General features: G+C 45.0%; 1 protein-coding gene across 1 annotated transcript; it reads right to left on the bottom strand.

Moving 5' to 3' along the window:
• Window positions 1-25,266: 25,266 nt before the first annotated feature.
• LOC116963458 (ATPase MORC2-like) lies at window positions 25,267-66,709 on the bottom strand. Its single transcript, XM_042805010.1, has 24 exons — window positions 66,675-66,709; window positions 65,628-65,696; window positions 58,628-58,718; window positions 56,905-57,013; window positions 55,454-55,613; window positions 55,261-55,372; window positions 53,379-53,504; window positions 48,176-48,255; window positions 43,460-43,542; window positions 42,469-42,554; window positions 39,033-39,173; window positions 38,358-38,512; window positions 38,104-38,232; window positions 36,643-36,748; window positions 31,237-31,369; window positions 30,796-30,870; window positions 30,297-30,686; window positions 29,755-29,895; window positions 29,607-29,661; window positions 28,665-28,806; window positions 28,131-28,322; window positions 27,942-28,035; window positions 26,480-26,665; window positions 25,267-25,554 (listed from the first exon to the last, which is right to left on the bottom strand). Exons 2-24 carry the CDS (start codon window positions 65,665-65,667, stop codon window positions 25,486-25,488), a joined length of 2,895 nt encoding a protein of 964 aa, XP_042660944.1. The 5' UTR covers window positions 65,668-65,696; window positions 66,675-66,709; the 3' UTR covers window positions 25,267-25,485.
• Window positions 66,710-72,089: the final 5,380 nt, after the last annotated feature.

Genomic DNA, 72,089 nt, shown 5'->3' with positions numbered 1-72,089 from the left:
AGCCCTGCCAGCTCCCCCGGGCTGCTTGGGGTTGTGCTCTTCTTCAAACTCCAGTTTCAGAACTCGAGCAAGTGGATTTTTATTGAACAGTTTTTGGTCGTTGTGATGACGGCAGCAGGCTTGCAGAGACGAACCTCAGCAATTCAGCAGTCCCAAACCTTCCCCTTTGTGCCTTTAATAAAGGAATAATGTGAAAACCAATGAAAACTAAAGGGTGTTCGAGCTGTGCAGTTTTTCTCTGCATGGGTGAACAAATTTTGGTTTTCTTGGATTAGTCACTGTGTAAGGATGCAAGGAAGGAGAAACCAAGCAGCAATGATGTCTTTTCTTTATATTTAAGACATGCATAGTGATTAAAAGTGCAGCCTAAAGAAAGGAGAAAAGATATCAAGGTTTCCAGGAGGCCCTTTCAAAGCCGCAGTTACAAATCAAGTGTGAGACCTGGCTGGGATTTTACTGCTTTAAACATGGTAATCCTGGTCATCCCCTTCCCCAGCCCAGGTGGCAAGGTGCAAAGAGCAGCAAAAAGACTTATTTCTGTTTTTTCCTGTAGTTCCGCTTCGATTCTAAAGGCACGGCTGCTCTTCATGCAGCGGCGGCAGTGGTATTTCAGGCAAGGAGGGTGTTTGCTCTCAGCCCTTGGCTTTTGCGAGGAGAAAACTCCTGGTTTTGGTAGAAAGCGCGCTTACGCCAAGGGAAGCCCGAGCCTCGTTGGGCTGAAGATGAAGCTTCACCCTTGTGAAGGTTCTTGAGGGCCTTTGGAGGTTGTTGGTGGCCATGTCCTGGGGCCAAGTGCCATCTGGTGAGTCTTGCAGGGATCGCGTTGCTGTGACAAAAAGTGCAGGGTTTGGATCTTTTTCCCCCAGTTTGGAAATCTGGTTTTGGTCGGTGTTTTTTGTTTTTGTTTTGAGGGGGGGGGGGTTTTGTGTGTGGTTTTTTTTTTTTTGGTTGGTTTTTATTTATATGTTTGTTTAGAAAGGAAGCACAAGAGCAAAGCAGGAGGATTGTTTTTCTGGTCTGAAACCCTCAGCCCTCTCCCCCTGTAGTAAATACTTCCTGCCTTACGTTGTGTACAATGTCGGTGATGTCACGGGCTGTTTTACCTGGGTAGGGAAAGAAAAGGCTCCTCCAAGTCTGAGTTTTTCGGGCCGAGCCTGGAGGAGGCCCACAGAGGCCTCCTGGACTTGTGTGGGGGCAGGAGTGGGTGATGGCTGGGGGGACATAAGAGAGCCCTGTACCCCCAGCCCCAACTTTCACCTTCTCATTGCTGAACAGAGACGACATGAGAAAGAGGCAGTGACTGACTGGGGACGAGTGAGCAGTGTCATCAGGATTCACTGTGCGAAGGAGGATTTGGCAGGTGAGTCTCTGCTGAGATGCTGAGAGAGGGGCCACCAGCCCAGCACTTTTTCCCACTCCACAAAGTCCCTACGACGGCCCTTGCTCGGTGTCACCTCACGTTGATATGGGAAAGTGAATACTTAATAAAATATTGTCACCCTGACGAACGAGTCAGCAAGATAATGAGAAACTTCATTATAAGGGACCGTGAAAGATGATAGGAAACTTCTGTTGTAAGAGGCCTTGAAAGATAACAGGATATCCATCTGTTAATTACAGCATCTGCAAGGAGCCATCTGATGGAGCCAGTTTTGTGGTTACTGGCTGAAGTAACTCGCCATTCTGGGAGAAAGGTGAAGAGTACATGGTGAAGAAGACTAGGAACCTTCCTCCGAAAGACCCCGGCTCACGACCACCGGATGGCAGTACACATGCAGCAAGAGGAGGAGACAGGATAATGAGTTCCCAGAAATAATTATAATAATCACACCTATTCTTAGAAGTAATTGTAATAACCCAGCCTATACTAATGAATATGCATGTTTTTGTATCATAAATGATGCCTGCTTCATAATATGGGGTGCAAGCTCGGAGGAGCGATACCCCTTGCACCCAGTGCTGCAATAAACATACCTGCTTTATAACTCTTTGTGAGTTGTAAAGTTTGTTTCTGCTCATCAACGTGCAGCAAAACGTGCCATGTTTCTTAAAAAAGCAGCACAACTATTTTCATACTGTTTACTACTATGGCTTTTTAAACAGAGGGAAAAAGCCTCCGCGGAGGCCATGGTGTGAGTTTTTGCCACGGGGCTGGATAATTCAGAGCTTGTTTCCTCGCAGCGGCTGCTCCTGGCTTGGAGAGGTCAGGAGATCAATTTGACAGCTGCAGATGTGGGGCTGTGATTTATCATGGGGCTGATTTGACCTTCTCTTGTCACCTTGTGCCATACAAAGATTTTAAAAATAATTACCTTCTGTTACTGCTTAGTGATCCAGTCTAAGTGTTGTCCAGCCATAGCTGGAATTTGGGAAGAGGTTCAATACTTTCAGGGCACTTTTAAATGGCCCAGAGCCATCACTTGTCGTTGCAAAGCTGGAGTGAAACAGGCTTGGAAAAAGGACAGGTCTGTGACGTTTGGAGATCCAGTGGAAACTAAGAGAAGTTGGTGTTTCCTTCTGGGGTGGCTGCACTGATTTAGCCATGGCATATGCATCAACCATCCCCGCAATATCGAGAGTGCTGCAAATGCTGTTTTTTTGCAGCCCACTGGACCTTGTCTGTGGGCGTGCGGATGCTGCTGCTGAGGCAGAGCCACTGGCACTACCGACCCCGCAGGCAGAAGCATCGGGAACAGGCCTGGGAGAAGGACTCTGCCCCGACGGAGCAGGGCTACCACTGGAAGTCCCGCTGCGGTGCTCACTAAATTCCTTGGGGCTCCGTGGGTGCTGGGGTCTTCTGCACACAGGTCCATGTGGCTAGCTGGAGAGACTTGCTGTTCTTCCAAGGAAAAGTGATATTATTTAGCAAGACTCCCTTTTTTCAAACTTTTCCCAGTTTTTTTTTTTTTTTTTTTCTTTACAGCAGTTAAATGCGTAATGGATTTAGGGGTGCCTTCCTTCAAGGGATCCTGGCTCTACAAATGGAAATGGGGGGCAGGAAAGCTGCCCATCCTTGTGCAGAGGCGGAATCGATGCTTCTCATTCTCCGTGGCTCTGTGCAAACCTGGACAGACCCAGGGGAGAGGGGCCAGCCCGATATTTATGGCTGAACTGGTGCTGAGCCGATGCCCACTTTGCATGTGAGCATGTCGGGCCGGATTCAAGTGCGGTAACGGGACCAGGCTTTGTCTTCTGCCCCCAGACACCCTGTCCCAGCGGGTGCAGTTCATCCTCAGGACCAAGGAGGACAAGCAGCATGTCCCCCATGGCTTGTTCACCGAGCTGGATGAGATCTGTGTGAAAGAGGGCGGAGATGCCAAGTGGAAGGAAAGGGCAAGGTAAATCTCTGCTGCCAGCTGCGGTAGGAGAGGAGTCCTGGTGCCGACCGCCCGCGGGCTCTGCTGTCTGCTCCCCGGCAGGCGAGGCTTTTGTAGCTGCAGGTGCTGCTGTGAGGAGCCTTCTCCTCTTGCCACCCCACAGCTCTACCCAAGGGGCTGCAGAGCTGGGGCTGTTTCCTTGCAATGGGGCTGATGGCACCTGCTGTCCACAGATGGCTGAAGTTTGCAGAGGAGATGGAAGATGTCACGCTGTCCTTGCACAGCCTCTTTGAGCTGAGGAGCTGCATCCTCAGTGGCACAATGCTGCTGGACATTTGTGGCAACAGCATCGAACAGATTGCAGGTACCATGGGCGCTGTGAACTTGCAGTTGATTGGACAAGGAAATTCTGGGAAAGTCTCCACTATAGATTGCCTCCAGTTTTCTTAAATGTGTAGAATCAGACTGAAAGGCCAGATCAGGCAAGAAAATTGCATTATTTAGAGTGGGAAATAATTACCTTAGTGGAGTGATGAACATGTACTTTGATGCTGTTTATTAGCAAAAGAAAATTCTTGCTTTTTCTACAAAGGATGAATTGTGATAAAATGTCTTGCTAAGCAAGGCTGAGCCTGCATTAGGGTGTCCTGCATGGCACAGCCTTGCCCGGAGGCTTCGGGGGTCAGGACTCAGAGGGGCTTTCTGCTGCGACGGCTTCATTTCCCTTTGCCATCCCCAGATATGATCCTGGCCCGGCAGGAACAGTTCATGGAGTTTGACGAGGGCATGCGGGTGAAAGTTCGAGAAGTCCTCTTGAAGAAGCATCGCCACAGAATGAGAAGGAAATAAACAACCTTGTCCCCATTGCCCACTTGTTTGGTGATGGGAGAGAGAGACAGACAGAGCTGCACCCCCTCGCCAAGGCAGGGGAGGGTTCCTGGCAAAGGATAAGCTTCCCAATTGGTCTTTTTCCATCTTTCTCAGTGTCTTTCTTTTTCCCACCATCCCAAACGCTCCCCACTCATCCTCCTGCCACCACTGCAAAACCTAAAAATGGGGTGAACCATGAGTCCGGCGCAGTGGATTTAAGCAAGGTGAGACACTCGTAGCTTTCTAGCCTTTAGGGCCAGATCTGCTCTTGCAAACTTGGCTGCAGAGTGTTGTGGGCTTTTGTCGTGGTTTGAGCCTGGTTGGCAGCTAAACGCTATGCAGTCGCTCACCCACCCTCCCCCTACTTGGGAATGGGGAGGGAATCGGAGGGGCAAAGGGAGTCTTGAGGGTTGAGATAAAAACAGTTTAATAACAGTAACAGAACAATACACTGACAGCAGTATCAGTGGGTAATGTCCCATACAGCTGCTCACCACCCGCCGACCGACACCCGCCTGCTCCCAGCCAGCGATCCTGAACACAAAGGCCCCACGGCCACACTCCAGGAAGCGAGAGCCCCTCCTGGCCCACTCCTGCCTTTATATAGTGAGCATGATGTCACATGACATGGACTATCAGCCAATCCGGGCCCAGCCCTCCAGCTGTGCTCCCCCCGCCCTCGCACACAGGTGAGGGCACTGGGACCTGGGGAGCCCCTGGGGTCTCTGTGCTGCAGCACTCCTCCCGCTACTGAAACCAACAGGAACTCTATTCCAGCCCCAACCAGGACAGTGTCCACCCCTTATTCCATATCATTTTACATTATGCTCACGTTCCGTATTTCTAATACATTATTGTTATTTACAATCCTCTTCCTTGGTCAAAGACATACGCATACAGATGCCATTTCCTCAGTCCATGGTCCCTCACTGCAGGATGTATCATGAGTTGACTTGGTCCGTAGCTTCAGGTTCCATCTGTCATAACAATCCCTTCAGGCAGGAGGAGCCATGCTCAGTCAGTAGGGCAGAAGTGTTCTTGGACTTGACAGGAGGATGGCATGCAGTCTCTGTTGCAGCTGGAGCTGATGCATCTGATGGTGTCTGTATTCACAGTCTGCGGCAGTCGCTGGGCATCAGTTGCTGGAACCAGTCCTATTTTCATCCACGTTCATGTTTGCCATAACAAAGCATTGGTAGGGTGGTGTGGTGACTAATCTAATACAGCTTATTGGCTATTTTCACCTAATATTAAGTCCCCTTGAGGTACACATCGGACTTCCCTGTCCTTCTGCATTGCCCACCAAGTGCACCCGGGTCCTTGGGCAAAGGTAATCCCACGTATGGGCTTACCTTTACCTCAAGGAGGTATAACCCAGACGGTCTTCCCCAGCATGTTTTTAGGGTGCACTACCGGGACTCTGTCTCCACCTACAATATGCAGAATGTTTGACTGGGCAGGGCCAGCCTGGTTGGCAGATCCTCTAGTATTGACTAACCAGGTGGCCTTTGCTAAATGTGTCCCAATGCTTAAAAGTTTCGCCTCCCATTGCTCTCAGCATGGTCTTTAGTAACCCATTATACCGCTCAGTTTTCCCGGAGGCCGGGGCATGATAGGGGATATGATATATCCACTCAATGCCATGTTCTTTTGCCCAGGTGTTTATAAGATTATTTCGAAAATGAGTACCATTATCTGACTCAATTCTATCTGGGGTGCCATGCCGCCACACGACTTGTTTTTCAAGGCCCAGAATAGTGTTCCGAGCAGTGGCATGGGGTACAGCATATGTTTCCAGCCATCCAGTAGTTCCTTCTACCATTGTGAGCACATAACGCTTACCATGCCGAGTTTGTGGGAGCGTGATGTAATCAATCTGCCAGGCCTCCCCATATCTATACTTTAACCATCTCCCTCCATACCAAAGAGGTTTTAACCGCTTGGCCTGCCTGATTGCAGCATATGTCTCACAGTCATGGATAACCTGTGATATAATGTCCACAGTTAGGTCCACCCCTCGGTCACGAGCCCATCTATATGTTGCGTCTCTTCCTTGATGGCCTGAGGAGTCATGGGCCCAACGAGCCATAAATTTTTCACCCTTATGCTGCCAGTCCAGATCTACTTGGGCCACCTTAATCTTTGCAGCCTGGTCCACCTGGTGGTTGTTTTCATGTTCTTCCGTGCGGAGCCGCGGACGAACGACACGCCAAGACGGGTTCAGTGTGAAAGATAGAGCATCAATCAACGTGTGTGTTTATTGGTCCAGGGTACATGTATTTATACAGACAACGATAATTATTATGCCTACTAGTCACTAGCTGATTGGTTTAAGCTCTAAAGGTCGTATTCGCGCGGTCCACCTACTTGCAGTTAGCTTACAGCACAAGCTTCTCATAACACTAAGTTTCTCATGCTACTATTTCTGATTCCTCTTGACTTGTTTTCGATACACGACAGTACCGTAACACAATGTTTCTCAGACCACCGTTACCATAACAGTAGGTTTCTCAGACCACTATTCCTAATTCCCCTTAACCTGTTTTCGACACACCACGGTACACAGGGCTGAAGCATCCTTGACATTCCTCATGTATCAGCAGCTGCGAGCAGCTGCCGGCAAACCCTAGTGAGGCCCAGCATCAGCAGCTAGAGCAGGCTCTGATCATACAATTGCTCGGTGGGCTCAGGACCCTTGTCTCTGAGCCATTCTCCAACAATTCCCCCTTTTTGTATGAGCAGAGCCTGCGCTAACGTTCGTTCAAAGATTTTCTTAATACATGGCAAGGCACAACTTAGGCATGCAGGCTTACAATCTACTGGCTAAAGGCACAGGACCCTTGTCTCTGAGCCATTCTCCAACAATTCCCCCTTTTTCTTTTTGTATGAGCAGATCCTGCCCCAACGTATGTTCAAAGATTTTCTTAATACATGACAAGGCACAACTTAGGCATGCAGGCTTACAATCTATTGGCTAAAGGCACTTATCACGCACCCGGAAGTGCTGTGATAGGTCTGCATCGTTAGCACGCGTGAACAAACTAAATCTACTTTGTGGTTAGTGCATCCAGGCATTCAAACAGGGAGGAAGCACTAGATTGACTTCCTCCTTCTTGCCCTTCCAGGTGACCTCAAGGGCAGGATTACCACATGGCAGTTTTCTGCTCAGAGACCCAGCCTGGATTGTCCAAACCCTGTAGGATCAGTGCATAACCCTGATCCCCCCCAAAAAAAATTCCTACCAGCTTTTCCCCCTTTTTCTTTTTTGGACAATCCAGACTCCTTTTAACATTTGAATCATAGCATTCATAAAGCATTTCCACACAGACCCCAATACCATCATGACAATCATAATGACAATCAGCATTGCCAGTCTATGCATCAACAAAGCTTTCAGCCACCCAGTAATTTCCAAGTTTTGTAGATTTGCAACCATCATCAGTCCATTTTCCAAATTCCCAAGTCTCGTAACCAGTCTGTCAGTCCATGTTCCAATCTTATGCAGTCTTATGTAGCAAGAAAACCATCCTTACAGTTTTAAAAGTGTCAGCAATTGTAACAACAGAGTATGCAATACAGAATGTAATACAGGTTTCACCATGCTATGTTCTAAACATTGCAATGAACCCACAACATACAATGAACCTGATACTACATGAACAAGTTTTTGATACCAGTGTTGATGTTGAAACACCCAGATGACAGTTCAGAGTTCTAAAGTTCGTAAGGAGTCTCCAGATGCCCCGAGGAGAATCTTGTGATCTTGAGTTCCCAGGTGTCCCCCATTTGTTGTCACTACCGGGCAGGCCAACGCTCCAGCAGCATGCCAGTCCCCTTCTAACAAGGCATCACGAATCACCGCACTCCATCGGGACTGAGCTAAAAGCGGAGCTGGTTCTGAGAAAGGTGATGGGAGTGGGTGTGGGGGGGGCTGCCGGCAGCGCTTCCTTTTCTTGTAATTGTAAATGCAGAGTTCTGTTCTGTAGCTCAACTTCTGTAATTTTCTTTCAAGTTCTCAGACTTTGTCACTGTCCTTTACCAATGTGTGACCCTGGTGCTTTAATTCGGACACAGCCGCCGTTTTTCTCTCCAACTCAGACGCTGACGCGCCGTCAGGGGTGGAACCATCCGAAGGGGGGGGGGGGGGCAGAGGTTCGGGCGGCAGCCGCTCCCCCCTGTCCCCCCGCGCCACCTGATTTCTCTGCCGCTTCTTGCGCGGCGGAGCAAACAGGAACACTTGGTGCCATGCCCTTAAAAGAGCGGAGCTGCTGATTAACCCCGAAGAAGGTGGCTAATCGTGATGGACGGTTGGTTTCGGCAGGGACCGGTGGAGATGGTACAGCGCTGACAGCCGCCATTGCAGCAGCAGCTACTTTCTTTTCTGCTGGCATCTCCCTCAGGGCTTTTATGATCGTTCACCAGACCACCCCGTGCTGTCGTGCTTCACTGCCTTTATTGCCTCCAGTGATAGTCTGGTCCCACAATAAATCACCTACTTAGCGCCACTCCTGTTGGCTAAATATTAGCGAGGGGCCATCGTCCCTCTCCCCCTCCGCCTCTGAGGTGGGGGGGGGTGGGGGGGGGCATGACTGTAAAGATACTGGGGGGGGGGCTGGCCTCCGGACTTTCCCTATTCACATTAACTGTAACTGGCCCTCCTGTTGATGGTACAGGAATACGATCACTGTCAAAAAGCATAGGTCCGGATGCCTCACTATCTGGGGTAACAGTGGAACTTTCCCCCCCCAACTTTGCAGTTGCCACAGCTGCAAGGTTCTTTTCAAGCTGACACCGCCCACTATTATTCACCACCTCCCGCCATGGTTTCATCATTTTCCTTGCAGCTTTATCCTCGTCAATTGCCATATCCCACAAAACATCACCTAATCGTCTCCACTCCTCGACATCAAAAACAGAATTAGGATCTTGAAAACATCCTTTGACCCATCCTAATGCTACTAAAACCGTGAGTGATTTTATGCAGTCCACTCCCCGCTTTTCTAAAAAGCGCTGTAATAAATCCAGGGCTACCTCCTGTCCCATCTCGTCAACCTGGTGCTCCTTGTTTAAGGTACCTCTGGTCCAGTGCTCCCTGGCTAAGCCACAGTACCGTTACTGCCGACCCACCCCTGATTAAGGCACCATCGGCACTTTGCTCCCTGTTTAAGGCAAAAAAAATACTCCCGCCGGCTTGTGCTCCATGTTTAAGGCACTAAATATACTCCCGCCGGCCTGTGCTCCCTGTTTAAGGCACTAAAAATACTCCCACCAGCCTGTGCTCCCTGTTTAAGGCACTAAAATCACTCCCGCCGGCCTGTGCTCCCTGTTTAAGGCACTAAAAATACTCCCGCCGGCCTGTGCTCCCTGTTTAAGGCACTAAAAATACTCCCGCTGGCTTATGCTCCCTGTTTAAGGCACTAAAAATATTCCCGCCGGCCTGTGCTCCCTGTTTAAGGCACTAAAAATACTCCCACTGGGCTTTGCTCCCTGTTTAAGGCACTAAAAACACTCCTGCCAGCCTGTGCTCCCTGTTTAAGGCACTAAAAATTCTCCCGCCGGCCTGTGCTCCCTGTTTAAGGCACTAAAAATACTCCCATCGGCCTGTGCTCCCTGTTTAAGGCACTAAAAATACTCCCGCCGGCCTGTGCTCCCTGTTTAAGGCACTAAAAATACTCCCACTGGGCTTTGCTCCCTGTTTAAGGCACTAAAAATACTCCCGCCGGCTTGTGCTCCCTGTTTAAGGCATTAAAAAATACTCCCGCCGGCTTGTGCTCCCTGTTTAAGGCACTAAAAATACTCCCGCCGGCTTGTGCTCCCTGTTTAAGGCACTAAAAATATTCCCGCCGGCCTGTGCTCCCTGTTTAAGGCACTAAAAATACTCCCACTGGGCTTTGCTCCCTGTTTAAGGCACTAAAAACACTCCTGCCAGCCTGTGCTCCCTGTTTAAGGCGCTAAAAAATACTCCCGCCGGCTTGTGCTCCCTGTTTAAGGCACTAAAAAATACTCCCACCGGCTTGTGCTCCCTGTTTAAGGCACTAAAAATACTCCCGCCGGCTTGTGCTCCCTGTTTAAGGCACTAAAATACTCCCTTTGATATGTTGCTGATGCTCCGTGACTAAGGCACCAGTTGCAGCTCTTGCCAGCAGTCCTTGCAGAGAGCGACCCTCTGTCTCGGTTCACGTCCTCGGAACGACCTGTCGGAGGCCCACTGTCCAATCGTTCTTGATTCGGCTAGGCGCTGCTGTCTCTGATGTTTCCCCGTGTTTGTTTCTGCCGCCGCTGTCTGCAGTGCCTTTCCATGTCAGCTTCCGTCGCCCCTCTGCGTCAGTTCTGGCGCCCCCCCCGCTTCCACTGCCGGGGCCACCCTGCGCTCGCCTCCAGCGCCCCCTCGCGTCCGCCCCCGGGGCCGCTCAGTGTCCACCTGTGGCATCCCTTCGCGTCCTCCCCCGGGGCTGCCGCAGTCGGCTCCTTACCACGTCAGCTCCGGTGTCTTTCTGCTTCCGTTCGTGGGGCCACTCACTTCTGGTCTCGGGACCGCTCCGCCTCCGCTCTCCGGGGCCAATCACCTCCGTTCTGCGGGGCCGGTCTGCCTCTGCTCTGCGGGGCTGGTCACCTCCACTCTCGGGGCCGCTCTGCCTCCGTTTCTCGGGGCCGCTCCACCTCGGCTCTCGGGGCCGGTCCCGCCGGCTTCTCTCCGCGTACTCCCCCGGGGCTGCTGGGGCCGGCACCTCTCCGTCTCAGCTCGTGGACCCTGAACGCTGCTGTATTTGGTGTTTCTCCGGGTCCGTTCTCAAATTCCTCGGTCGTTGCTGTTTTTTCTTTCTGGGTCCGCCGCTCCGTCTGTGTTATTCTTCTATGCAGGTCCCTGTTCGGGCGCCATCTTGCGGAGCCGCGGACGAACGACACGCCGAGACGGGTTCAGTGTGGGTGATAGAGCATCAATCTAGGTGTGTCTTTATTGGTCCAGGGTACATATATTTATACAGACAATGATAATTATTATGCCTAGTAGTCACTAGCTGATTGGTTTAAGCTCTAAAGGTCGTATTCACACAGTCCAACTACTTGCAGTTAGCTTACAGCACAAGCTTCTCATAACACTAAGTTTCTCATGCTACTATTTCTAATTCCTCTTGACTTGTTTTCGATACACAACAGTACCATAACACAATGTTTCTCAGACCACCGTTACCATAACACTGGGTTTCTCAGACCACTATTCCTAATTCCCCTTAACCTGTTTTCGACACACCACGGTACACAGGGCTGAAGCATCCTTGACATTCCTCATGTATCAGCAGCTGCGAGCAGCTGCAGGCAAACCCTAGTGAGGCCCAGCATCAGCGAGGCAGCATCAGCCCTTAGAACAGGCTCTGATCGTACAACTGCTCGGTGGGCTCAGGACCCTTGTCTCTGAGCCATTCTCCAACACCTTGTCTCAATGGAGTCACTGCGAGGAATAAGGCAAGGATTATTAGAAGAGGGTCTGGGCTGTTCATAAATCGTGAGATGTGGGATCGTGCGTGGAACAGCGTATACCGGGGTTGCTAGCTCCTCACTGGTATCCATCTGGTCAGGAACACTTCGGTGCTCACATCTGTACTTTCTGGTCTTGATACGGGAAATTGTATTTTTCGTATTCCGTAATTTGTTTCTATACTTCTGAATCTTGTAACTTTGTAACTCTGGTAACACGGGAAACAATGAAACACTGTTGAAATACTGTTGAGGTTTTATGCGTGAATGAGTGACTGAGACGTGCAATTACGCACGAAGCGAGTGTGGAGCTTTGATCTGTGGTTCTGTTATCCCACGAGGGGTGCAGCCGGAGATAAGCAAAGCGAAAGGAAAAAAAAAAAAAAAAAAAAAAACCTAAACAAAAAAAGAAAAAGAAAATGTATACTGTCGGTTTGCTATGACATTTAAATTTTCAAACCTGCTTAAAGGAGGGAGAGGGAGTAAGAGTTCTATACCAAGAAACACCCCCTTAGGTTGCCTTTTAGCTCACTGGAAAGAGGTGCATGATGAATTAAGCAAAAGTCAACTTACTGAATTTTGTAATCATGAATGGCCATTGTATAAACTAGAAGATGAAGAAATGTGGCCCCTGAATGGGACCTTAAGTTATAATACTATTTTGCAATTCATGTTATTTTGTAAGAGGGAAGAAAAATGGGATGAGGTTCCATATGTAGATTTGTTCTTTTATCTGCGAGAAAAACCAGAGTGGCAAAAAGAATGTGGGCTGATTAATCAAGTGATGTCTCTTATGGTAAAGGATAAAAAGGTTCAGGAACGGTGACCCGTATGCACTTCCACTAAGATGTGCTTTAAATATTTGGCACTGAAGGGAAGGGGATATACAGAAACAGGTCCTGAATTAGATATTGCTCCTACTGCCCCAATAACTCCTGCAGTTCCCATATCCCCCCCCCATTCCACTGCCTTTCCCTGAATGAGGACCTGACTCCAGACCTGGGCATCCGGCTGGGCAATCAGCCCCGGGTGCTGATTTAAGAGAAGGGCACACACTACAATTTTGCAATTGTTTTTACAGATCTCAAGAGGTCCTTAAAGGGGGAATACAAGGGGGAAGAGGAGGATTGACTGACAGAACCCTTCTCGGAATAAATCAGGGTGCCTTTTGTAAGAAGGAGGGGCACTGGAAAAAGGATTGTCCAAGGAAATTAAATGGTCAGCAAACAGCAGCTGATGTGATGATTATAGGAGAATATGCAGATTGACGGGGACCGGAGGTGAACTCAGCTGAGCCTCTGGTTACAGTTAAGCTGGGAGAGAAGGAGGTTACATTTTTGGTGGACACGGGAGCAACGTTCTCAGTTCTGAACAAACAGAAGGGATGATAGGATCTAAAATGGTAAATATTGTGGGAGCCACAGGGAAGGAAGAAAACCGACCATTCTTACAACCGTTGAATTTACAATTTGGAAATAAAATCATAAGATATGAATTTCTGTACATTCCAGAATGTCCAGTACCCTTAATGGGAAAAGATTTTCTATCCAAATTAAAAGCTCAAATAGTTTTTGAAAACGGAGAATTGTTGTTAAAAATACCAGAATCAAAAACAGGGGGAATTCTGATGATACAGGAAAAACCAAAGATACAAGAAATCCCCCCAGAAGTGAGTTATGCAGTAGTTCCCATGGTGTGGGAAACTGATGTCCCTGGAAAATCCAAATTGGCACAACCAGTGAAAATTGAATTAAAGGAAGGAGCAAAACCAGTTAGGATCAAACAATACCCAATTAACCCTGAGGCAAAACAGGGAATTAAAAGGCTGATTGACAAATTCATGAAATGTAAGATTTTAGAAGAATGTGAGTCAGAATATAATACCCCTATTTTACCAGTCTGAAAGCCCACAGGTGAGTATAGATTAGTACAGGACTTGAGAGCTATAAATCAAATTGTAAAGGACATTCACCTGGTAGTATCCATATACCTTATAGACAGCCCTTAAAGAAAAATATCGGTGGTTTACAGTGCTTGATTTGAAAGATGCTTTCTTTTGCATACCCCTGGAACAGGAAAGTCGTAAACTGTTTCCTTTTGAATGGGAAAACCCACAAACAGGGTGTAAAGTACAGTTAACCTGGACATGACTACCCCAAGGATTTAAGAACAGCCCAACAATCTTCGGTAGCCAACTTGCCAAAGAACTAGAGATATGGACAAATGAAAAGACAGTGACTCCGCGACGAGAACATCTACTCTTACAATACGTGGATGACATCTTAATAGCTACAGAAGAAAAGACAGCCTGTATACAGGTAACCACTGAATTTTTAAATTTTTTTGGGGACTTAATGGGTATAAGGTGTCTAAGAAGAAAGCCCAAATAGCAAGCCAAACTGTGATATATTTAGACTTTGAGATTTCAAAGGGGCAAAGAAGATTGGGGACTGATCGAAAGGAAGCAATCTGTGCTATTGTGGAACCTCAGACTGTACATGAATTAAGAGCTTTCCTGGGAATGGCCGGGTGGTGTCGTCTTTGGATTATGGATTATGGTCTCTTGGCCGAGCCATTATACGAGGCCCAAAAGTCCACCCCCTTTCATATGGGGTCAACAACAACAGGAGGCCTTTCAAAAGCTTAAGCGAGCTTTAATGACAACACCAGCTCTAGGATTACCTGATTTAACTAAAGATTTCCAGTTGTTTGTTCATGAAAGGCAGCACCTTGCCCTGGGAGTCCTGACCCAGAGGATGGGAAGCTGGAAGAAGCCTGTCAGTACTTTTCTAAACAACTGGACACAGTGAGCAGAGGATGGCCTTCCTGCTTGCGGGCAGTACCGGCAACAGTAATATTGATACAAGAAGCCAGAAAACTCACCTTGGAAAGAACCATTACGGTCTATGTTCCGCATATGGTTGCTACAGTGTTGGAACAAAAAGGGGGGTGTTGGCTGTCCCCTAGCAGAATGATGAAATATCAGCTAACCCTTACGGAGCAAGATGATGTGATTCTGAAAACAACTAATCTTGTAAATCCTGCAGTTTTTCTGAGTGCTTCACAGGATGAACATGATTGTATAACGACTACTGAACATACATACTCTCGTCGAGAAGATTTGAAGGATGTCCCCCTCGGAGGTCCTGAATGGGAGCTGTTTACAGATGGCAGCAGCTTTGGACAGAATGGAACTCGCTACGCAGGATATGCAGTAACAACTGACAGTACTGTGGTAGAGGCAAATGCACTGCCCAACGCTACATCAGCACAGAAAACAGAATTAATTGCCTTAACGCGAGCATTGGAATTAAGTAAGGGAAAGAAAGTGAACTTCTGGACAGATTCAAAATATGCTTTTGGAGTGGTTCATGTCCATGGGGCATTATGGAAAGAACGAGGACTATTGTCCTCCCAGGGGGCAAATATTAAGCATCAGAAGGAAATTTTACAGTTGTTATTGGCAGTTCAAGAACCGGCCCAAATAGCGATCATGCACTGTAAAGCACATCAATCTGGAAATACAAAAATAGTAGGAGGGAATAGGTTAGCAGATCAAGCTGCCAAGGAAGCAGCTCAACATCGAATGTTACAAATGGCAATAATTCCTACTAGAACTGTAAGTGTCCCAAAGGAACCACCAGAATACTCCAAGGAAGATGAGAAATTAGCTCAATTTTTAAATGCAAAGAAAAATTTAGAAGGATGGTGGACAACCTCTGAAGGCCTGGTGGTTGTGCCCCCATTAATTATGAGGGAAATACTACAAGTAAAACATCAGGAATGCCGTTGGGGTGTAGAGGCCCTGGTGACATTCCTGAAGAGGCACATAGTATCGGTAAGGATGTTAGAGATGGCTAAATCAGTTGCTGCAAAATGCAATGTATGTTTAAAGAATAATCCAGTGGTACAGAAGAGAGTTCAAATGGGCAAACTGAAAGTAGAAGTAGAACATGGTGACCATTGTACAAAATTACCCAAATGTAAAGGATATCGGTATGTTCTGGTTGGGGTAGATAACTTTTTTGGACGGCCGGAAATGTTAAAATTGACCCTTAAAGCAGAGTTTAATCGAATTATTATACAAGTAGAAGCAAGACAATGAGATAAGACATTAAAAGATACACCATCATATGACCATTTGGCATTTAATGAGACTACAATTTGAATATGTGAAAGTATTGAGTATGATTATCAATACTTTCAAAGGGGGGAAATGTTGCAGTTGCCTTAATAAAACAGTTGGGATCCTAGAATATTATTTTTATTTTAGTTTAAAAGTATTATTTTGATTTAACATGAAGCTACAGTAGCTATGAGAATATAAAGTACACTGAGGCCCTTAGGATTAAGCAACTAGTAGGCTATGTGCCTTGAACACTATAACAATCGTTATGGACTCTGAATTAACACAAAAGGTACTGGTTATGGATCTTGACTTGAAACAATAGGTACCAGAGGAAAACTGGTTTGGTTGGGAAGATCGGCCAAGGGAGAGGTGAGCATTAGCCAAAGATGGAGTGAGCATGCGCAAGGATGGAGTTCAATCAGCCGACACAGTGAGGAAGACTATCGACGACCACCAGCGGACCCCCGTCCAGTATAACCACGCAGGCGTTAGGGACATTTGCATATGATAATAATTTCCAGGAAATAACATGAATATGCTAATCATTGCTCTCCCCCCATTCTATTTAAATCAATCAGTAAAGATGACCAGTGATTTCTGTAGAATAGGAATAGAGGTAAGGTGAGGTAACTGAAAGCCAATCATTATAAAGGTCAACTTAAACTTTATGAATTTATTGATCTTATGTAACTACGACTCTGCTGAAAAAGTGTATAAATATGTTGTGCTTTGTACCTGTTGGTGAACGCGTCTTTGGCGGAGTTATCCCCCGTGTTCCCCAGCGCTGGAATAAAGAAGTGCCAGCTTATCTGCTGGGTGTAGATAAATTCTGTTTGCGATTGTGACTGCGAACAGCCGCGCCTGGCCCCTGCCGGCGGGGGAGGACAGAGACCGGGGAGGATGTCAGGCCTCGGGTCACCTAGGGGGGAGGCCAGCCTCACCCCCTCTCTTCCCTGCCCCCTCTAAAGTGCCAGGGGGCTGGCCCCGGGCCTTCCCGTGCAGCGCCAGGATTGGGCACTGCTCCCTGCAGGGCTGGGGCCAGGACCGCCGCTTTGCCAGCCTGGGGTGGGGGGGCGTGGGGGGGCAGCCCCTGTGCTGCTGGCCCCCAGGCTCGTCCCTCCCTCCTCGCTGCCTCGGGACGTGCCTCCCCTCCACCGGCGGCTCCCTGCAGCGATGGGGCTCTGGCACGGCCATAGGCACCTTCCGAAGCCACCGCTCTCACGGTGGTCCGGGCAGCGTCCCCTCTGCCCCGCTTGCCTTCTGGGCCCATCCAGCCTGGGTCGAGCAGTGTCAGGAGGCTGCTCAGCTCCTCTCCTCGCAGATGGAAGCTCCTCGACAGGACAGCTGGGTGAGGACATGAGCGTGCTGCCATCCTCTGGGCACGGTTGTCCTAGAGGGGCCCTGCAGTCCACAGGACCCAGCATGCCAGGAACTGGGTGCATTTTCCTTGAGCTCAGGTGAGCCAGCCTTTCCCCTGGCACAATCTGGTGCTGGAGGTGTCTTCTGGGAAAACCCCTTCCCATATCCAAGGGGTGACACCTGGGCTCCTGAGTGTCTGCCTGCTGAGCTGACACCAGGCAGGCAGCACAGGGTCTTTGGAGCATTGCACTGGGTGGAAGAGTTACCCGTCCCACACTGCTGTTAGCATGAGCACGTCCTACTTTGGGCTGTGATGGTATCATTTCTGGAACGCCACAGACACATCACCCCTCTCCAGCTAGCAACAGGCAGCCCTTTCATGGAGTCCAATGGCCACCTCCGAAGGTTGAGGTTCTCAGAGGGCACAGCTGCTGATGGATCTGCCATGGGAGCTGGGACAGGGCCAGCCAAAGCCTTGGGGTGTGGATGCTGCCACACCAGACAAATTGCGCTAGAGAAAGCTGGGTCTGAGCTGAGCGGACGCCCCACATCGCAGTGCTGCACTGCCAGGTGGATGTGCTGTCCTCCTCCCTTGGCTCTGCAAATCCTGCTGCGTTTTTGCGGTCATGTTTCGACGTCCACACATACCTCTGTGGGCACAGCCTGCTGAGCCCAGACTGAAGTGAGACCTGTGCAGTTGCAGAGTGACAGGCTGTCCCCCTCAGAGCCAGGTATGTGGGGGAACAGAGGATAGTTGGGCAGCACAATTATAGGTAGGAGGTCCTCAGGCCCACTAGTCACGGGACATCTGGACAGGACATCAGGGCAGCGTAACATGGGCTGTAAGCACTGTCCCCTCCCTGTAGCAGCCCCTGCTGCTGCTCTCCTGGGGCACTGCTGGGGAAAGCTGCCACCTCTCCAAGCCCATGCCAGCCCAGGACACCAGCACCAAACTGGAGCAGGCTCATGGCCCATAGCTTCCTGCTGCTCTTCTTTCCCCTTCAGCTCAGCTGGGCAGCTCTACCTAACCAACATAATGTTTAAAATCACCCAAATCCTGCCCATCCCTCCTTCTGGGCAGTGCCTGCCCGTGCCCAAGCCTTGCTTCTGTAGGGCTGTGGACTCTTCCTCCCCCGTGAAATGTTTGAACTAGAATATTTGCGACACCTGCCAGAGCAACTGTGGACATGGCTCCAGACTGCATGAAGGGAACATGAATCCCAGTAAGGAGAGGTCTTGAGGAAGGGCTGAGGGTAGAGGGAGGATCTCAGGAGGGGCAGCGCCCTTTCTCCATGGAAGCACAGCAGAGAGGAGATGGCAACGATGGGGCTGATCCCAGCACCAGCATCAGCCTCCGAGGTGTCCCCTGGTGTGATAAATAATAGAAGAATTTTGCTTTCACTAAAAGTAATTAAACAATTACTTTTACTGAGTTAGGCTAAAGCTATTATTAGTACAATGATCCAAATTTTAAGAAAAGTAAAATAATTTACTACTGGGAAAAGAGAAGGCGGGGAATTGATCAGAGGAAACACCAACCCAACAGCCCCCCCCTCCTTGGGATGGTCACCAGATGGTCCATATCACAGGGCGGTAACTCCTTTGCAATGGGATGAGAAAGAACAGGACGGGCCATCCCTGGTATCTCTTGTCCTTGAGATAACAGAGAAACTGAAACCACTGAGCCATAAAGACAAAGGAGCTGCAAATTGGCCCAGACCTGAAGGACAAGGTGTACGTGACCACAGGACTGAGTTGGCGCAGAAGGAAGGGTCAGCTAGCGAGCACAGTGAAGAAGACTACGGGCCTTCATCTGCAGACCCCTGCCCACGACCACCAGGGAGCACTGCGCAAGCACGACGGGAGGGATTTGGGGGGGTGGGGATATGTTAATGATTTCTCGGAACTAATTGTACTATTCTCTCCCTACCCTTAGAGTAGTGATGCGTATGTATTAGAGCAGATGAATATGTAACCTTTTATACAATAAAAGGGAGCCCCTTTGGCTCCAGGGCATGCGCCATTGCGCCCAGCGCTGTATTCTTTGCTCCACTGACTTTGTCCCCAATAAAACTTTTTTTATATATATGTGGGCTTGTTTCTCACACTGGGGAAGGGTCAGGCGATGCTCAGGGCCACAGCCTGTGCAGAGGCGACTGGGGCCAGCCCTGCTGCACTCCTGCAGCCATCGCAGCCCCTCTTCTGAGTGGAATCCATGTGAGACCCATCTGTCCTTTGGGCTGGTGGCTACACAGACCCCATGTGTTGGCTGGTCAGGCGCAGGGTGAGCATGGGGACACACAAAGAGTGACCACTCCAGCCAGGCCATATGCCCTCCCTGCTCTGGGATGCAAGCCCTTAGCAGGGGAGGAACAGAGACAGCTCTGCACCCTTCCAGGGTTTCTACTCCATGTGCATCCACTGCTTTGCACTTGGAAATGCATCCAGAGTATCCACGCTCCTGCTGCTCACGGGTGCTGCATCCAGCTTCCAAACCAGCTCTCAAAGCTCAGGCTCTCTGGGCAACAGCTGGTTTGGACCTACACTACAGGATGGGTTTGGGGGGAACTGAGAGGTGGGAGGCTGGTCCTGCCCGTGCCATGGGGCAGAGCAGCTCTCCCCTCCAGCTACCACTGTGCCTGACCGCAGGTGAGCAGCTTGGAGGAGCGGGGGGGGGGCTGCCAGGAGCAGGCAGTGCTGAGCCTGTGGCCCTGCCTAAGCCAAGGGACAGCAAGGCAAGAGCAGGATCCAGGAGGAGCAGTTGGGAGCTGAGCCCCAAGGCACGTGGGGAGCCCCAGGGTGGCTGCACGTGTAGGAACAGGGCTCCCTCTATCCAGCACCACTCCCTATGCTGAACGCTCAGTCACATCCTCTCCATCTCACTGCAGCCGCCTTTCCCCATCACCCCAGAGGGACATGCCTGTGCCATGACACTCCAGAAGGGTTCTGGGCTAACAGTGGGGGCAAGGGTGACGTGAGAAACCTCCTGTGGTCACATTTAGGTGCTGCAGGGTTGAAAAGGATTTTAAATAAAACAACCCTGCCTGCTCCAGCCTTCCCCTGGCTCAGTACATCAGTGCAGTGGCTTGCGCAAGGCAGACGGAGGCGAGAGGGGAAATAAAAGCATGTGGAAGTCTCAGTGACCCAGAGCCAGCACCTGCACTCCAAGGCAAAGCAGAACCAGCATCATTCCTGTGGCCCAGCAGCTCCTCCTTCCCAGGCTGGAGCAGCTGGACAGGGCAGAGGGTGCCCAGCTGCCTGCAGCACCCAGGGCAAGGAGCTGCCAGCGGCTCCTGGTGCTCTGACAAGGGCCCCACTGTGTGCTCAGCTGCAGGCAGCCCCAGGTGCTGCAGCACCTTGGCCCAGGGCTGGCTCTGGTGCTGAGCGCCTGCCTTCACCCCTCCAGGGAGAATGACAGTTGACCATTTCAGGGCAAGAGGAGCCGCTTCCAGGCAGCTGCAGTAGGAGCTGGAGCCTGGCAGGAAAAAGAAGACTTTATCCCCTTGTGTCCCAAAGAAACACAGGGGAGCCAACAAAGGCAGGGTGGGGGGTGCCCTGGCAGGGGGCTGGGGATGCCTCTCCCGCTGGGGGATGGTTCCCTGGAGACAGGGCAGCACCAGGGGCTGGTGCCTTCCTTCACACGTGTCCTGCGTTCCTAGGCACTGGTGGCTCCTGCACAGAGGCACTCGGTAAGCCGGTGACAGTGCCCTCACTTGAGGCGTCCCACCATAAGCCCACGCCTGACAGCTGAGGCGGCAGCTTCACCTCAGCCTGGTTGAGTGTGGCCCAAGGGAGGTAGAAGGGGAATGGCCCCAGTGCCAGAGCCACCCTGGGGGAGGAGGGCACAAGGCTACCATACCTGCAGCACCGCAGCTGCCCATGCCTTCCTCGGCAAGCAAACCCAAAGTCATGTACTCTGAGAGCAGACAGGGATGCAGGCAGCAGGAGCCAGCCCGGTGGCGGCACTGGCCCCAGCCTGGTTTCTCACGGCAGCTTCTCAGCAGCTGTTTGCAGAGCCCAGCCAGAGCAGAGCCCACCCCAGCACCTGCACCCGCGGCACCGGCCCACCTGGGCACTCAGCCCCAGGCAGGGCAGCCCTGCGCACAGCAGCACAGCACCATTGCTGCTTAATGCGGGCAGTCACAGCTCAGAAAAAGGGAAAATGAGGGCTGTGGACTTGTTGCACTATGCAAACACTCCGGACTGGTACCCACCCTCCCTTCGCCCAGGCTGAGACAAGGCTTCTGGGTTATTTTCTTCCAGTCACCAGGAGCCAGGCTCCTCCTTCCCCATGAGAGCGACGAACTCTGCAGCACTGTGCTGCTGCACAACTCAGCACGTCCCACCCTGTTCAGATGCTTTGGTCGGTGCGTTCAGGTAAAAACAGCAGCCTTAGAAAAGCTGCAAGATCTCCAGCCCGTTCCCCTGCGCTCTTCGGGAGCAGGCAGAGGGGCGGCAGCCTGCAGCTGGGGGCTCCCAGCAGGACGAGGGGGTGGTGCAGTTATGATTTGTCCTGCTCAGTGAGCTGGACCCCAGGGAGAAGAGGGAGTGGCCCAAAGCACCTGGTTTCCACGCACACTGAAACCACAGGGCAGGGACCCTTGAACATGCAGCCTGGGCTCCCAGAGGTCCCCATGAACCTGGTCTGTCATTCCACTAACGGGGCAGGTTCCTGGAGTCCTCCAGGCCTCCCAAGGGATGCTGAAGAGCCTTCTTGGAGCCTTCCCTCCAGTGCAGGCTTAGAGGAGGGTCTCCTCTGCTCCTGCTGTGCAGCTGTAGCTTTGCTGATGAGAAAGGGTATAACAAGATCACCCAAGAGTTGCCTGTCTGGTCTCATTCCACACAGCAGGCACTGGTCAAGTTAGGTTGTGTATGACCAGGACAGGATCCTGAGACCACGAATAAATTCAGATGCTGCCAAGAGAGATTTTAAGATAACCGGTACTCTACTGAGCAGATCAAGATACCCTGGGGCCTGGAGACCAGAAAGTCTTTCTTGGAGAAGTTTGCTGTGCCTGTCAGGTAAGGAAGGGGCAGAGAAGGACACCAAGTGTGCCCCATCACATGAGAAAGAATAGCCCTGTAAGGTAGCTGAAAGCAAGCAGCACCCCAAAGACCAGCCAGTCCTCGCTACAGGCTGCAGGAATGACTTGTAAAAAAAAGGTAATGTTGAACCTGTTGCCATAAAATCAAACCTGGGATCTGATGCTGGTGATGTGGAGTTTCAAGCCTCCACTTAAGGAGCAGCAGCAATACACGACCCTTCAAAGACATGCAGGCAGGACCGTGTCCCTCACACTGGGAGACTGCTCAGGTGTTCTCGTTCCACTCTGCAAGATAAACTGGGTTAATCCATACAGGGTGGAGGATCACCAACAGAGACCTTGGGTTCCAGGGTAACGTTGGCACTCCAGTGAGGGAAGCAACAAGGACAGTCATGGTCCTGATGCCAGAAGCCCCCCAAGACCATGTGCTGTGCTACATTGGGCAAGAGGCTGAGGCAAAGTTGTCCTGGAACAATAATCATCACGAGACCCAAAAGTTCGTGTTTAAAAAGTTATTTTCCTGCCTCATTATTAAATACATAAATTAGCAACGTTACCCATAGAAATATGTATGCTATGAAGTATCTAGGTGACAGCTGTGGGAGAAATTTCCAAAACAGATGACTGTAACAATAAGCATAAAGGAGGAACTTAAGGTGGTCTTATAAAGAGAGGGGAGATGTTGTACAAAATGAAACTCCTGTACTTTTTAGTATTTCTGATGTAAGAAACAGCTGGAAGCGGCGAGGAAGACTGAGGGAACTGAGCACAGACGTGGTTATCAACAGGCTTAACTGCAGCAGGAAGGTCTAACTGCCAAGGCTGCAGCAGCTGAGATATTTCAATAGGCAGCTGTATCAGCCTCCAAAGCTGCAACAGGGATGCCCTTGTTAGATGCAAGGGAAGAATGCACTCACTGGAGAGGTGTGTGATGCGGAAAGTAGTGCAACCTTCGCCTTTGAAGATTTCAAGAACTTAACTGGAAAAGGCCCTGAACAATGTGATACAGCTTCTGAGTATACCTTGCTTGAAGCAAGTCTAGAGGTCATTTTGTTCCTGTTTTTTAAAAGCATTACTAAAACCAAATATTACACGTAGGTCTACTTAACAGGAATACAAAAAAAAAGAAAAATCAAACTGAAGCAGCTGCAGAGAAGGACTATCAGGGAGGTTTTGAGAATGAAAAACTTGGTTTATTGATACTTAAAAGTTCTTGGCTTGCTTTTCCTAGCAAAATGAAAGTTTAGAGAGGACACATCAATTGTACCAACGAAAGTAACTCCAGGGAAGAAATGTAACTCAAACAAAAATGCTTGGTACAAGATCAAGAAAATGAAATGTCATTTTAAAAAGTTAAAACTAGAAAGGAGAAATTTCCAGAGAAGACAGGAAAAAAAACTGAGTAACACCTTCCTAACAGGACAGCAGCAGTAGGGGATCAAACTGTCAGGAAGCTCAAGGAATGTCTAAGCTATTTGTGCCACATAGGTATACTCTGGGTGTTACAAATTACAACGTGCAAGTAGCACCACCTCTGAACTGGATTTTAATTCAATTTGGTTCTTTAGAAATTCTGCTGGCCACCTGGAAATGACAAAGATTTCTTCTTTCACCTTAATGTAAAACTCAGCTTCTACAGAAGGATAATTTTCATCTGAAGCACCAGTGTGCCACCACAATTAACAAAACCTCCAATACGTGTATGGAAATCGAGAAGACTGGTGGAGCTTGCTCCTACACTTAAGGAATGCTGCCCCTCTGTCCAGGAAGGTGTAGGGTGGGGAGGGATGCTCCTTACCTTCATTTATACTAGGATGTCCCGGCCCAGATCCTGAACGAAAGCAGTCAGTCTTACTGTGTGTCGTTACAAGGATTTGGAATTCAGGTAATAAGCAAAAGTCTTCCCTCTCTCCTGTGGTATGTGGAACTTGGGAGTTCTCCAGGACTATAAACCATTAGTGCTTAAGACTTTCTGTGCAACAGATGTTTAATTTGGCAATTTTTTTGCAAAACATCTATTACACATTCAGTTGTCAAAAGAACCGCCATGGTCCATTTTATTTATGTACCTGAAGGGGAGCACCTCTTGGTCACGCTGCGTTTCTTCAAACCGCCAGGATGTAGCAGATTTCAGTGTTCTGAGCACTGAGTTCATGGGCATCTTGTCCTAGCAGACCTGAGGAACTGGCTAGCCAGCAAACTCAAACCAAATCACCGTGTCTACAAGTGATCTGCTAGGAGCTGTAGTGCAGCCTCCAGCTGGGAGGACGAGGGAAAAGCATTGTCCTTGCTGCCGATCCAGGGCCAGATGTGACTCAGCGATGCAGAGCTCCAAAGGCTCCAAATTCCAGCACTCTAATAAAATTACCTGGAAGAGCAAGTTGGTCAAAGCAACGCAAACCTGAGGGAGTGACAACAGAACAGTGGGTCACTTTATTTTCAGCTGGTCGAGCAGTTCTTCTGCCTTTGCAATTAGGTCTCAAAGAAACAGCAGCAAAAGTGCGCAAGAAGATGAATGCCAGAGAAGAATCTGACCTCCAGCTTTCTCCCTCTGATGATCACAACCCACTGCAAGCAGCCCAGCAGGCCATTCTCTTCAAAAAGAATCCTCAGCCTCTGACTGTTAGCACGGTGACAACTCCACCTGCTTATGGAGACCTCGTATTTGGGAAGTTCGCTGCACTGGCAAGTGTCAATCCCCCACCCCCAACCCTCTCAGAACCATCAAGATTTCACCTCCTCCACTCACGCTCACACAGGGACAGTATTTTGCTCTCCTCTGTGTAGTTCAAATTCTTGACTTGGCTTTCTCTAGCCCAAATTTCAGTTATCTTTGAAGTCTAAGTCCTGACATCCTCTTCCACAACTCAATGCTTATTTTTAAGTTGCTGCCAGTTCTTGAGACAACTTGCTAGGCAGGATGTTCTGCTCTTCCAGGTTCAGCATATAACCCCAGATGCAAAAAGGGTACTTAACACTTTTACCTCACTAAAATCACACAGCAACCCTCCCATCATATCAGGCACAGTCCCTATTTCTTTTAAAAATAAATATTTATTAACAAAAGGAATAGATTTGGAGAACTATAATGTTAATTTTTTTCCTGCCAACAGCACAAATGTCTTTTTCATGTAGAAGTCACAAGGACGAGTTGTACACCAACACAACGTAAGTACTGTCTAAAAATCCTTTCCTCATCAGCTGCCAGAGTCCTCCACTGCAGGAATCCACACCTTCCATCACAGCAACCAGCTCCTCTGCACTTCTCTAGGACTTGTACTGGGGCTGCTCAATCTCCTTCTGTGATCAAGTCCTCGATATATGCATCCAGTTCATCATCTGTATTAATATCAATGTCCTGAAACCAAAGGCACAAGAAATACCAGTGAAAAGTGAGTTTTGAAGGACAATGCAAGGACAGGACAGAGCAGCAAAGCGTCCTCTGTAACATCGGCTCTGATCAGCCTTCACAGCCTGACTTGCAGCACTCTCCAGCTGCCGACATCTGCTGCGAAAGCACCACCACCTTATCTTGTCAGAGCCTGCTGGACAACGCTTGGAAACCAGTCATCACTTGAAGCTCAAACAGTGCACTCAAGCAATAGGTTTACCGTGCTGATCTGGGTCAAGTTAGGATTTATTCTTTTTATCTTTAACACATATTTTCCTAATAGGGAGCAACTGCTTCCATCAGCTTTTCCATTGTGTGGTCTTAATTTTATTTAAAGTAGAGGTTTTTTATTTAAAGTTTATTTATTTATTTATAGCTTTTACTTGAATATATATTTGCTATTTTCATATTTAATAGTACAATTAATAAATAGATTTCACCTTAATTTTTTTTTATTAAGTATTATTTCTTTCAAGGTTTGCATTTTTATCCATGGGGTTCAGAATCTAGCACCACCTTTCTGCCCAAGAACAGAGCAGAAATTCCCTGCAGAACACTGCCTATGCCCAGGGAAATTCTCCTGCAGCCTCATGTTTCAGAGTAGAAAGCAGAAAACAAATAGAAGCTGTGCAGTATGTACATGCCATGAAAAATCCATCTGTGAAAAATAACACTCATCAGGACCCCCAAGACCTGGATCCCAAAAGGTGGGCAGTGACAGCAGCTGCACACTCAGCTGCTTCTGGTGGTCTAAGCCCAAGTTGCACCCAACTGAGAAAAAGCTGAAGCCCAGTTAGATGTTGGACTAAAACATCTCAAGTGACTGGAGGGGCCTGGGTCTGGAGAAGGTTGCTACTCTTGGGGCAGCTCTGGTTTCGCACCCCTTCCTCACCCTGCACTTCTGCAGAAGGGCCACGATGTTAGTCCTCAGCTTCTGCAGTTTCTCCTCCGTTTCCTTCAGCTTTCTCTCTGAGTTGCGGAGGTTTTCTTCACAGGCTTTGGCCCGGGCGTCAGCACGTGTCTGATATGAATTGCACAGGTTCTGCAGACCTATCTCATACTGTTTGAAATATTCTTTCTGTAGAAGACAAAACACAACAGATTACATGTTAAGAAGAAACACTGATTATTACAAAAACTCCAGCCCTCACAGCTTGTAGAAGAGTCCAGCTACAGGTACCCCCACACCACCAGCCTAACACCGCGCTCCTGCACACCCTGCCCACGGTTGTTACCATGCTCATATTTACATTTCTGATTTGCCTACTACAGGCAGCACAATAATCACACGGGTTTTCATATTCCTCAAAGACCAGAACTGCAACAAAAGCTGCCTAATTCAGATTAAGAATGCAGCATGTTTTAAAAAGCCTAAAACCACAGTTATGCTGTATGTATGTATCTGACAGCCTCTGTATGCAGTGAGTTTCCTTAGCATAGACAACCTAGACAACATAGCTTATTACTGTGAGGTAGGAACATCTACACTTGCAGAAAACTCCAGACAAGACCAATGTGTCCTGAAGAAGCAGCAGGACTGGTACCTCAAGCAGATGGCTAAATTAACAGAGAGAAGAGAGGAATAGACAAGAGGACTGCCAATATATACATTGCGAGTGAGGGAGTATGGCACTTTGAAGACTACCAAATAAGCAGTGTCTTTTGTCATTTGGTCATCTGTAGGTTTTGTCACCTACAGATGCCTCCTGAAAACATCTCCCTTTGTGGTATGTCAGAGAAGAGAGAAGTCAGAGAAGCCAGTACCATTTCTCTGCATTTCAGCCTGCACTGCACCTTCCATTAACAGCACACAAGATACTGTTGCAGGCTCAGCCCCATCTGTTCCTTGCTCAAATAAAAGGAGGTCACATCAAAAGCCTTAAGGTGCACAGCTGACTCACAGGTGGTTAGTCTGCTCACCTGGAAAAGTTTGAGGGGGGCTGACTTCCGTCTTCTCTCCCATTTTTAAGATTGCCTCCACATAAATTAGATTTATAAGGCAGCAGGCAAAATGAACAGGTATATCTACATCCTATTTCTACAAACCTCTAACTTGGCCTCTCTTTTTTAAAAGCTTAAGAGCAATGGATAAGAAGTTAGGATAGTAGCAGCCCCAACAGCTCTCCCACACAGATGTATGGTAATTAAAAAAATCCTCAGACAACAACTGTCAAAAGACCTAGGGCATGTTTCAGAGGCTCTCATTCTTTTTCTCAGCTACTTTAGTCTGCTAAGTATCCAAATAACCTTTTGAAGAATGCAATCTTGCATCAATAGGATGCACACTTCCCATAAGAATGGAATGTGCGTGGCGAAAAACACCAAACTTACTTTTCTAGAAATACTCAACTCACCAAGGGAAACACCAATAACCCTTCCGAGCTCATGGAACTCAGCTCCTTCTTGGAGATAGGAAAATTTGGAGGTAAGAAGTACCGCAAACAATTTCTATGCAGGAAAGAAAAACACAAAGCCAGAGTTGGGAGTTTAAAAGACTAAAATAATCAGACTGCAGCAGCTCACAATAACTGCAGTGAACCCACCGAAGGATCTGAACTAGTAAGTGTACTGTTTCTTGGCTGCTGCTGGGACCAGTGGTGTCTGGCTCAATTCTGACACAGTCTGAGGTAGAAGGTTCAGCCACAACCACCTCCTCTTTCTGCCGCGTATCTGGAGCCTGGTACTCAGGAGAGGGAGGCTTCATCAACCTCACATGCTCACTGCCCTTCTCTACCCTGAAAAAAAAAAATATTAAGGGAAAGTCAGGTATCTTTTTCTACACTGGCCATACCTGAAACACCATTAACAGCTTCATCAGAATCTGTACCCAGCTGTCATCTGAGACCTCTAGATTACACAATAGCTGACTCCACAGGAACATCACATCAAAGTGATGGGCAAACTGTATGGAGTCTGTCATGCTCTTTCCTTAGGAAGCAGCTGGATAGTCCTGAGCACACACACACTCCCTGACATGACAGCAACATATTTCTCTTCAGCATCTATTGAAGTAAAATGGGGTCTTCCTCCTGAAAGTAAAAACAAGTCTCCAAAATCCAGCAGCTAGAGATAGTTACCAGCGATCCCTTGGTGTGGTGTCTGTAGGAACATAATCAAACTTCACCTTCCAGCGTACTGCATGCTTGCCCATTTCCACAGCTGTGACACGGCCTGTGAACCACTCCTTGTTCACACGCACTTCCACATGCAGCCCTTTATCTGCAAGGAGGATGACAGCAAAGATGCATGCAAACATTCAGATGCTGGAGAGCACATTCTCCATGAGCTCTAGACAAAACAGGCACCCTCAGTGGGGAACAAACCTAAACCTGTGATAATTCTTTCAAATGGCACATAAACCATAAAAACATCACTGTCACACAGTTCAACTCCTACTCAGAAACATTAAGATACAAGGAAATTATATGGCATTTTCAGACAGAAGGTTGCTTCTGTAATCTGGGCTGTTTGACATGGGCTTTCCAGGCTCGTGTTGGCCAGTAGGACAATTTGCCACATGTTCATAGTGGATCACTTTTTCCAGACAGGTCCTTGGGAACAAGCTGAAGAACTGCCCTACTCTGGCAGAAGATACAATACCATCCTGGCTACTGTCTTTCCTTCAGGTGTCTCACCCCTCTTCTCTCACAGCAGTGCAGCAAGTCTAGATACAGCTCTCAGCATTTCTCAGCTAATGTAGCTCCATGACCCATTCAGTCAGGAAGGGTGAGCACCACATCAGTCTACACCACGCAGCCAAGCATCACACCCATTAACATGATGCAGTCCTCAGATTACAGATCTTCCCACGCCACAGTTGCCTCTTGTCTATACAAGATGTTCCTGGCCAAAATCATGCAAGTTAGAGTCATCTCTGGGTTTGAGACCCAAATTTACATTAATTCTTATTTTAAAAAGCTCATTATTGAAATCACACGTTTAACCAGTAAGTCTAGTTCTGCAACAGTTCTTTACCACTATGTTAGATGTTAGAGGCAGCTCAAGGGTCCATTTCTCACCTTTCTGAGCTTTCTTCAGTTCTGCCAGCTCTTCTTCCCCAGCACTGTCTGTGAGCTGTAAGCAGAGAGAGCTCAGATTAGCTGTCTCCCACCAAGACTATAAACACTTGACAAATACCTTCTGCTGGGGAAGCCAGTGCACTCTCACCTCTACCACCACCTCACTGGAATCCTTCTTCTCTTCCTTCACTGCCACATATTTGCCCCGTTTTGTCTTCTCCTTGTGCTCCCCCTCCTCCTCAGACCCATCCTCTGTGGTGTTCAGGGTCCTCTTCCGAGTGGTAGAGGCCTGTAGGAAGCAAACAATCTCTAGCTATGATTCCAGCATGCTACCAACCAAAACCTTCTTCCAGTCAAGAAAAAAAAAAAAAAAAAAAAGGTTCAGCATCTAGTATTTCATTTGATAGTTAATTAGCTTTTCCAGAAGGTTTTAGCAGGTGCTACAAGATCATGCAAATGCTCACCCCGCCACTCCACATTCTTCTTTTTCTGGGAAACAGTCTGGTCTAACAGGAAAGAGATGAAACAAGTCTTCACAAGGGGTGTAGAATGGCACTCTTACCCAAGAGTAAAGTAAAAGTTACCTTGTCCTGCACAGGGACTACAGTGTAAATCCCATGCAACAGAGCAAGACAGGCTATACAGAATAGTAGGTAAGGAGATGACAGTTTTCATCCCTTCGAGTCTCACCTGTGGGCATTTGACAGAGGCAGATTTCTTTAGTGCTGGCACCTTGACAGCTTTTGGACCGGGTGTCTCACGTGAGCTTTTGGGGGTCTGCAGGACAGCAGAGGATAGCTTAATTGTTGGACTTGATTTGGCAAGAGTTTTTAAAGCACTGTTAGACTTTCCAGCTGTCACAGCTTGTTGGTGTGTCCTGGAAGTGCTGGCCTCCTCCTTGGAGAGCATGCTTGCCAGTTTGGGAGTGCTGATATTTGTCCAAGCTGAAGAGCTTTTTTTCAGCTGACTGATGGACTTAGGAAGAGGCATAGGTGGTGGTGGTCTGCTGGGAGCATTTTTGATTACATCAGGTAAAGGAGGTGATCGCGGGCGCTGAGGTCGGGTCTGTGACTGGGTGTTCTGAAACAAATGAGGGTATAGAAAAAGGACAGAAGAGTCGGGCGCTGCTTTTCAGAGTAGCTAAGGATAGCAAAGAAGAGTACAAAGCCTACAGCAGTATCCTATTTACCTCCCCTGCAGGTCGTGTGGTCACTTCCAGAGGCAGTTTCTTTAAGTCAGCTTGAGATCGAATTGGAGTGGTTTTCTATTAAAAAAAAACAAAAAAAACAAAAAAACAAAAACAGAAAGGCCATCTTTAAAATCTGTGAGGGCCTTCCTGAACCCAGCCCAGCAAATAGTCTTCCAGTTTAAAATAAACAATTATAAGAAGGTGCATTCTGTGTCCGTCAAGAGACATTCCTTCATTTGAACACCAGCAGTCACTCCCATTTTCCTAGCAGAAAATGAAATGCAAGCTGAGATGCTTGTTTTCTGTTATTAAAACAACCCCCAACCCATGAAGGAGCACAGGTGGCATTAGAGGCTGAGACAGACATGACTCAGCATCATCCACCTGCACTAGTTGGTCCCTCAAGCCTTGCTGTGCTTAGTTGGAGACCTCCAGGTTCACCTGCAGAGCTTCCAGCTTTTCCTGCTGCTGGCGGATTTTCTCTGTCAGTTGTTTCTGCTTTTCCTCTTGTGATTTCAAGTCTTTCTTCAGAGTTCCCAGTGGCACCTTCTGCTTCTGCTCCGCAGCTTCACATCTAGCACAAAGGGAATGCCAGACAACCTCAGCAATGATAGCAGAACCTGCAGTCTCACATACATAGCACAGTCCCCCTCATAGCCTATCCCTAATGCATCAGTAAAAACCACTCTCCTTTCTGCAGTAGCCACAACCTCAAAAACAGTGGTTTTCTTCTTGGGAAATATATATGATTTAAGGATCAAAAGCACAGTTGTTAAAAAAGAAGCCAGTTATGCTGGGAATTACCAATTCAGAGCCCAGGAGCTAAACAAAGCTTAGGAACAGCAGTGACTGCTTTTCTATACTGTTTCTTTACTCTGGACTTTTACAGAAATTTTCCTTCCTATTAACTTATGTCTTCATACCAATTACTCTTTTTACAGAATTCTTTTCCATTTAGAAAGGGAAGCTTATTACCAGTAACCCATGATTAAGATGTTGTTTACACAAGCCTTCCAACAGAGGATGCACTTCACCTTGCTGCCCAAGACCACAAAGTTTTCCTCTGCAATACCCCATAACTAGTGGCATTTCCCATCCTGTTCAACTTACGGCCTGCAAAACAGTGGCAAATACCCTACTCCCTCAGGTCCCCTCAGATGCAGGATCCTGGAAGAGTCCTTGAGAGAGGAGGAAAACGCAGGTAGGGAATACATGAAAGTGGACTGGCATCACCTTCAAACTTCTGGCTGAGCAGCTGGCCATCAGGAGCATTGCCAGAGGAAGAGGGGACTGAGAGGTTCCAAGGCTCATCTCCTGTCACAGAACTGAGTCATGGACAGACACACACAGGATCAACCTGGGCAAAGGGCACAGTCATGCAGGGATGATGCAAGATAGGAAAGCAGCAGTACCAACACTATAGATCCAGCTGATTCCTTCACTGCCTTGGAACCAAGCCAATAAAAACTTTGTGCGAGTGTGGGTGTTACAGACAAAGGGAGGACACCACTCTTGTGGATCACACAGAGCTCCAAGAGGCTGATGAGAGATCATTTTATCAATATCTCTGATCCTGAACCTGCTATCTAATGGGATATCCCCAGTCTGTGAGATACATACTGTGATCAGCTTTGTCAGTGGCAGGGAGCACAAGCAGCAGTTTCTCCATCAGCCTCTTCTCAGCTGAAGCTAGAGAAGCTCCTCAGCTAAGAAAGTAGCTGTCATCATTGCAAAATGACTGCCTGACACCAAAGCTGCAAATCCCAAAGATAAAGCTGAACAAGTGGCACCGTATGCAAGTTTCCCAGCAGAGAAATGCCATCTCCTATGAAACTGCATGGATTGAGGCTGAAAACATTGTTAACCTGTATCTTACAGCACAGGGAAGTATGACAGCGCCTGTTAGTTCTGCCAACAAAAAAAAATTAAGACTACTCATGACATTCAAAACCACAAATTGCATCACTAGAGGCAGCAAGTCAGAAAAAAAGAATCAACTCAGCACCAAGGCTTTGGTGATGCGCAAGGAGCTTTGAGCCAAAGAATCATCTTCAGCTGGTGTTTCAGCCACGAGTCCGAACGCCATTTAGGACCCAACTGGATTTTAGTTAGAAAAAGGGAGGAGAGCAAGCCTAACACTGACATGTGACATAAACACACTGCCACCTCTGTGACAAAGTGAGTGATGGTGCCACTTAGTGCTGACCCCAACACAGACCATGGCATCAGAAGGGGGTGACCCCTTTACATGACGTAGATGGAGAAGAGCCTTCAGCTCCCATCATCTGGGACAATGTGCCACCAGCACAAACTGAGGTGTAGGTGGACAAATTAGAAGGGTGAGGAACAGTTCAGTGCCAAAGCAGAAATAATGCAGGCAGACAATGCCAAGGCAGCCAAACCCACCACATGGTCTTCTTATGCCAGGAGAGAGTCTGAACATCAACTCTGACAGTGCTTCATCTTCAACTTGGCTGGATGAGATACTGCACAGACCTTCATACCACATAAGCTTGAGGGCCCCCACCCATGGTGGCAACTGCAATTCTTCCCAAATCCTCACTCCTCCCTCAGACAGTATAAATAGCTGGAATGGAATAGCTGGAGCATATGGTCAAGACACACAGAGGTGAAGGTGTGCAAACCCATGGCACAAGGACACAGCAAGAAACATCAGGCAGTAGAGTGCTTGGAAGGGAAGTTCAGAAGTGCAGTGATTGCAAGGAAGCCCTGCTTTCTGCTGGCACCAACCATGCCAGAAGAGTGCTAGTGCAACTTCTGCAAAAAACTCTGCCTCATGTAAAAGAACACAACTGTACTCACTGTTGGAAAGTGCACTTGAGACTACTCAATTCAAAAATATTCTAGAGTTATTTATCCTCTGGAGTAAGACTCTGAGATCTCTTTCAAAGAAGCTGAAGTGACCAGAAGTTTGGATGCCTGTCCAGAACACCTCACCTGCCCTTTCTGACCTCTCTGCAAGGGGAATGTGGGACACCATGCATGCACATACTGCAAAAGCAGTCCAACTCGCTCCAACCGATGTGCCAACATGTTCTCACATGAAATGCAGCCAAACCCTCCAAATTTTCAGGGTATTGCAAATACAAAATTTAAGTTATTTCATTAGTAAATCAATTTCCTATTAGGTTACATGATAAAAAAGCTTATCTGCACATACACAAAAGAGCACAAAGACAACAGCAAGTGGGGGGAACCTGAGTAACACCCTTCCCTGGCTACATCCCAGGAGACACCAGCCCATTCAAGGCCCATTTCCACAGCCCAGAGGCCCAAAGGCAGCTCAGGGAGTGCAAATTAGGTTCTTGGAGGAACAGATACCCTGTTTGGACTCCTGCCAGGGCTGTCCTAGGGCAGCCACAGCCCAAACGTCCAGTCAATGCGAGCGGCTCTCCAAAGCTTCTTTAGAAGAAAGAATCTGGTTCAAACCAATGATAGGAAGCAAAAGCTGGTAAAGGAATGGACTGATGTTATTTGGGAAGGAACAAACATGGGAAAACGGAGAACTAAGAGGCTAAAAAGGGCCAGTTGTACATAAACAGTTGGCTGGTCAGTATACTTGTCTTTGTACTAAACTCCATTTCTAACCATCTTCCTGAGCCAGGGGCTTTATACTGTGTGCACATGTATGTATGGAGGTCTGAGTACCAGCAGCTGGAGTGGGACCACCAGTCACAGGGACCTTTCTGCCTGCGTGTCACCAGCTGCAGTGACTGCAGGCATGCATGTGAATGTGTGATTCACAGCAAACGTTGGGCCAAGCAAGCCAATGAGGAGGTGGCCTGGGAGCAAGGGGAGGGGGTGTCTACGGGCAAGCCTGCAGGAGCTGACTATGGGAGGGACTGGGGCGTCCTGCCCAACTGCTGGAGACAGGTATGGGGGTGTAGGCAGAGCTGTGAGTGCCTCTAGGCAGGATGCACCTGGGAAGAGCAAGGATCCAGATCCTCTATGAGATGGAGAGCACATGCAAGGTGATACACTGACAGGTCTGTAGTGTGCATGTGTTATCTGTGTCCATGTGAGGAGGTCTGCACCTCTCACCCTGTGGCACTGCACGCCTCAGGGCTCGTCTATCCCAGTGTAAGCAACCAGGGGGATGGGAACCAGGGGCCAGATACAGACGTATTTCCACTAGTGGTCCTTCAACCCGAACAGCTGAGAGGGAAAAGGATGAGGCTGCTGGTGCGGTTTGCATGAGTGCTGTGTGTGTCTGCCTGTGTTGATCTGCATGGCTGGATGTGTACGCGGGGGGGGGCGCCATTTACCAGCAACACATTCCTAGCCTCACTACCGCTTCCACCTGGGGGGCTGGAGGTGTGGCAGCCTCTTCTCAGGTTTGCTGATTCAGCCCTGTCCCAGCAGTTTAGTCAGAGGACACGCTCAGCACAACCGCACTCTCCATAGTTCCACACCAGGGCACAAATACATGCAGCAACACAGAAGTTAGCATTGGTATTCTTCCAATGACAGGTGCCAAAAGGAAGAAGCCAGAAAACCAACATTTTCCAACTATCAACATCAGAACTTCTTTGCAGCCTTTTCAGCCATAGATGTTACAATTTTTATTCCAATTAAAAGTTACCACCTGGATTCATTCCCTTTGTCTTTAAGCACTGAGCCAGGGCACCTGAATTACAGCTGAGCAGCTTCCCTTGTTATACAATAAAGACAAGAATCAGATTCTATCAGTGTCTCTCTCCACAGAGAAGCAGCAGCCTAGAGCAATCATTTTCCTCATTCAACTAAATGACTAAATTTTATAACTGTGAAACACACCGCTGGGAAATGAGTCGATGTGTTGCTTCCTCAAGTGTGCAAAATGTCATTCTTGGGCTCACTGCAACTCAGAGATGTTGCTGCTGTTTCCGTATCTAATGGGTTGGAGATATAGTAGCAATAGAGACAACTGCAAAGACCCCACTGAACACATATTGCTCCCAGCCTGCTCTTATGACTACTCTTCAATTGCTGCCTATGCTACCTACATTAACACTAAAATGCATAAACTACGGCTACAATCCTATTTCCAGCGGCAGTGCAGAAAAACCATAAAGGAACTTCATTTCCCCAAATCACTGGTTGAGGTTGGAGTGGACTCTGGAGGTCATCTGGTCCAACCCCCTGCTCAGGCAGGTCTACTTGGAACTGGTTGCCCAAGACCATATCATGGAATATCTTCAAGGATGCAGACTCCACAACCTCCCTGGGCAACCTGAGCCAGGGCTCAGTCACTCTCACAGGGAAAAAGGGTTTCTCGATGTGCAGAGGGAACCTCCCGTGGTCTGGCTTGTGCCCATGGACTCTGGTTGTGCCAGTGGGCACCACTGAGAAGAGCCAGGCTCTGTCCTCTTTGCAGCCTGCCTTCAGGTATTTATACACATTCGTGATATCCCCGAGCCTTCTCTACTCTATGTGGAATAGCATACACGGGCACCCGGGGCCGTTCCTCCCCAGAGGCAGGACTCTGCTCGTCTCCTGGTTGAACCTCGTGAGGTTCCTGTTGCCCCATTTCTCCAGCCTGTTCAGGTCCCTCTGGATGGATGCATGACTCTCTGGCATACCAGCCACTCCTCCCAGTTTGGTATCATCTACAAACTTGCTGAGGGTGTATTCTGCAATATGCACGTTGCACAAATGCCAACCAACACATCAGCTCCAAACACATACATCATCACTACTTTTTTATAGACTGTGAGCACAGCTTAAAGGTACAGAATTACTGCCTACCCCTCCAACTGTTCTCAAAGAACAGATGACCAGGAAAAAAACCAAACATGTGCAGATAAGGCACACTGCAGAAACTTCTTTATATTAATCAATTCTTACCTGTCTTGTTCAGGATCAGGGTTCATAGAGCATATCCAGCTATCAGGGTAGTTCTTCTCCACTGAACTCAGCTGGAATGGGAGAGTCCGCCACTTCAGACATATATCTGTTCAACAAATACTTTGCATGTCAGAAATACACAGCCTGAGCCACAAAATCACCTTTTTCCATAGCACTTCTCAAGCCCATTTAACACCCAAGGACCACACCACTTTCCAAAGTGTATCCAATGACAATAAGACTAGGGGCCAAAAAAACCCCAAAATGAGACAGCCACAGGATACACTGAATACATTTGCTTTGTGCTCACAAAATGCTTAGAGGAAGACCTCAAATCTTGTACAAGGCATCCATAACAATAATCTGATGAAGCCTGGGATCAATCAATACTAGAGGATTTCACACTCACTGCTGAAACGACAGCACATACAAATCAAACTGAAGAGCCAGTCTTGAAATCACTGCTCATCTCAGAAGTCAGGCTGTTTCTTACTGATATCAACACAGAACAAGTCAGAGACTTATCCACTAAAAAAAAAAAAAAAAAACAAAACAACTTTGTAATAATCTAGTAAATTTTAGATCAACCAGAAGACAGATTTGGTTTCCAGAGCATTGCTGGCCTACCAGGAGACCAACAGCTAATAATAATAAATAAAAATTTGTAAAAAAATCAAGTTTTGCCACAAAAATACAAACTTCCTTAGATCAGAGGACAAGAAGAATGACAGGAAAGCCCCTCCTCTTTGGGAGGAACTTGGAAAGGACTGAGAAAACTGTCAAGGCATGAGAGCCTAACAAAATAATTCCACAAGACTGGACTCACATTCCTTGCAACATCCTTATCCCTAAGTCCTGTGGGGAAAATTAGGTCAAGAGAGTTTGGAATCCCTCTACTAAGAAACAAAGTGGTTATGTTGAGATTCCCCTTACCCTAGTAAGGGCTTAGCCAGACCTGTTTAGAGGTGTACAGAAGAGAACTTGCATTAAATTTGAAAGCCGACTGTAAAAGGTTCCCTTCTGTGCTCCCACCAAGTATCAATTAGCAGGACAGTGCATCAGGATACAAATTACTTGGCCACTTTTCAGTGCCTACAGGAAAGTTTCAGATCTTATTCTAGCATTGGGATGGGAGGCTTTGGCCAGTTACAGTTCATATGGTATTTTTAAGTCTATTCTCTACACTGCTACTGGCCACATCTGAGTGTTCTGTAAGGGCACCTGAAGAAATCACAGTTTAAACCGTGCAGGAAAGGAACCTTACACCAAGATGTCTAAGTGCACCATCAAGTGCAGACAAAGGCAACTCACAGAGGGAGACAAGCTCTAGAAAGGGATAACAATAGTGAAGCTCATCTCAAATCTCCTACCCATTTAGCTGTTCCCCAACAGCAGCCAGGAGTCCCTCCCCCCCTTCCCCAGGGAGGACCAGCATCCTAATCACAGCCTGGTCAGACGCACCACACTGAATTGTGGTAGGGATCTCCATGGCTCTCCGGCGTTTGTAGCACAGTTCACTAGATGGAGGCTGGTTCCAGTTTGCTGACAAATAACCAAATTCATCCCAGAACTTGATGATGCCTCTCTGGGCTGGAAGACAAACAAGCCCCTGCTCAATATGCACCTGCATTCTTGGCTGCCCTCCCCGCCCTTAGCTGCCTTGCAGCCACCAAAGTTTCCTCTTCCAGGCCCTGGTAATTGTGCAGCTTCATTACCTATAGCAACATCCTTCCAATACTGAGCCAAATGTTCTCCCATGGCCTTTAGCAAGTGTCGATACTCTTTGGCATCAGCAAAGTCTTGTTTATTATGGGTTGGCTCCAGGACCAAATAGGGCACATCCACCACGCCTACCACTCCACCACATGCCCTGGAAGAGGGACACACAGTCACTCCTAGGTCATTGTTCAGAGAAACAATATTGAAGATAGCAGGTTACACTCAATCACCCACCCATTCCTGCAGCAGTACTAATTTTAATTTATCAGCTTTCTAAATCAGACTTGAGCCAGTATGCAAAAAGCAAGGTGAACTCAAATATCTCTTCTTTTTTTTTCAAGACCTATTCTCCCTGTTCCTAGAATGAGGCAGTATTGCTACCAGTATACATCAGCCCCAAATGCCAGCAATGAGCACAAAAGCCTTATACTGCTGCAGGTATAACCAAAATCTCTGTAGAGAGAAGTCTCTGTCAAGAAACCGGGGAAACATTTGGTAATATTAAACATAATTTATTTGTCAGAATCCAAACTAAAGGCTGAAAAAATGAGTAAGCCTCACGCTCATGAAGAATGATTAATTCAGAATAAGGTTATTGCACAGCCTAAGTTACATGTAGGAACATGCCAGACTTAAGCAAAAAGATTGCTGAAAAATGTCCAGGAACTCACATGCCACCCTTCAGCTGTGGGCCCACCTTCTCATACATCTTTATCAGTCGATTGCAGTTATAAATGAACATGCCATCCAATTCTCGCTGCTCAATATTAACACCAAAGATAAAATTTAGTTCTTTGGGTTCCTTCAGTGCCCTGTAAGATAATGAAACAGTCTCAGAGATGTTGAAAATAGAAGTATTCACTGTCATTAGACAGAGGGTATGGAAATCCAGCACCATTGAACATTATGGGTTTACTAACACCTGTCCTGTAGTCTGTTATTTCTAAAAAACATGAAGCGTTTGTTGAAGGTGCATGACAATTAAACATGAACTAAATAAAAAACTTTGTTACAGACACCAGTTTAGGCTGGACAGTATCTGTTCAGATAATTTAGTTACTCATTTGGATATGTGTTCTTCTTCAGGAATGGATTCTGGCTTTTACTTCAGATATGCTTGTTCAAAAAAAATTACAGTTAACTAGTTTTATGAAAGCATTGTTAGGTACAGACTGGTCCTCTCCAATGCTATTTTGGTTTGTATTTTCCAGATGTAGATCTCTATGCTAGATCAAGCATGAAAATTAAGATTTTGATAGAAAACTACAGTTTTGATACTCCAATTCTGGGAAAGTTCTTGTAATTACAAGTTTTACATTGCTATTACTCTAAGTTCAAAAGCTGGAAGATATACGGCCCAAGCAGAGCTTTTTCTTCTGGAAATGACAGGATAGCAATTTGCACAATTTCTGCTTTATCTATGCAGCAGATGACTTCAACAAAAGCTTGCCTCAAGTATGTTTATGAGCACATAGGGATTTCTGAATCTGAATCTTTGATTATCATGAATTGTATCTACTGCAATGTAGAAAGCCTCAAGAAATTTAGATCTCTCTGTGTTATAAATCAAACAAAATCCCCATGCCTCACAAACAGAGCTATTGCTCTTTAACAGACTAAATTAAGTAATTAAGTAGTTTCCACAGCTTCCATGAAATCCATGCTGAGGATTTTTCATAATGAGGATCCTGTTTCAGGCTGAAGATATCATCAAATGTGAGGTCCAAACTTTTAACTATTGCAAGGCATAGTCTATACCACTGTCCTACCCACCCGTCTAATTTCTGACTTCCCTTATTTCTCCCCCACTCCCATTAAATTCTTAGCACGTATGTGTTTTATCTCAATTAGGAACTTAACTTCTTAAGTGATTAGTTGAAGACAGTGATTACTTTAAAATGATCTGTTGACTCTCTACTAATATCAGATATTAAAGGAACTTGAGCTGTGCATGCATGAGCACTTAACAATAATCATCTACAGATAGACTTACATATTGTATCTTAATGGTCAAACATCTCAAAATAAATCCCTGAAATGGATTAATTTCTTGTTAATTTTCTGTTTAAAGCCATCCTCTTCCCTACACAGATGTACAGGTACCCTGTAACACATGTTCCTTTAAAACAGATGAATATAAAATAAGTTACTAGGAAAATACCTGGAACAGCAGCTTTCAGTAATTTTAAACCTAAACCTTTGCCAAGAGGTGTTTTGAATATTTCCAGCATAGAAACTGGGCTAGAATGTTACCCTTTTGGTCTCAGCTCATCCAGGTGGACAACTGTAATTTGAGAGCATGAGTAGGTGTGGCAAAACACCCACCACAGGGATTTTCTTTTTCTAACTTCTGGAAACAGACGTAGACCCTTAAATTTCAAGTAACAACATGCGTTCACCTACAAAACAGGAAGGGCATCTCATTTTTATCAGAGAGGACAGGAAGACAAATTATCATCCAAACCATTTAAAATTAAGGGGTGGGCCAAAAGCCCAGGAGTTTATTATCTGCCCTATCTGCTGGATTTATAACCTGACTGTACACAGGCTTTGAAAACCAGAAAGCATTTCTTTCATTGATGCAGCCAGCACCAGAGAAAGAGCAGAAAACTGTCCTAAGACATTCTCTATAACTCAACAGTTTTCTGAGAGGCTACAGAAATTCTTTCAATCAAGAAGGTTTCATATTATATACACATTTTTTCAGGAATTTCTTCTGTTTTCTGGATAAAGTACAAAAGTATGGAAAAGCCTGACCCACTGAACTGTCTCTGATCACTAGTGATGAATGCAGGGACACAGGGAACGTCATGTGCCTGGACAGAGCTGGCAGAGCACCTAGCAGCTCTCGCCTGGAAGAACACATGGCCAAGTTGGTACAGAAATCTAGACAAAAGGCCTTTTCCTCTCCTGTTGGTTAGCTGTCACATACATATATTTTCCTTGTCATCACATATTTCAAACCTGACTAAAGATAACCTTTTGACATCTCTACAGTTGAGGCATTCTTCCAAACCAGCTGGTTTCCATTTTGTGGCCTACAAACCTTCTTAGATTCAAGCAGAAAGAACTGCTGAAGAAAACTTGGAATATCTCATTTCCAACTCATCAATAAAGAACATGAAGAAGCCATTTTCAAACAAACTTGTATTGTCCAAGTTCTTTGCTTGTTGTTCAGCTTTTTAAAAAGCAAAAGTATTTTGCCCATTGCCAGGAAGGCCAGAAGACCATTCACAAAATTTTACTTTGTGCACTAATGTAATCAAAACCAATAATTAAAAGACAAGCTGTTCATGGAAGCTGAAGAAAACGGCTTCTCCCAAGAGTTTCTGCATTCTTCAGATCACAGGTCGAGCACTTTAAAATTAAAGCTCTATTTATTTCTTTATTTATAGCATCTTAAGATGTGTTAGATCTATCTCTGGCAACAAGTCTGATATAGATCTGACCTAAGCAACCATGTAAACTAGCATGCAAAACAACTAGGTGGGAACGGAGACTTGGTATATATAAATCCCTAACTTTCTCAGACTCTGCATTTGTTTTAAGAGCATTGGTTTCTGGTTACGACTTCATTTATGAAATGCATATGACAAATTTGCAAAAAAACTATACATGAAGAGTGAAATATTCCTGTGAGTATATCATTAGCAAAGTGAACTGCAACCAGATGTAAGTTAGAACAATGTCTTGGGATTTCATACCACTGACTATAACAGAACTCATCAAGTTTTTAGAAAACATCTACAACTCTAAAAGACATTTCACTGTAACTTGCTAACATTTGTTTGCCTTCCTGAATCTTACCGGCAGATGAAAAAGCAAAAGAGTGAAAACAGCTGATGTGAGAACCAGGGAAACATCTACAGAAGACAAGTCAAATCTAAATATGTCTATCAGCAGCAAGTATGCAGGGAATAGCAGAAGCAACCAGACTAACAAACTCAGTCCCCTTGGTTTAACAGCCAGGGCATACAGGACACTCACAGATATTTAAACTTTGTGCTGAACTGCTCCCTCTACCACAGAAGCAAAGTAGGAGAGACATCTGAGCACATGGAGTGAACAGCTTGAGAAAATCACAGCTCTGAACCACCTTGCACTCATCGCTGCTTTGCATCCTTGATCCTTTTCTTGACATCAGCCTCCCGGCGCATGGTTATCGCAGAGTTCTGGACTTGACGTAGCATCACCTGCAAACAGGCATCGCACAGTAAAACTGCTGCTGTGAAATTCATTAAATCAACTCATTTCTATGATTTTCTTCCCCCTTCAAGGATACCTCAGAAATGTTTTAAACGTAAAGAATTCATGAACAGTGCAGAGTGACAATCAACACATCTTTACATTTCGGGCAGCACTTGCTGCTGGGTTGTTTAAGCAGCTACACAGTTGTTTGGAAGAAAATGTCTAGATGTAACTGAATGTCTAAGGGAATTGAAATCAGAGGGTAATTGAGCCACAGAGAAACAGCCAGGGTTCTTAGATACTGTTGTTTCCATTAGATGCCACTAGGAATTACAGTGATTTTAAGCTGGTGTCACTTGCTGACTCACCTGGCGAACACACAAGCCCTCCTCTCACCCAGCGGCAGGCTGGGTCTCAGCCTTGCCCCTGTCAAGAGCCACAGCCCCACTGGGAAGAAGCAAACAGCTCCTCCAAAAGCCCCTGCCCAAATGCTTTGGAGCCAGCTGCACAGGCGGGGCAGGGGGGAACAGCCAAAAAGCACCCAATTTTACTTCTGTTCAAATACCTCGCACTCCCCTGGCCTCTTCTGCAGAGGCTGACATCAAACAAAGTGCCTTGTGGCCAGGAGCTGCTTTCCCACTCAGGATAAAGGGGAGATTGTGGGCAGGGGAACGTCAGCATGCTTCCCACTTGGGCTGGAGATCACATGTAGATGTTGAAGAAAGTCCGGTGGTGACGAGACCACAGAGCTGCCTGAACAGCACTGGCGACTCACCGCCAACTGAAGTTGCCAGCTGCGTGACCAGGTGCTACCACTGGGTGCTGACTGGCCAGCGCTGCCCCAGAGCCAGCGCTCTGAACTGTCCCCCAGTGCCTCAAATGTGATGTGCTGCCAAAGCACAAGGCTCACCCTGGACTCCCGCGTGAGATCCCCTCCGAGGCGCAGCTCAAGGGCACGGGCTTTACTCTCTGCTTCACGAGCCTTCTCCTCCGCTGAAACACACAGGGAAAAGGATGATGTCAACCATTCAGTACAGACAGCGTATTGTAAGGCATTCACCTGAGACCAGACACGAGCCTTTGCTGGTCTGACATGTACGCAGGTAACACAAACAGGTACAAAATAAAACCTTACATATGAGAGGGCACCACCAACATATCATCTTAAACTTGTTCAGAGGTCGCAGTCAACACCAGCATAATAGCAGTGCTAAAATTTGCAAAGGCATGTTTAAAGGAAAGATCCATGAGGAAGTTAGTAAGGAAGTGGAAGTGGATGCAAGTGACCCTGCCTGTTCTGCCCAGAAGTGTGAAGGCAGAGAAAGGCTCTCACAAAATGAAGTCTGAGTTCAGGCTTGAAAAGGAGCCTTGAAATTACCTTGAAGAGGTAATTTTCTTGCAGAGATGGAGGGAAAGGTCTAGTCTCATAAATGCTTTTATCTTTGACAATTGCTAAATTTTGCCTGGAAAAAGTCGAAGCTGTACTACACACAAAACAGGACACAGTGTTCTGAAAACTTACCACTACACCTGATCTTTGCACACATATTATACCACTTAAAAGAAATCCCCCTTTTCACTTCTCTCCTATACTACCAACAAGACTGCCTGGCAATAGATGTACCTTCATATCGCTTAAGATTCATTCAATAAATTTCATTTTCAGCAAGGAGATCCCTTCCTAAAATTGAGACACAAGGTGCTTTGGTAAATTAGCACTGCGTACCTTGCATCTGCATGCTCTCCATCCAAAAGCACATTGGTTACAACCCTCTCATGCTCCCTTTCAGGTCAGAGGTCTGTTCTGCTCACAGATGTACCAGAACTCGTTGAGTAACTAATCTTCCTCTGTCCCACTGGCTATGAGGTCCACAGGGGTAAATGTGGACTGGCAAGTAAAGCCCTCCTTAGGCAAGGAAAGTTGGAGCTGCAGCTGCCACCTGTAAGCACCCAACTCAGGCACATGTGCTGTGGATGCAGGACTGACCTTGCCACAATGCTCCCGAGCTTCCAAGCATGGGCATTTTTGAAAGAGGATGGAGTGATACTGCAGTGTTTGTGAAGTGTAGACATTTCTAACAGAAATAGACTGGTATAAATAAAGTACAAAACAGAAATGTTTACATGCAAGATGACTAGAAGAAACAATAAAGCACAGGTTAGAAGACTGGCTTGTGCTGGCAGCCACAGACATGATTTGTGTCACGATCTGTGCCACTATCCATCACATCTGAGAAGTCATGGCAAGTTCCCACTGACTAGAAAATGGGAAACATAACTCCATTATTAAAAAGGGAAAAAATTAAGACCTGGGGAACCACAGGCCAGTCAGTGTCACCTCTGTGCCCAGCAAGATCATGGAGTGGATCCTCCTGGAAACTATGCTAGGGCACATGGAAAATCAGGAAGCGATTAGTGACAGCTAACATGGCTTCACTAGGGGTAAATTGTGCCTGAAAAATTTGGTGGCCTTCTACGATGGAGTTACAGAGTTAATGGATAAGGGAAGAGCAACTGGCATCATCTACCTGAGCTTGTGCAAAGCATCTGACACTGTCTCACATGGCATCCTCGTCTCTAAATTGGAGAGACATGGATGTGATGGATGGAGCACTCAGTGGATAAGGAACTGACTTACTGTGGCTCATTGTGGCTGTGAGACACCCAAAACAAGGAAACACAACAGTGGAGGAACAATCTTGCCCAAGATTAATGGAAGATGAGGTAAGCAAGAAGATGGCAGAATAGCCACTGGCTCCTAGAGATTAGCAAGCACCTGTCCAAAAAGCAGCACTCAGTTGCCAGCCAGAAGGAATCCACATACTGTAGCCAGTGTTTGATAACCAGTATCCACTGTCCTCAGTGCCACGGTCAGCATTACTTGCAGAAATGTACATAATTCCCTTCTATGTAGTGTTACATTTGAGTTTTGTTCCACTAATTCCCACAGAAGCACACTGAGGTTCACTGCATCTTACCAAGCAAGTTATAGCAGAACTGCACTGTGCAACTGACTTCATCAAGACAGCTTGGGTAAATGTGAAAACACAGGAGTTTGGAGACTGATTAAAATGCTTGGTCCATTTAACTGAAAGCTTCTATGGTAGAAGCTGGTGAGCTAAATGCAACTGTACCTGGGGGGAAGAACATAGCAGTAACCCATAAGGGCACAGGTCAAACCTGATCCACTAATGCAATGACAAATGAGAAGGTATGGCTGACAGGGAATGACTCAGTTACAAGTCTGAGGGTTGAGGCCCTAATGGGCAAAAATGCATCCCCCTAGGCAGGAAAATGAGCATACAGCAGCTAGAATCCATATTCACATCCTCCCAGGGGACAATAGGCATGGCATACCCATGGTACTGCCAAGCGAATCACTGGACACACTAAAATACTCCAGACTAATACCCAGTGCAGAACACAGCTGTTAATGACTTTCAGTACTGGACATCCATGTAACTCCTCACCCTTTCTGTTTGTTTGCTTTTCAAACTTTCTGAGAGGATTTCCTGAAACCAGGCAATGACAATACTGCAGTATTCAGTGCTGGTTCAGAAATATACAGAAAGCAGCTGATGGTCTCTCACAGTTACCTTGCTCAAGAACGGTACTTCTTTCCTGGGTGCATTTACTTGTTTAGGGATCTGGATGCTTATTGTATGTGTCAGGAAGTCAATTCCCAGGGAATGAAGAGTTCCTTTTCCTCATCTTAAATATATGTAAATCTTCACTCCTGAGCCATGACTCTTTAGATATGCCAAAGCCATTAACACCAACAGTCAGAGCTGACCGTACATCTTTTTTAATTTTTCTTTTTTTAAAAAAAATTTCCTTCCTCCTCTATAGCTATTTTTCAGTTATCATAAGTTTTGGTTCAAAAAGCTCATACGCTACCTGCAGAGACTCATCAATCCCTCAATAGAGTTCTACAGTGTGATGGATTCCAACACATCTCTAGCAGGCAGCCACAGCATACTGGAACTGCAGTTAGCTCAGCTGAGACCCACCATTTCACACAATGCAGCCCTAGTTTTGAAAGAGAAATCTGCAAATCATTCCCTGGTAAAGAGCCCTCCTAAGATCAGTGTGCATCCTCAAGAGAAAACATATGCTGGAGATGATAAGAAGTTAATCTTTTCTATCAACAGCAGAAAAAAAGAACTCGGTTGTTACAGATTAAATTCATTTTTGTAGAAGAAAATAAATGAGATCTGTCCCACTGAAGCCGAGATTAATGCAACAAGCATGTTTTAGTCCTGGAGGCTTCACATGATTAAATCTTGGAGAAAACAGTCTGAGGTCTGCTGTGAGTTTTCACCCCCAGTACAAAGCTCTTTGCTCATCACCCGCTTCACCACCAGAGCTTTGGTGATGAAAATGAGTTTACATTTCCATGCCAATGGTATTTGTTCTTAGCATTGGGACACCGAATGGCAGTATTTTTCAGTGTCAGGACACTAAAGCTCATCTTTTAAACATCATGAAAGCCTCATGGACTGCTACAAGAAAGGAACCTCTCTAAATTATACTATTTGCTCCTTCTTGAAAGGCATTGGAAGTGTGTGCTGAACACCTGCTTTGGCTATAAGACTCAATCTAAAAAATAAATTAATTCATGAGGCTTGAGGCACAGGATAAAGTCTGCTTATACTATATAGTTTCAAGTCTATCTTGTTAGGTTGTACTTCATAAAGAAGGAACGGGGAAGACAGAAATTTACACAATTTAATTTTGCTGCTTTGCTTTGGGCAAAGTCAAAATCACATTGTCCTTAATGACTCTTCACAGGCTGAATGTGGCACCATCACTTCTGTATTGATCTGCACACACATATACACACATGCCTAGGGCAGCTCTTACACAGGGAGAAAGGACACATACCTCTGATTGATTTATAAAGTTGATTTATGAAATGATTAGAAGATAGAGATCAACATGTCTTACAACTTCCAAGATTCCTCCTTAACTACAGCATTTCCCCATCAGGGGTTAGGGAGACTGCTTTGTGTGTTAAATCTGTGCAAATTTAATTAAGTTATATGCTACATTTATATGCTTATTCAATTTTTATAATGTCAAATTGGGCTTTTCTTGAGGACTACAGGACATAACAGGAAGGGAAAAGTAGATGGACAAAAGGTATATCATGAAGGGAAAAAAACCCTAAGAAACAAACCAGGACTCCTTTGTATATCCAGACCAATCACTTTACATCAAGTGACAGAATAAAAATTTATTTTTTGAACAACTGCCTCAACAGGGAAGGAGCAGAAGGCAAACAGAACCAAAAGCTGATGATGTGCAAAAGGTGAGACCAGAACTGTGGGGTAACAGGGCAACACCTTAGCCAGGCTTCAGATGGAGCAAGGGCAGACAGCTGTGACTCCAAGGGTTATTCTGTAGGTATTCCCCAGAGGAAGTGGTCTTAGGAAACAATGTACATTTCTTCCATTGCATGGAAGTCAGTCTGGGTCATGCTTAGTTTCTGTAATAACTAACTTCCTGAGCAACCATAATGATCACATAAGCAAGCAATTTCAGGTCATATCCAGCAAGGCAGCCTCTTTCACTCCTTTTCTTCGCTACAGCAAAATCAGAATGCATGCATACCTCAAAGACTCACCTATCCTTGCCATGTGCTCTGCTTTCTTCACCTCTTGTTCTGCACGGGTCTTGAAACGATTTGAAGTATATTTGTACATCCTGTGATGATCAAAACTTATTAATCAGCAAACTCAGCAGTAAGGTCATACCAAGATTTCATCACTGTATGAAAGAATAAGATCTCCACATGCTACTCTACTCAACAGATTCAGTAAACGGAGAAGGAGGTTTACATATCAGGAACTGGGCATTTTTGGATGCAGTTAGGCAAAAAATTTTTAAGTTAGAGATGCTTTAGTAGTAGCTGCAACAACAACACCCCCCTTCTGCATTAGCCATTGGGGTAGAAATATATCCATATTCCTGGAGGAAATCCCAAGGTTTAGAGGAATAACTTATTCAGAAGCAGAAAGAAAGAGTGAATATATACGGAAGGCTTCTCAAAAACCTCCCATTACAGATAAATAACCCTTCCTTTCTCCTGCAAGCAGCTGTCCACAGCTACAGTCTGACAGTACCCATCTCCATGCAGGGCTACCTGAAAGCCTGTAAGTGGCAGAGCTACTCTCTGCAGAGAATGAGCTTGAACAGAGCTTAAAGTTTCAGCTCTGAAGTTTCAGGACATTTCTGCATGCTACACATCTGACTCACATCTTTGGAAATTGTGCTTGAGTTGCAGTGGCTTGTTTCATCTTCCCTGTATCATAACATGCCAAATGCAGATCACAATCTGATTGACGACTGCAGAATGAAAGAGGCAGGCGTGTAAAGGCAGAAGCTTGTGAGTATGCATCACCTCTGTGAAAAGGCATGTAATTGGGGAAGAGGAGATGACACCAAGAAGGATGATCAGAGCCAAAAGCAACACAAACTGCCTTAAGACAACGAGGTTTTGGATGTATCAAGAAGAAATTCCCATCCCATACAACTTTTTATGAAAAAAAAAAAAACAAACCAAACCTCTCCAGCATTTAGCCAAAGCAAAAGCCACTAGAAATGCTGTTTTTACAGAGAGGCAGAAACACAGAAGCACATAAGACTTGATTGACCGATTTATTAATGTAGGAGGAGCCACATTTAGATCCCAGTGAGAGACAAGATCCCCCCAAATGGCAGATAATCCATCAGGATCCATAAGAAATCACCTTGCACAGATGAAAAATTTCATTTAGGTACATTTCTGTGGGTGAGCACACATGGACGTCAATACTGATGTCAGAAATAGTCTGATCAACAGAAAACCCGTTTTCAAATCCAGAAAACTCACACCACAAGCACAGTACACTTAAACACATTTCTGCATTTACTTAACTAATTCTCCGCTGTTCACAAGGATCTCCCCACTGAGGAAAAAGCAGGTGCTACCTCTTCCTGAAATCACCCAGTAACCATGTTAGGAGATGCAGAGTCAGGTTTATGGTGGCACCATCTCCTCAAATCTACTTAAGAGCAATTAAAGCTACCCGGGGCCGTGAAAGAGAACACATTCTGAAAACCAGACTGCTTTCAACGTGTTGGTGTAACTAAATTACCTCATCCACATCCCACCTGACTTTCCTGAGATAAAAAAAAAAAAAAACAGGGTGCAGCTGAATTATCTCAGCACACCCAGCTCATGAGGCAGGACAGCACCCCTTTGCAACAGGGTGCAGTGCGAGAAATTGCAGGGTGTCCCAGACAGGCACCATGAGCCAACGTCGTGCTGACCATCCTGTTTCACTTTCTTTTCCAACACCAAATGACTTCAGTCACAGTCAAGAAAGCCACTATTTAAGTGGTCTGGAACAGCATATCTAGCAAAGACGTACAGAAACAGGTCAGACAGACAAGAAGTGTGCAGGACACAACAGTAAAACACACGCAGCTTCAGGATGTTTGTTGCAAGTGCCTTGGAGTGCCTGCATGAAGGGACACCCTTGCATATGTCCTGGCTACTTCTGCCTGCACAGCCTGTGCTGCTAAACAAGCTCAAACAGTTACTGTGGGAGGGAATGGATGGAATCAATCCTTTGGGAGACATATGCCATTCCCAGGGAAGCTGGTACTGTGGTATCATACCTGCAAAAAGTGGCAAAGGATCTGCACAAAACCAGCCTGCCTTTGCTACAGGGATGTTACAGGCTCCAAAAAGGCATAGAGAAGCCTCCATCCACAGAGACATGGCTTCCAGAAAAGCTGATGACAAAAGGAAAATAAGTGCCATGCTCAGGAGGCAAGCTGTTATTCCCCACAAAGAACAGTAAAGGCACTTAAATACCCTAAAGCCCATGATGGATTTACATTCTTTGTTCTCTAACAGCAACACATTAACCTGCAGACAAGCCACATGCAAGCTTTTCCTTCAGAGATGGAGGCAATCTGACTTACAGCCCTACAGTAGGAGGGGAGCCACCACCTCCTGAGGGCAATCCTCCTGAGCAGATCTTGAAAGCAGACCAGGTGGCAGAGAGACAAGCTGAGGGCTGTAACCTACCGATATCCAACATAAGGCATGAAAGCATCACTTCAAGCAGAAAGACACCTGGCCTAAAGTTCACCAAGAATTATGTAAAAAGGCAGCAATCATGAGTCATTTGCCAGCTCACCGTCAGGTGACATCTTCATGACACTTCCTCAAAGACTATCAAAGAGCCCTTAAGTATGTACCACCTTGGTACCCTTAATTATGTACCACCTACTTGGGCTGTATGACAGGGGAACCTTCACTGCCTGTTACCTATCCCTTTGCTGGACCAGGAAAGTTCAACAGTTACCTGGCCTAGGCTACTGAAGCTCTGCAAAAAACAGCTATAGTAAAGAGTTGACCATTGCTGATGCATCAGCTGTCCTCTAAAGAGAAATCTTAATGGTGGTACACTTCCTCATGTGCCCCTAGACAAAGTGGAGTCCCTGTACAAGTACAGGGGAGTAGTACTAACCTGCAGAGAACTCAAAGCCCAATAGCTAAATAGGGACGCATGAGCTCTGGCTCCAACTCCAAAAGAAAAATCGAGCACATAAGCAACTCTTTTCAGCAGGTTAAGGGAGAAAAAAAAAAAATCACCTATAGCTGTAAAAGCAGAGTAACTTCACTCTCAGAATGGACTGATTTACTGTTTTTTCCTTGGGAAAGAGCCACCCAGGGCAGATTAAGCTCTGCTCAGGTGTCTGAAGGTAAAAGACTGAGTTTCCACCACCTGTCCAGGGCACAGTGTGGGCACCTACCCCAAGAGCTGCACTGGCTCTCAGAACCCACAGTGAAGGCTTCAATGGCTTGTCCCAATGGCCACGTTGCTTCTGGAGCCCAAACTTGGCATCAGGAGTCTGAGACCAGAAGGAAGCAGTCTGGACACTCCCCAGAGAGATCTGGTAAGGCTATGATAATTGCCCCAAGCCCAAGAAGATCTACACTGTGCTCTACAGGAAGGCCTTGTTTGCACAGACTTTACTAATCTGCTGCAGGAGTGGGGATTTTAAATGTAAATGTCTTTACAGTGTTAGTGAATTTTTTACCATAAGCAGATCTACAAGGTGTCTGCAAAAATACAGTACAAGCAGATTTGTTAGATACATCTGCACCAGCATTGATCCTGTGTGCATCAGCATTGGACGCCTTAGCCCCTCACTGGGTTCATCCCCCAGCAGCAGCTGCATTTACCACAACTGGTCCCTGAGCACTCGGCATTACACCACTGTTATGACACAATGTGGCAGCATTTCTTATCTCATCAGGCAGTGTAACCCATTCTGTGGTTGAGCATTCCTGCCCTCCATGCCAGATCGTTCCTCGGTCATGAATTACCATTGCTGAGCAGTTACAATTTTCATTTCCCCTTCTACAGCTGCAACTATTCCCCCAGAACAATGAAAAACAGACACAGAAATGGTGATAGGGACCTAGAAGAGCTGCTGTCTAAATTGCCTAAAAAACACAGCCTCTTTTCCACAGGAAACATTTCTATGGTATAGAACAAAATTCTCATATCCCTCCCCAGGCATCGACTACTGACCCCTTGTAAAAGAAGCTACTGAGGCAGATGAACACCTGGGGTGACCCGGTCCTTGTTACCATGAAAATGCTAGCACCATCCTATAACAATGGCATCCTGCCTTTGAGTCTAGCAAGTCTTTGATGAGAAAACCTGTGCCCTTCTCTGCTTTTTCCCCATAGTACTTTTGTTGGACTGCAGCGCAAGAGGAAGCAGCACATGGCATTCACATGCAGGTAAAACATAGTCAGAAATTCAGAGATTCTCTACCCAGCAAATCAGGATTTACAGCAGCAAGTCAAGCTGCGCCTACCGACTGCCTTCCACAATGAAATGACTGGCTTGGTCAACAACGCGAGACCACTGAAAGTTTCACACATTTTTATTTAAGAAGCTGAGTAAGTACAAGCCTGTCAGACAGACCATATTATAAGTGGAAAACTGGCCAGGCTATTAGGGCAGCAATCAATGGCATGACATTGGATCGTGGCTAGTGAAAGCACCTGACGGGTTGATAGTGAGCCCACATTGTTGAAACACTACTGCAATCCAAAATGCTATATTAATCTGAAAAAACTCTATAAAATTACTGCTATTTTATTAAGACAAATCATGTTAAGGTGTCTAGAATGCAGCCTGTGTGCTCCCAGGGACAGAACACTGTTGCCTGAAGCAGGCTTACATACATGTTTTTCTTTCCCCTTCCATCCTCATAACCTTTTCCAATCACTGTTAAGCCAACTGGCAGCACATCTCAGCTCACTTTCAAGTTTTTGTTTAAGGGAATTTAAAAGGAAGATATGGAAAAGCATTTCCCAATCTCTACTCAAACCTAGATTAGCTACATATAAAAGTTAATTTTCAAAGCAACTGTTTCAAAGTGCTCAGCTTAGTTTCTTTTCAGTAATAGACCTAACACCCACCATACGTATTTTCTTGTCCTATTTAAAAAAAAAAAAAAAAAAGTGTTACCCAACAGATTTTTATGGATATGACATTTTGAACAACCAGTATCTTCATTTTTCCATCTGCTCTGAAAGGAAGCCAAATTACACAAATTGCTCATGCCATTTTCAAAGGCATTAGGTTTTCCACTATCTACCTCTTTTCCCATGATGTCAATACTACATCCCATTCTCTTACCATCTGTTTGGAATTACGCAGGATACACCTGGAGAGCAAAATGCTAAACCTTTTCTGTAAGGCAACTCCAAAAACTCCCACACGTCTGCAGACTTTGGGTCCAACACTTACCTTGGCTTGTACAGGCAGCATGAAAGCCGTTTGGTTTGTACTTTGTGTCCATTTATGAAGATCCTCATTCTGGGATCAATATAAAGCACAGCAGCATAGGCACGGAAGGAGTGGCGCTCAGTCTTTCTGCAAGACAGGGATGTTTACACAGACTTTACTCAGCATTTCCTTGTAGGACTAACAGCAGACATTCTCCCAGTCTGGTCCATGTAGCCCAAAGATGAATCCATCGATTCACATGCTGAGTAATCACTATCTCTTTGTCAGAGTGCTCATCTTGGAGTCTCTGTCAGTCTGCATTCTGATTCCTATTTCCTTCACAGTTTTTTCCCCTTCATACCCCTCCAATTAAGAAGAGTCATGACATACTGCTGTCACAGAGCCTCCTCCTCTATCCAAACCAAATGAACAAGTTTCTCCATAGACAAAACTTGTAAGATTCTCATTTCCCAATAAACTGCTACCTAGGAGCCAAGTGACCAACAGAAGCACCTCCCCACACTGCTCTGCACTACCCCTGATGTATTTTAAGCACCTATGGCAGGATTCACACCTCATGCAACTGTAACTGTTATTATCTCAGCTCATAGCAATCTACTTCAAAACATGCCAAAGAGACATCCTTCAGCAAGAAAGCTAGGTAAAAGAAAAGGCCTTACTATTTTAATTACCATGCAGCTACATGAAGTGTAAAAATTTAAAAAGTTAAATTTTTTCACCTATGTCTTCTACAGAGATTTTCTATTGAGCTATACATTTTAATACTGTTACAAAACACTAATGCACATATCACTGTAGCTTGAAAAGGAATTTTTGAATGCAGCTGGATAATAAAGGTCAAATCTATGAACTGGACCATTTAACATTAAGTGTGTGCCCCACTTGCTAATGCGTTCTCTTACCATTCGGTTAGTCAGGAGTATGCTCCAACAAAAACTGCACTGATCACACACAGAAATGGGTACCACAAGGTCAGGAGGAAGAAGCCCCCTTCCTGTGATCAGTGGCAATTCTGAAAGCTCACCCGCAGGCATTAAAGGAACTGAGAAGCATATTAGACCCCTGAAGGTCCCCAAGGAGTTTGCTGCACCTGTGTACTCAATAGCATCAAGCTAATACATACATAAATTGCTAGTTTTACAGTGTTTTTACTGTATTTCTATGGGAAATTCAAGCACTTGAGGGAAGAAGTATGTAATCTCATTAAAAAAAAAGTAAAACTTATTAGGTGTTCCCATGGAGCTCTGGGATTAATCAAGCATTTGGCTCAGTTCAGCTCAGTTTTTCCTTTTCATGCTACAAGTGAACAACTCACACTCAGCTCTCCCTGAACAGGGTCCTCTGAGCACATCCTTCCTCCTCTGCAGGGAAGTCCATGAGATGCTCCTGCTCCCAGAAAGATGTGGTGATACACCCCTCCTCCACCCACACGTAACATTCACTTATGGAGGCTGACCTGTGTGGCACTTTGCATTTTTCCAGGGTTCATTTAATGATAAAATTGAACATCAGTTTGAGAGCAGCACAGACATACAACTGGTTGTCATTCTGACAAAAACATCTTCGAAGACTGTAGAAAATTAAACCTATAGCTTAGAGCTCCTTTGTTTTAAGGTGCCTACAGAAGGGCATTGAGTTTGCTGCTTTGACTAAGCTGAGACAAGCCAATGCAGGCATTCACACCAAACATACAACCGTAACGCCCACGGGCCATTTACACATGTGAACTCAAAACTGATAAAGAACAAACTAAACATCTTCTACTTTCTCCAATTCACTATAGGAAGAGAAGCTTTTAAAAAACACATATACAAAGTATATAGCCAAACCCTACACATAATTTGATCAGAGCCCGGGTGCCTGTAACACACATCACACTTACGTTCCCTCTGGAGGTGTTTCTGCCATCTGAATGTCTCGCAGGTCAGAAGTTATATCCAGCTCTGGCTCTCCATTATCCATTAGTTTGAGGTTAAAGATGATCACCAAGGTGCCTGAGCAAGTAACAAGCTGATCAGGTGAATCCCAGCCAAACCCCAAATACCTTGCCTGTGACCAGCACTGTCTGTACATACCTTTCTCACCACAGATCTTATTAAACTGCTCCATCACTTCTTGTTCTGATTTGAAAGGGGAATACTTGTAAATTAGCTCTGTCTCAATAGCAAACTTCTCCATGTTGTCACTCATAGGCTCCTGGCTTTGTGCGTTCCAGGTGGGCAGAGGAACGATGACCTGCAAATTGCATCATACTAAGAGGGACTCAGGCTTACCCATGCCAGTCAGCCCCTCCTGCAGATCATGGCCGAGCAATTTACCCCTTCCAACAGCCTGCTAAATCACTGCAAGAGCCCTTCCTAGCTTTTCAGTGATTTGCACATCAGCCAAATGCTCAAGGACCCCTCTTTGCCAGCCTCTGAGTTGCCTTCCTACAACACCTAGTCTTAGACTGAACCATTCCCAAGTAACATGTATGATACTGGCTACTCACACGCTCAATGTCTTTTCTCTACTACTTGTAAAAACTTTCATAATACTAAAAAAACACCCAAACTTTGCTTCTTTAAAGATGTCAACCTCTGTACTTAACTTCTCTCTTGAACTCAAATATCCTTCCCATCCTGATCTCACTCTATTGTTTTTATAGGGTTCTAGCAAGGTTATTGGTGTTTTGTCGTTTAGAACAAAACCACAGAATTATAGACTGCAGCTGCCTATCAAGGACAGTGAATCCCATTCTCACTTTAGAATTGAGATCAAGCCAATATTTCTGGCTCCAGAGCCACTTTAGAAACTACATCATTGTTCCCAATTTGCTTCAGCCATCAGCTGGCTACTAGCAAGCACTGCTCCCCTCAACAGGTTCTTTGTAGAGCTCCCTTCACTATCACAATGGAAAAAGCTTTCTTAGATACTATCCCAGTGCAAATTTAAAACCCTTCATTATCAGCCTTGCCTGGAAATACTTGTGCTTGAGCAAAAAAATACTTTCATGTTAAGAGTCTGGAAACAAAACAACAATGCCTGAATTGTCTATTAAGATATATAAGTCTTCAATAGATAGAACCACACTGATTTTTTTATTAAAAAATGAAAAGATCCAAAGAAGAGACATGGCTGGAGTTTATGGCCTGTGGGTAGCAACTTCAATCATACCTTTAGTTCTCTAAAGAAAATCAAAACAAAGCAATAAATTTAAATACATCTCAAATTTTGTGGGACAAAGAAAATGCAAGAAGTCTGGGCATGTCCTGAACTCAGTGTAAGCAACTTTAAGGGACCAAAACAAGCCCTTCAAACTTGCTGTAGTTTGGAGAGACCTCTCAAACAGAATTAAAACCAAAAGGAAAAAAAATCTTTGATGACTTTGCAGAAACCCTACAAGTGTATCACCAAGAGAAAACCATACACTGATGCAAGCAAAGTGGCAATCAACACTGACATAGACTCCTTGTGTGAGAGCTAGGGAAGTTCAGATGAGACAGCATTCACCAGATTAGTTCATTACAACAAAGTACATGCAAACCTCATCAATGCCTTCTTCCTCATGGAACGTCCGTGACAAGAGGAGGCAAGTCATGGTGTCATCTTTCTTTGTGAACAGGATAAAATCCTTCCCAATCCGCATGGAACCCCTGGAGACACATTTCAGGTTGCATGTTACACCTGATGCACAACACTTTCTAGAAAACAGACCGCATTACTGAGTTTTCTTCCCATTACGTTCAATTATGAGATGCCAATACCAGGTAAGGCAGAAGAAAGGCTTAAACAATAACCACCATTTCTCTCTAAGCATCTCATTACTTTCAAAAGGTATCTCAATCTGGACATTTTCGTAACGTTTCAAAACATTTAACACCAGTTACAGTTAAAAGGTGCAAAGTACAGTGCTGCTTTCCAGGCTCATACAATCTAGAAAGTTTTTTTAAAAAAGTATTTTTTTTTAAATCTAAAAAAGATTACTAAAGTAAGATGTGACAATAACCTTAAAATATACAAGCAGAAATGTAGGTGAGAATGCAAATGCACACTTCATTTTGCTGTGCACAGAATGAGTAACAGCAGACAAGTTTCTGGGAGACAGACAATTTATTTCCTAATGTCTAATTCAAAAGACTCACTGACACTTCAGCTAATGCAACTTAGCAGCTAGTTGTCACAAAAAGGGACAGCCCTATCTTCCTCCCCACTATCCTACCCCTAATAGTGCCTTCCCCATCTTCTCTTTTCCCCTATTACCCAACTTGTCCAAAAAGACCTTAACAGAGAAAAATTAACATGGCATCAAAAGAAGGATTAGTGTTCTGTCACTTCCGTTCTCTTTAGATTGGCTTAACAAAATACCAAAGCCTACCTTTTGCATGCTTAGGCTTCAGTCTGCATTTCTTAGCTGTAATATAGTATGCCTCTTGCTCAAGGTCAAGAATAGGACAGAAATCTGCCCTGAAGTGCATAGGCAAGATTTGGGAACTGTCCTGCACTGCAGCTGTATGAACAGTATCTCAAGGTCCCTCACATTCCTTTTTTTTCTTTCCCCCCAGATTATAAGAGTCCCACAGATTTCCCCAGTAGGATGCATATAAATAATCAAGCCACATGGAACACCATAAAGCAGAACAGCCGATCAGAGTAAGCCATAAAAGCCCTCTAACTTCCCAGACATCAGTTCACCACAGCAAACATGCTTCTCTTTCCTAGCAAATCCCCTCCTACCAGTAAGAATTCCTTCCTACTTCTATTTCTCTGCCACTTAATTACACTCCTCTCATTCCTTCCATCATTCCCCTCTTTCTCAATGCATGTTTGATTTAATAAAAAAATAAAAGGTTTAAGTCCATCTGACTTGAAGCAGATCACTTTCCTAGTGAGAGGCTGCAACACTATTTTGCTTTGATTTTCCTATCTGTCTGCCACAGACATATTAAGGTTTTGTTTCCTGCTCTTTCATTTTTTTTTTTTCTCCCCAGCTCTGATCTGTATCACCTGCATCACACACACATAATGGCAAAACACTGTCAACAGCTTTGGACAGACTTCTCTGCCACTGAAGAACTACAGATGTTCATAGAGCTCCTGTCTACCAAACCATGGCATCTTTATTTAGATTTCATCTGGGGTTTTTTGTTTGGTTGGTTGGTTTTTTTTTCTCATGGGAAAAAAAGATATACACCTCCAAGCAAAAAAAAAATTTACATTCTCAACTCTAACCGCTATAATCTCAGGAGGCTGCCTTTTGTTATACCTACGATTTCAAGCCGTTCCCATACTGTCCAATTTGAGTTGACTCAGGTGATCGTTTGGCTGATTTGCCAAACTGAATAACACTGGCAGCTTCATCTGGAATGAGAGACAGGAAACAAAAAAAGTTTATTTTAATATACAGACACATACATACACATCTTTTAGATAAACTTATTCACCACTGTAAGTAGCAGAGAAAGACTATAGCATGGAAGAGGCCAGAAGCCTAAGCCAAAGCCTCACCCTGAGGCTCTACCATACAGCCCTGTAAGATACACATCGCTTGATGGCATTTACATTATCCGAAGCTGTGTACATATGCCACTATGCTGACAAAAAGAATTTAAAGTTTCAGACTAGCCCAGTGCCCATCTGAACTGCATAAAGACACTTCTTTTTACAAAAAAATGTCCACAAGATTATCTGTTGTGTCCACCACAGTTATCAACCTGAAAATAAACCAAAACATATCCTGGGATGCTGCAGCTCTGCTGTACTGCTGACACCACAGACTTGAAACCACTGGCACCAGAGCATAAGTCAGTACTATGAAAAAGGTCTTGAATTCAGGATAAACATTACTTTTTCTTCATGGTGTTGAATGGAACGCTATGATTAAATAATGCACTAGTAATACAAAAGCTCATTTTTGCAGCAGATTGCTGGACTAACAACAGCAGAACAGCTGTGGGTAAAAAGGCACTACTAGCAAGTACCACAGCAATTAAGAGTATTTTATTAGCACAGGACAAAATGAAAGGACGTGATGGCTTTACAGCTGAGAGGGTCTGTCATTTTTAGTTCAAGACTTTCTATTGTTCAAGGGATAAAGTCTTTTAACATCATCCATAGGACAGAACAATTCCTCTCCCTTCCCCCAAGAGACAGTAATCATTTCTCCATAGAATTTACTGAGAGAAATGTAATGCAATTCCAGAGACAAGGAACACGAAGTGGATTAACAGGAAGGCTAACAACAATTACAGCCCTCAAATGCGTACACAAGCTGTGAGGGAGCATGGGACAACACTCACCCCACCAGCCAGCTAAGCAGAGGCTGAGCCTATGGGACAAGCTGGATTTAAGCATATGGGAGACTTACCCAGGTCCGGTAGTACTGCCAGTGAGCTTTTACAGCAAGACGTTTAGTACTAATACCATTGGTCTAACACGAAATCACTGAGCTGGGTGTCAGAATGCCATTTTCCATTCAAATGACATTCAGATTTAAAGCCTCAATTACAAGGTGAAAATACAGAACAACTGTGCAAGGACCTCATTGCCTCAATTCAGTATGTCCATAATGGAGCTCCACAGGGATTTCAAAACCAACTTTTGACTGGATGAGAGTACATCTTCCTTTCCTTCAGCCTACTACAGTATTTTCTAGTCAAACAAAGAAAACATTAGATTATCTCATATTTGAAATGTGCGTAAGGATACTGATGAGTATTATGATACTACTATTATTACTATCACTGTGTTAGTTTTAAAGACTGGTCAGAAAAGGGGCTACTGGAATGCTTTTGCTACACAAAATGTTGTATCAACATCTGTTTTTAAAAAAACTTTGACAAGCCTAAAAAGAGTAAAGAGTAATTGTCTGAAGCATTTCCTCTCTCAGAAAAGGTAAGCATATGGTTTGTTACTCAATGCTGGATGTCCAACACCACCCTATAAAGATTCTTCCTTCTGGGCAGAGGGGCGAAGATAATGACAAGCAGAGGGGACTACTCGGGAGCAAGGAAGCATCTCTCTCTGCTGCAGGCTTGCTGTCTTTGGGAAAGATTTAATCTTTACTGCCTCCCAAGAATCAAGGTACAAATGATTTTTCTTTCAGCTTTTTTGAGTTAAGGCTCCAAAGGGAGTTTCACTTCAGGCTATTTTAGTCACACTGTTTTCGTTTTGTTGTGTCTCAGAGTTACTGGATTTAAAAAAAAAAAACAAACTCCCTGGCAACAAAAAGCAGGGTAATGTAATCCAAACAGATGAAAAAACAATCTGAAGGAATTCACTCAAGACGGCAGATTGATCTTCAGAGCCCAAGAAAAGGAATCAAGGGCACAGATAAAAAGTTGTCTAATAAGAAATATCAGACACCTGGGATGAAGAACAGGGGGAAAGAGCTGTTTAGTTCCTGACTGCTGGTCCTCCAGGACAGCAACAGAGCATCCTCCTGAATGACAGACAGTTACAGCACACATGCCTGCTGACACACAACGCACCACCGACATCCCTGCAGGCAGCTGCCTGCTCCCCCGCTATGGGTCATGAGCCAAACCTCCCTGCTCCCCCTACACTATGGGTCACAAGCCATACCTCCCCTCTCCCCTGCTATGGGTCACAAGGCAGCCACTGAAGTCAGACCTGGCCTTACCCTTTGAGGAGAATCCTCTCATATTTTCAAGTTCTCCAGCTGAGAATACACTAAAGGTCCAATCTGGACACAGAAAATTATTCTTCCTGCCTTCTCCATAAATTCATCTGCTATATTCACATTAGGTAGAGTACTTGCAGTAGACTCAACAGCATCCTCAAAAAATATCCCAGAGCCAGAGTATCTAATTTACTACCTGGGGGAAATCAGCCTAAATCAAGATTACTTCCAGTCAAGCTTTCCTTGGGACAGAGGAACAGGGGAGAAGCTCTGAGGTCTTCTGCCACTGTAACAAACACAAGACACCCACTCATCTGAGGAAAATGGCTGACCACAGCTAGTGACTGACAAATCAGTTTGATATATGTTACTGTGATTTATTTCAAAAATCTGTTAACTTGAGAGGAATCATCAATGTGCTACAAGGTTGAAGAGACATTTTCCACTGAGAAATATGTAGACCACTCCCCTGAGAGTGGTTACCCAAGTGTCTCTGCCTACACGTAAGAGTGTATACACACACTTTAAAATAAGTGCTAGAATCTCAGTTACATTTAAACATAATTTCTCAACACTGTGAGCTTTGGATAAACAGTATTTCAAAACTACAGGATCTAATAAAGTAACCAAGACATTAGTACTTAAACTGCATCCAGTAAAATAAAAGCTCTTTTGAGCTTCCAAACTTCACAAATACAGTTTAAAGAGCAAGAACTAATATATTTACTTCAATCCCTGGGAAAGCAATGGAACTAGTCTTCTTAAAATGAAGCAGGTGATTTGGATAAACCAGCAATGGATCTACCGCAGGTAACTCACACCTGAGCAATCTAGTCACCTTCTACAACAAGGCAGCACTTTCTGTCAACATGGGGAGAGCAGTGGATGTTGTTTAGCTGGGCTTCAGCAAAGCATTGGACACTCATTCCTACAACCTTCTCCTGGACAAACTGGCAAGACACAGACTGGATAGGTAGTATGCAAGATGGGTAGGGAACTGGCTCACAGGTCATGCTCAGAGGGTGATCATCAATGGCTTTTACGCTGGTTGGCAGCCTGTCACAAGTGGGGTCCCCCAGGGATCAACGCTGTGCCACACACTGTTCAACATCTTCGTAAGAGATCTGGATGATGGGATTGAAAGCACCCTCCCCGGGTTTGCTGATGGTGAGCTGGACACATCAGAAGGGAGAGCCATCTTAGAGAGAGACCTGGACAGGTTGGAAGAGTGGTCAAGCAAGAAGTGTATGAAGTTCAAGGGAAGGGCAAGGTCCTGCACCTGGGATGAAATAACCAAAGAGCTCAGTACAGGCAGGGATCTGTGTGGCTGAGCAATCTTGCTGAAAGGGGGTCCTGGTGGACAAGCTGAAGATGAGTCAGCAGTGCACTGCTGCAGCAACAAAGGCAAAGGGGATCCTGGGCTGCATCCACAGGGGCATTACTACAGAGAGAGAGAGATGCTATCATCCCACTCTACTCAGTGCTTGCCAGGCCACATCCGTGTCCAGTTCTGGTCTCCTCAATTCAAGAAACACACAGACAGACTGGACAGGGTTCAAAGAGAAGGTGATCAAAGGGCTGGAGAATCTGCCCTATGAGAAAAGATGGAATTAGCTAGGTCTCCTCTTCCTGGAGAAGAGAGGGCTCAGGGGGAATCTCATCACAGTATTCCAGTGCTTAAAGGACAGCTACAGCTAAGAGGAGAAAGGCTCTAGCTTCACAACGAGCCACATGGAAAAGATAATGGGCAACTGGTACAAATTGCACTGGGTAAGGTTTCATCTCAGTATAAGAAAGAAATTTTTTAGAGTGAGAATAATCAATCACTGGAACAACCTCCCCGGGGATATGGTGGAGCCCTCATTGCTGGAGTTTTCAAGACGTGATGGGACAGGGTGCTAAATCTAGTCATGCTAAATCACATGCTAGTGTGAGCCCCAACAACACTATGGCAAGTCATGTAGGTCTTCTTCTTAACATGTCAGCTTTATGTACAATAAAAATAATCCTTAATTAGAATTATCATGTGGAAAAATAAAACTCTCCCAAGCTCTATGATTTCTGTTGAATCTGTATGGATGTTGATGCTATTTTCAACATAAGAAGGCAGAAAAGTTCAATAAAAGGTTTTCTGCTGACATCTCCTAAAATCATCTTTCAAACTGGTAGATCTGCATTATAAGAAATTAAAACTCAGACCCTTACAGCCAGGGACAGAAACAGAGGGGCATATGTTGGGAGTCAGAGTAACAGACTCTCCCGACCCACTTCTGCCTTGCGTTTACAGGCAACCAGTGCAGCAGATGGAGTTTCTACCTGGCTGTTCTTGGTCAAGTGACTGTCAAATGCATATCAAGATTACTCTGACCATCCAGCATTGAAGCTATGAAGACGTGATCACTAGAGCTAGACTCTGCATCGAAACAGTATGTCTCTAACCACTGAAAGTTAAGAAGGGCTTTTTGAAAGTGCTAAACAAAGTTGGCATATCAATTTTACATTCTGAAAAGCAATGTCCTGGAAAGGGCCAAAGATAACTTCACAGCCTATTTAAAATTAAAAGAAAAAACAACACTTTTTTCAGACACAGAATGAACCTCACTTTGACATCAAGACAGTCAAAGGACATAAAGTATATGGTATTTGCTGTAAATGATGTACTAGTACTGTGAAATATCATTACAACCCACAGTATCTGCCAATCTCCTTTACAGAGTATCTCAGACTACCAAAATCGGGATAAAATCCTTCAAGATTTAGCAGAAAGATCAGACAAAAGAAGCAACTTAATACATAGCCAATACTTGAATCCCACTTTGTCATAAAATCAGCAATAGGGGAGCAACAACAGCATAAAAGCTGATATTAGACTCTGAAGCATTAGAACTGACATTTGACACCTACTCTTGATCCAGAGACAAACATGTAGCTTTCAAGACATGCAGAAAAGGCTGTGTTTCTCCCTGATCCAAAGGCTTGTGAGAAGACCACAGTTAAGTCTCTAAACTTGTTTTACAGTTGGGGCTTAACTGCTTCCTTCAATTCCATTGGTGACAGAAAAGTACTCTCAGAAGACCTGTTTAGCATCCTTAATTGTATTCCAGAGAATACACAAGCTATCTAGGGTTCAAAATAAATTCCTTCATGCAGGTCACAAATCTGCATATCAAAGATGTTACTGTATTTTTATAAGCATTAATAAACAGAACTAAATGCTTCATATCTGTACTGGTTTTGGCTGGGCTAGAGTTAAATTTTTTCATAGTAGCTTGCATGGGGCCATGTTTTAGTTTTGTGTTGAAAACAGTTGGTAACACAGGAATGTTTTCGTTATTGCTGAGCAGTGCTTACACAATGTCAAGGCCTTTTCTGCTCCTCACCCCACCCCACCAGCGAGTAGGCTGGGGGTGCACAAGGAGCTGGGAGGGGACGAGGCTGGGATGGCTGACCCCCACTGAGCCCAGGGATATTCCAGACCACAGGACGTCATGCTCAGCAATAAAACTGGGGGGAAGAAGGAGGAAGGGGGGACATTCAGCGTGATGGCATTTGTCTTCCCAAGTCACCGTTACATATGATGGAGCCAGCCCTGCTTTCCTGCAGATGGCTGCACACCTGCCTGCCAATGGGAAGCAGTGAATGAATTCCTGATTTTGCTTTGCTTGTATGCACAAATTTTTCTTTCCCTATTAAACTGTCATTATCTCAACCCATGAGTTTTCTTACTTTTACCCTTCCAATTCTCTCCCTCATCCCACTGGAGGAGTGAGTAGCTGTGTGGTGCTTAGTGGCTGTGTGGTGCTTAGTTGCTAACTGGAGTTAAACCACAACAATACCACAATAGGATTTTAAAGTTCTGAGGGATCAGAACAAATATGTTAATTGATGCATATTTACCCATCTCCCACTTTCTACAAAACCTTCCAATTTAGCCTAACTTTTCTCCTGAGTAGAGAGCTCCTCACAGGAGGATTTACCCATCTTCAAGACACAAAGTGTTGTAGGATGACACTGCTGTTCACTGATGCTAAAGCAAAGCAAGGAGGCTTTTCTCCTGCTAGATCCAACATGGATTTACATCAATTCTTATGACAACGCAGAATTACATCTGTTACATTCCTCTCACACTCAAGATTTCATACTGTCAAGTATTGATCTCAATCACAGTGCCAATGGTGAAACAACTGCAAAATGCGTCCAAACTAAGCTTTCCAATTTCTGGCATGGCACAGTTTTTTATTAAAGCTGAGATACACTAACTGCTTGGCAGCCTCTAATGGCGAAAAGGCTTATGCCCATCAAAGCTTGTGCTTGTTTCTTCTTCTGGCTAGCTACACTACTCTCCCTCCAGCCCCAAGGTCAACTTCAGTGTACTGGAAAACCACAGGCCAGGCTGACTCAACTCTATAAAGCAGCAAAACAATTTTCTTTTGATCAGATTAGTTTTCTGCAACTGAAAAGGTAAACAGTTTGGTATATGATACAGTGCAAAAGAGGCAGTGCAGAGGTAGGAACACATATCCAGGCATGGAACATGCCCCTTTCAACAGAACCAAGCTGTTAATTCAGCTTAATCCATAACACGAAACCTCAGATCGAAAATGCAAGTGTAACTTCCTGTCACTTACTTGAATCCATTCCCGTTCCATCATCCAAAAAACACAGCATGAATCCACCTCGTAGGTCTTCCCGTCGCTCTACAAGAGAAGAGTTATTCACTACTCCCACAAGCAAAAGTTAGAAGTTCCATAAAATGGAATCAGTGTTCACAACAGAAGTAACACAACAAAAAGGACTTTCACAACCCCAGTACAGCTAAGCTGTAAGAGAGAGCACCGGCTTTTTGTCACAGAATGGCTAAGAACTTCTGCACTTTAAACTGTATGTAAATATATGCTACAAGAGTATATTGTAAAAGCAGGTTTCTTATGCATGCAGCATAAACAGCTACTCACTTTACCTGACCTCAGCCAAAGGCTGATCTAAGTGCTTGCCCAAGTTATTTGTAAAGGTACTACTTTTTGAAAGACGACAGGGCACTGGGGCATAGGACAAGCAGTAGAATCATAAAATTATTTAGGTTGTAAAAGACCCTTAGGATCGAGTACAACCATAAACCTAACACTGCCAAGTCCACAACTCAACCATGTCCCTAGGCACCACATCTACATGTCTTAAATACATGTAGATAGTGACTCAACCACTTCCCTGGGCGGCATGTCCAATGTTTGATAACCCCTTCAGTGAATAAATTTTTCCTAATATCCAAACTAAACCTCACCTGGCACAACATGAGGCCATTTCCTCTCATCCTAACACTTGTTACTTGAGAAAAGAGACCAACACCTACCTTGCTACAACCTCTCCTCAGGTTGTTGTAGAGAGTAGTAAAGGTCTCCCTTCGGCCTCTTCTCCAGACTAAACAATCCCAGTTCCCTCAGCTGCCACTCATAAGACTTGCTCTCTAGACCTTTCACCAGCTTCATTGCTCTTCTTTGGACATGCTCCAGCACCTCAATGCCTTTCTTGTAGTGAGCGGCCCAAAACTGAACACAGCATTGGGCATAAACACCCTCACTCTTATTCTACCAGGCATAACACACATTTGCAACCTAAATCCAAGTTAACTACTGATTTAACTGCTGACATGCACGGAAGCAGCAGGAGTGACTTACCAGTATAAATGTCTATTCTTGTGGCATCTGCACCTCTACAAAGCAATGAAAACACAATCAGTATTCAAATGTCAAATAGAAATTAAGCTAAAATCCAGGCAGGTGCAATAATTTCCAAAATTAATTGGCTGCACAGATGAAAGTCCACAAAGGCCCCAGAGTCAGCACTAACAAAATAGTTAAAAGACACATTGTTCTACTTTTTGCCTACCTACTTGAACCCAAACTCCAGCACAAGACACTGCTGCCACACAACTAAGCTTAGTTACAGTATCACTGGCTTTTTAACAAAAGTCATATTAAAGTGGAAGAGGGATTCAAATAAGCCACACACTTCTGAGCTCCCCTCCTGTAAGAAACAAACAATACCTACATTTTTTCTGTCAAGCTGCCTATAAGAAATTTAGTAAGTCCACATAAAACTCCATCCAAATATATTCAAGTTTGTCACAGGAAACTGTCATTACAAGATCATTTACGTAAAGCCCTTCATACACTGTGCATCCTCCTCTGTACCTGAAAAAGCAGCATATACAGCACTACTGTCCTCTTCTCAAGAACAATTTTTAATTATTTTTTCATGTAGACCATCACATACCCTTGGTTTGCTAATCAGAAGAGCGCAGTTGTAGTGCTGTAGTGCTGTAATAAAATCTCACTTTCCAAATGCCAAGTCACTTTGTCTTGCCTTTTCATCTCCAGCCAAGTACAGCTAAAAGGTACCCTTTCCCAGAAGGCCGACCTCTCTTTTGCCAGAATAGGAACCAAGAGGTTGAAGACAAAGACACCTGTTAATCTCAAAGCTACTACATTTAACTATGTTGTAGCAAAAGTGAAAACAGCAACAGTGAGCACATACACACGGCTGATTCCCTACATAAAATTATTCCAGTTTCAGCTCTTTACATTACAAACTGCATAGTGTGACAATTCACACTTGGTAGAAAACGATCTCAAAATACTTCCATAGTGCCACATCAGAATATTCTGTAAAGCTCAAGAGGTAAGTACACAAAGGTTTAGGACACAGCTGTAGCCTGGATTCCCTAAAGCAAACATGAGAAAAGTCTCCTCTAAAGTGTCTAACTGTTCTTGCTCTATTTTTCAGCATGCCACTTCTGATTTCATTTTCATCCTATCACCATGCTTGATACTAAGAGTCAATGATTATCTAAGTGTCTTAAGAGGTCCAGTTCCAATAATTTCAACAAAAAGGCAGACTTCTTTTTTCCTTATAGCTATCTCATGTCTTCTAATAATTTTCTTCCAATCTGAGTTGTTCTATGATTCATTCAAACTTACCTTTCCAGGAATAATACCTTTCTTTTTTTTTTTTTTTTTTTTTTTTAAATGGGTACATGTGGCAGTGTAAGAGGACCAATGGAAATATACTAAACTACAGCAAAATCTTCTATTTTGTATTTTTCATAAAGTCTACTAGAAGTGAAAATTGCTCAAGATCAACAAATAGACAGGCTAATTAAATCTTAACCAAATTTGCCTTGGGAATTTGGCAGTCTCAGGTACATACCTGGCATTATCTACAAGTTCTGCAAGGGCACCAAACAAAAACTCATGGGTAGTTCTGCAACAAAACACAGAATCAGCAGAGTTACACTGACACTTAAGAGAGACCTTTAAATAAACAAGAATCTCATCTACATATTAAATAAATCTTATTGTATGTCTACAATACTAATGTCTGCCACTGACAGCAGACTAGAAATGAGTGTTTCACTGTCTACAAGAGGCAGACACACAGCAGACAGGCTGCCCCATGGAGTGTCTGATACAATAAACTGCTTCTTACTGTGGTCTATAAAAACACCGCATAGTAAACAGACACAACAAAGAAAATTATTGACCTGATGAACCAGACTATGAACCAGTTGACAATTCATATAAATCCTTAATTATTCACTATGTTGACAGGTCTCTTTGTGGCAACTAAACACAATATGTAAAACATGGACAGATGAGGATTATGCATAAGGTCCATCTCCCCCATGCACATATTCACTTTGCAGAAGTTATTTCTGATAGGAAGAAGCTTCCAGATCCTGGGAGACTTCCAATAGCTGCAACTGCTCCTAATCCAGAGAAAGACAGTCTTCTGCCACCCCTATACCACACCAGCTTCAAATTCAATGCTAAAATCTTCTAGATAGGTGCCACTTCAGCGCAGCTGAAAAGCCGTGTTTAGTTTCCAGCCTCTTAAATGCCACCTTTTGCCGCGATTGAGAGACGGAGACCCAGCTCGATGCAAGTCAGGATCTACTTTATTGAACACAACAACCGATTTTATATTCCAAACAAAGAGAGACATGTGTTTTAAGCTGATTGGCACAATGGTTAATCACCTAATACATATTACAAAAACTGAGCTCATGATTGGCTAACGTCTAAGGTCAGCTTGACTTTTTCTGCAGTTAATTTTCTGCTAGCTCACAGCATTCTTCTTCTTAACAACTTGTTTCTATAGCACATGCTTATCTTTAGTTACGAAACCAGCCCTCCAGGAAGAAATCGTCCTTAGCCCCAGGGGTGTAACAGTTTGCTTACAGATTATGCAAATTACGAGACGCCAAATTGAGCACGTCCTTCCTAATCAGCTCTATCTCGCTGCTAGAAGGAGAGACCAGGCTGCCCCCGGCAACCTTTTATAAGCAGCACCTTTTTGAAAGCCATTAGTTATGTGCCTCAACCTTGAAAGAAGATATATTGTGAAAAAACCTTAATGAGCTAATAAAATCATTACAATGCATTGTCTGACAACATTAATGTAATATCTCCACTGAATGCCCAACTTGGTGACCTATCTTTAAAATCTAACAATTATTTCAAATGTAGATGAGCCACATGACTCCAATATTAACAGCTGCTACAAGACCTAGAAAAACAGTTGCTGGAATTTGTTACTCCTCTAGGATGCTCAATGAAGAGACAGTGCTCAGAAATGTTTTTTTCAGCATCTTTCAGTCTGCCTGAAACCTCTTCACATAGAACTTGCTTTCACTACTACACAAAAAGGCCAAGAGTGACCAAACAGAAAGTTTTACTTATTCATATTTTCAGCTTTCAAAGGATATATAGGTACTTCCCACACATAAAATCTAAAGCCGTCCATATAATAATAATCACAAAATTGCATTTCATATCCATCTTCAATGTCATGACACCTAACCCATCAATGCAGCTCCAGTCAGAGGTAAAACACATCAGCTTTCCAAGTTATCACTAGAACAAGGAGAATGGAGATTTTTCATCTCTTCAAGCTCCCACTTGCCCACGCAGAGACAAGAGACAGAAGGGAACAGTGTTTTGAAGACTGTCTTCCCAATCAGAAAGATTACACAGAAGCTCAAACCTGGTATTCTTTCCTTTGAGCAGGACTTCCTGTGCACAGATTTCAAGGGCTCCCTTGAGTTTACGAGCACTTATTCAGCTCCACAAATCAACATCCTGGAACTTTATTTGGGAAGTAACCCATGTCAGGAAAAAGCCACAAGCAAGTGAACGCTTTAGCACTAGTGACTATGCTTCATTAGTGGCTTTTACTCTACATTTTAACAATGTTTCAAACTAAGGAAAGATGCAAATAAGATACAAATAGGGATTTCCAAAATATTCTGGAACAAAATAGCCAAAAATGTAGCTGTACATGGTAAGAGAAGCAAGTGAAACATGATTTCCACATAGTCTGACACCATACTCAACCTGAGCATCTACCAAAACTTGAACCTCTTGTGCTAACACGAGCAAAGTAAAACCTTGCTACAAGCAAGTGAAATCTCCTACAGCTATTTATTACTAACAAAAATTTATATACAATTAAACATCTTCTATTCTGTGTATTAAACTCAACACTTACACTTACCTTGTCAATATCTAATTAAAGTCACATAAAGTGCTTTGGCCTGAGTCAATCAACTCAGCTTTAACAAAAGCCATGGTCTTGCCTTACCATCAAAAGTGCCTGAAATACTTAACATTCACCATTATCAACTGGTGACAATTTTCCCTCCACCTCCCCACAAAAACTTGGGATTATTTTATTTGCAACATAAATTTAAAAGACAAAGCAAGCTGTTGGCAAAATGGAGTCTGTCAGAGCTTGCACATAACCTGGAAACACTTAAGCATGAGCTAGATGGACATCATGAGAGGCAACCGTAACTTCCATCAGTCAGAGCACTTGAAACACAAATATTATTGGTCATGCAACTGATGAAATGACACATGGAAGGGGGGGAAGTATTATCAAAATCTGTAGTCTCAGCGACAACTCATCTTGGCAGAAGCAGAATGGCTTGGATCTTCCTACAAATTCCAACTTTCATTTGAGACAGCTCCATGCAGAGTGCAGGCTTGACAAGCAACAGAAGAGGGAAGTCCAATGCTGCCAATTACTGAAATTTGGGTTACAAAAAGTCAAGTCAGACAACTCTATAGAACATGGATATTTAAAACACCTTTACAACCAACCATTTGGAGTAACATCCCAAGGGAAGAAAAGCTTATTTTCTGAGCGGTTCTTACAGGATCATCTCTGTTTGAACCCAGTTGGACCCCTGAGCCTGTCTAGTCACCTATGCAGGTGACTAATTACTAAAGTACCTAATGACTAGTGAAAGACATAAGACTTCATTTTTGTTCAGAGGGAGGCCACATCTGGAAAAATGTTAGTTTGACACCTGCATCAGGAACAGGAGCTATCCCCTCAGTATTGCACTCTGTTTCAGGCCAGAACAAAAAAATATGAACAAGAAGAAATGAGAGAGCTTCAAGGTGGGCAAATGTTGTTGGTATGTTACTACTAGTATTCCTCAAGTCCACCATTTGGTCATTTTGAAGTCTTTCTATTTGAGTGACCTTCTACTCCAGCTGTATTCAACGGGACAATTCTAGTTACAGAAAAAAACCCGCAAGTTCAATCACAAGTTAAATCCTACCTACTGTTAGAAAAGAATTCCAGCTGTTCAATTTTTAACAAACTCCTTCAATTTTGCATTACAAATATTCGAAATATGCAAAACCAATTTGATGGGCTCAGGTGTGGTTTTGATCATCTCAATGAATGGCTTTGGAAGTATCTTAAAGTAGCAGCATTTACTTTTTGAGGAAAACCAATGTGAAGGCAATCAGGTGCTCTGGGAAGTCCTAAAAACAATGCACAGGTAATTTTCATGTGCTTAGACACAGTGATTTTCATTCTAGGATCTAAAGAACTTTCACATAGAATATGTTGGAAAGGACCTTTAAAGGTCCATTCTAGTTCACACCCCACTGCAATAAGGGGACACCTTCAATGAAATCAGGTTGCTCAGAGCCCCATCCAACTTGACTTTAAAAGTTTCCAGAGATGGGGCATCTACCACCTCTCTCAGCAATCTGTGCCAGTGTCTCACCACCCTC

This window comes from Tyto alba, unplaced genomic scaffold (genome assembly GCF_018691265.1).
Source record: "Tyto alba isolate M040663 unplaced genomic scaffold, T.alba_DEE_v4.0 Super-Scaffold_43, whole genome shotgun sequence".
Taxonomy (NCBI): Eukaryota; Metazoa; Chordata; class Aves; order Strigiformes; family Tytonidae; genus Tyto; species Tyto alba.
Note: the sequence above shows the minus strand (reverse complement) of the source record. Positions and strands in the feature narration are given on the sequence as shown.

Coding starts and splice junctions, on each gene's coding strand:
- LOC116963458 (XM_042805010.1), bottom strand. CDS start 65,667: ATGCTGTGTTTTTTGGATGATGGAACGGGAATGGATTCAA. Junction 38,513..39,032: donor CCACAGCTGAAGGGTGGCAT/GTGAGTTCCTGG, acceptor TCCCTCTTCCAG/GGCATGTGGTGGAGTGGTAG. Junction 29,662..29,754: donor CCAGTGAGGTGGTGGTAGAG/GTGAGAGTGCAC, acceptor CTCTGCTTACAG/CTCACAGACAGTGCTGGGGA.